Genomic DNA, 72,089 nt, shown 5'->3' with positions numbered 1-72,089 from the left:
GTATGACCATGGAACTAAGTGCTTAAACTCAATTAAGGACTAAATATGGCTACTTCCATTAACAAACTGATCAAACTGATTAATAAACTGTTTAATTAGACTCGTCGTGATGACTCAAGCAACAAACTGAACTGTCGCCAAAACAACAGGACTGTCGTTGCACACTGCAGTGCAGCGCCAGACGACAGGGTTGTCGCTCGGCGTTGCACAGCAGCGTTTGACACCATAGCCCAAATTTTTACGCCATTGCTGGAACATCGATCTGGGATTGTTTTCAGTATTTTTACTCTAAAGGGACAGGCCTAAAGTCGTACTAAGTCGGTTTGATTAATTTATTAGCCTTTAATTAGTCAAGTTAATTAATTAATTAGGCAAAGTCCTTTTAGTCATTAATTAGTTTATTTAGACTTAATCACAAGTCAAACAAACAGTTAGGAAAAACACATAGAATATGCATAGCAAATAATTCACAAGTAGTCAAGTAGTCACAATATGATGCAATGAGTTTGCAACCTAACCATGGCTCTAGTTCTCTAAAGTTCAGGATATGGTTTAGTCAAAGAGGGTCCATGGTTATGAGTCCGGATGCACCGTGCAGAAGCCTTACCTTTGGAAGGGTTGGCGCGTGTGGATGGGACCCCGCGAGTTAAACTCGCTTCCATGGTTTGGTGAATTCAACATTCTCGGATGTACCCTTCGTTGCCAGGAGCGTTCGATTGGGTAGATGGAGCATGAATTCCCAGAGGGTTATGTCCATATGTAGAACACATATGGGTTTCATAAAAGAGAGAAAAACTCAATCAGGAAGTAGAATCGAGCCAATAGTGCTAGAACCAGTCAAAGCAAGAAGGCAGAGTTCTGGCTCGGTATTAGAAGAACACGGCGCCAGACAACAGAGTCTGCCGCCAGAAAATGACTCCGTCGCCAAACGACAAAATTGTCGCCAGGCGACGAGGCCATTCTTCAGGCGACGCACTCTGTTTTCTAGACGCTAGTTCCTACATGCCTCAGCAGCTTTATGTGTTCTTAGAATTTTCTAGTTTTCGCAGTATTATTTCGATTCTAGTTGTGAAAGATATTTCTCAAATTTCCTACGTGTAAAAATCCTATGTTTTTGATTCATTACGGATGGTCTTTCCAATGAGAACCTTTTTTATGCATATGACTATAATGTTAATCAAAATTACGCACATGAAATACTTAGAACTTTTCGAGTCTCATCCACTCATTCTAAATCATTACCAAAATAAATTTTAGGAATTAAAATAGAAATCCTCCCCAGTGGAGTCGCCAAAAAACTGTAGGGAATATTTCAAGCATTATCCCAAACTTGAACCCCACTGTGATCATACACTAAAGCATGGTGGCGTCCAAAGGGAAGAAAGCTAGAGCAAAAGAGTCGCCAACAAGTTTTAGGAACTTGTAAACCGTTCACGAGGTGAAGGTTACACCCCTTAACGATCCATGAGATCGTCAACTCCAATAGGTCTAGAACCAAGACTGGCGTTCGGGGATGAGGGTACGAATCCGATCTAAAAGAGAAAGAACCCACCCTATAAAATAGGCATCTACTTTATTCTACTCGTATTCATGTGCGCTTTCTGATTAACATGCAAACATTAGGCTTTCCACACTTTCACTTCATTCGATTATGATTCGACGCGAAAGGTATTCATCACTGGGTTTGGTTTTGGGGAGACACAAATGGGAGTCTACACCTCTGTTCGGCCAAACCATTGCCTGAGTATAACTTTATTTTGTACGAGCTATATAAGCCTTAAGTTAAGACGTTTTTAATACAACTTTTAGCTTAGCTTACTTAACCTAGGGTTCTTAGCTTAATTCTAGAGAGAGAAAACACTTAATCTCATGATTTTGGATGATTTGCAATCAACTCTTTCAAAGATTAATGGAGCTCCTTTAGTAATTTCTTCCCTTGAACTCTTTATTTGCTTTCTTTTAACTCTTTGCTTATTTGCTTTATTTTCTCTTTTTTGCTAGTTAATCATGTTGATGCTTGTTAATTTGTTGATTAATCTTGTTATTAGCATGATTCGTTAGTAGTTACCCAACTAAGAAAATGGTGATAGGTTAGCCTAATCTTGAGCATGTTAGAGGATTGGGATTAAGGGTTGATTAGTGATTAAAGTCTTTGTTTTTCATGATTTTACCAATTATCTCTATTGAGTGCCTAATCAATGGTTGTAGCTGGGCGAATTGACCTTAATTAAGACGATAGTGTGATTAAGTGATGCTCATTAGATGATTCATTACCTCATTTCATGCATGATTATGACGACAATGTGATTGTGTATGCTTGAGAAAGTAATTGCTCCTGATAGGAGAGTAGATTATGCCTTTAATCATCTTTCATGTAAAGCTTAGTTTTGCTTGATTCCCAAATCCTTTCCCTTGATGTTGCTTGAGTGACAATTTGCCTTGAACCATTTCCTTATTGCTTGTCGCATTTGATTTCTTCCCTAGTTTAATCGTAGTTTGTTAAGTGTTTGATCTTTCATTCAACTTGTCCAGCTAGATTAATTGGTGATAGTGTTTGTAGTGCTTAGTGTCTCCCTTGGGTTCAACCCTATGCTTACCTTTATGCATTTTAGGTTTGCTTGGGAATATAAATTGTTTTAATTTAGTGGTTTGCACATAACATGTTTATCCCTTATCACAATTTTTTTTGATTTTAGCATTTTTTTTCAGCTTTTTTGTGATTATATATCGATCCTACCGCCTCATCATCATCAATCTAAAGCGGGATCTCGTTCTTGACAACCTTGTTCCTTCTAATACCAAACAGCCGTAACGGGCTGTAGGCAAGGTAATGGAACGTTAATACAGATTTTTCTATTAAATTAAAAACAATTGCTAACATAATGCACATATATACCTCACAGTAACCCAAAGGTAACACAATACATTGATACATATTTCTCTTTCAGATTTTCTTTAAAAAATTGTACATTAGAAAGCATGCTGAAAAAGAGGTTTAAAATAATATTACAAGCTCATAGATCTGCACTCGAACTGCAAATCACTTTCTGGCGATTCAACCTTTATCTCATTTTTCTTCTGCAAGCAACAAAAGTTTTCAATGATCAAGCTCTAATAAAACTTGATAGTAAAGGCGGACAGATCTTTATACCCTCACTACAGTAAGTTGAATCACATAAAACCATCCAGCTAACTGTACTAAGTACTCTGTTATTCTCTAGTAGCTTCATGTAGTAGTATTACATACAGACCAAGGCAAAGGATGGACAAGGAGATTATTGGGCAATGTTAGGAAAAAAGATTAGTGCGAGTGGTTTAATGTATTTAGTGGGGTAGGAGGGGATATAAGTAGTAATATAAGGCTTGCATAGGAAAAAAGACAAAAATATTGAATGAACAAAAAATGAACATCCCACCCAAATAAATAATTAAGTGAAACCCAAGGATTTATTTAGTGTAAGAGTAAAAGAATTACCATCTGATCACTGGATTTAGTTTCTTGCTGAAAGTGTTTTAATGTATGGCCTCCACGCAAAATTTTGGCTCCCAAACCTGTTTCATCTACTGATCCAACAGCTTCTGCATCCACCACAACTGCATCTACTCGATCAGTTCCTGTTTTGGCATCTGGAACCTGCAGAAGCAGAAGCAAACACCGTGTTATAGCACTGTTCTGTCACGGAATACATGAAACGAAATTCTCCTATGCAGTTCCTATAGGAAGATTGCCACAAAAAATAAAGTTCCAAGATCTTCAAATTCCTAGAGGGGTTAAAACAAAATACCTCAAACATAGCATCAGTTAAAATGGTCTCCAATATTGATCTTAAGCCACGCGCACCAGTATTTTTCGCCATTGCTTTTCTTGCAATTAATTTCAAAGCTTCTTCTGTAACATGAAATTTGACCTGCATCACTTGGAAGGTCAAAAAAAAAATGTATAATAAATTGTAACTAAATGTGATGGGAGCAGACTGAGCAGTATAAGCAAGATAAAACAGCCAACTTACATCATTCATGCTAAACATCTTTTTGTATTGTTTACCAAGTGCATTTCTTGGCTGCATGAGGACCTGGAAGACACCCAAAAGAACAAAGGTCACCTATAAACCACATTTTTAAAGGCGGAAGCTACATACTTTGGGAGGGGAAAAGACGGACACTAGCATTATACTACGATTATATGGCTGTCCTATTGACATGAGTTTATCACCTTCAGTTTCTTAATTAATTGCATTTTATTGCAACGTACTATACAAGATTGCACACTGCTGATAATATAATTAATCAATATCAAGGAGAATACTGTACTATACAAAAGACTGACCCATGCCCATTGAGTTTCATTCCCAGTATATCACCCACTTTACCCCTTGAGTTAGAATATGAGACCTACAAGGAGAATACTAGAAATCCGCAAATCTAAAAACAAATAAGATCCTGACACAAAATAAGATTTCAAAAGGATTTAAAGCATTATAATTAACTCAAGCAAGTTTAGCGAGACTCGAGAGCCTGATTGTAAAAGTTAGTTATGATGACACAAGTCTTTTATTGTTGTAAAAAAGGGCAAAGAGCATAGCTTTAACAAACAAGAGAATATGAGAATTCTGCAGTTACTATTGTAAAAAATTCGGGTCTCAAAAAATCGCAACAAAAGTTGAGAGCTCAAATAAACTTTATTATAATTATATTTTATAGAACAATTACATGAATTTGAATTCTATTATTTCTGGTATACCTTGTAATATTATACTATTGATACAAGTAAACTACTCAATTTTACAGCTATTTCTAGTAATGAGATTTATTTGTAGGAAAATGGCTATAAAAAATTACCAACTATCACTGATATGTGCTATATAGTACAACATCTATTGTAAATAACACCAACTTTCAATCATTGTGCACTGAACGATATGCAGTGTCCGAAGTAGAAATTAAACGAATATATTCTGATTGATATAACAAAAATATACATTTAAATTTAATCAAAACGTAGATTATCTAACAGTACTTATATAAATCTGACTATATATGTTAATTAACAAACAAAAATCAATTTAAAGCCAACTTAAGTGTTAATTAAATCACAAAAAGTTAATTAAATCAAACAAATATTGTTAATTAAAGTTGTTAATTAGCTACCAAAATTAATTTACTTGAGCTTGATTAACAGTTAAGCTTGTTATAAAATAATTTTACTTATTTTTTTTAATAATGACTATATCATGTCAGTATATTCCCTTTATGTTCCCTCTCCAGGCGCCGGCATATCATTAAACACACAACGATTGAAAGTTGATATTACTTGCAGCAAATTCTCGAGGCCGTGTTACTTAAACTCCGCAATGAATGTTTAACTGAATATACAGTTATTGTCATACTTCATGACTTTGGATATGAATTGATTTTATAGTACTGATCTGCATTAGATAATTTACAGATGAAATCGAAAGGTAAATAATCCAACATCCAATATGCATAAGCCATTACAGATTGGTACTAACCATATGCAAGCAAACGACTCTCTCAAAAGAGAGGCACACGACAGCTTTTATAGGTTATCAAAAGCATTTTTGTAACCAGGGGAGGGGTTGAAAGAGATATGGACCAAGTTCGTGAAAACATTTTGAGTAAGAATTAGGTGGTTCAACTACAAGAGAGCTGAAACCAACCTGGACGAGTTGATCCTCATTCAATGCTGACAAACTCACTAAAATTGGAAATCTGCCGACAAATTCTGGTATGAGACCATACGCAATAAGATCACTGCTTTCTACCTGCATATCAACAGCAGCTTGAAGGTTAAGTCAATGGTCTAAGCTACACACATCGACAAAACAATTTAAGGGACAAATTTGGAAGTACGCTTAAGATTTGGTTCTCACAATTTCTAATAATGAAGATGCAACCACAGCATCAGTCGTCCTGCCAGATCTCATGTTAGCACGAACTGGTGCTCCAAAACCAATCGACGAATCATGACGCCTGACAAAACAAAAATAGTAATTACTCTAAAAAATACTAAACACCAAATAGAGCAGTTTGTAGGAAGACTAGGTAAGTTGGGTAGCAATTTGAAGAAAGAAATAAAATTAAAAATCCATAAAATACACACCTTTCAGAAATAGTTTTTTCCAGATCAACAAATGCTCCACCACATATGAACAAAATATCTTTTGTATTGATCTGTCAAGTATCAAACAAACATTAAATGAGAACAGAACACTTTATCAGTTAATCCATTTCACTTTTAATTCACAAGATGCCATGAGAGTTCAGTTGCTTATGTTTTCCTAACCTGACTGCCATTACTTCACCTCATCTCCATAGTACGTGTATTTCTTAATTTCCCAACCTATCATCAAGGTTATATTACTTATATATGTCTTGACTCAGCAAAGAACAAACTAAACATTTCTTGCCATGTCACATGAGTTGAATCCAACTTTCTGTTAGCTGAAGTCCACTCTCTATCCTCTATTTCTTATAATTTCTTGGAGTAGGTTAATTGCCCTTCTTATTATTACTCAACAGCTCACTACTGCCAATATTTATAACCTAGCAGACTGAGAATAGCACCTCTGGTTCATCCCAGCAGCCCATTCCACAGCCTGCATTATCTACCCACGGGCTACTGTGGTGTCTGCTGCCACTGCACATTCCTCCCACAACAGTCATCAACCGGCCTCCCAATAGCCACCCCATGGCTTCGCCCCAAACCCACGACCCCCTCACTTCTTTGGGCAAGTCTATACTACTATGCTAGGCGAATGACTACTGCCTCTATGCTTGCACCTAATGTCGTTCTTCCCACTATCCCTCTCCTCCCAACAACACTATTAGGAGTCAATATGGCATCTACAAGTAAACACCATCTTAATCTTTGCATCATATCTACTGCCACTACTACACCCTATTCTCATGCTCAAGCCATATAGGAACCAATTTGGAATGTAGCCGTGCAAATGAACTTAATGTTATGTATTATGACAGCAATTGGAAGTTGGTGCCTTGCCATCATTTCTTGTGGTTGTTTAATAGCAAATTTAATAAGGCAATTTTGGCACAATGCACAACTATGGTAAAACTCAGCACATTGGTGTTGATTACTTTGTAATGTTTCGTCTGGTGGTGGTGAAGCCAGCAACAATTCGTACGATGCTAATTCTTGTTCTTACTCACTTATGTCTTGCATTAATTGGTTGTAAAAAAATTGGTTTCCTTTACGGGTGTACAGTATAGTATATAAGCAACAACTTTCTCCAGGTTTTGCTAGTCTAAATTTTCCAACTCATCTATGTTGCCTTCGAAAAATGTTTTATAGAATGAGGCATGCTTAGCACCATCTGCTGGCTGCATTTCTCAACAAAATGGAATTATTTATTCATCTACAAAAAAGGCAGTGAGCTTGCTCATCTTAATCTATGTTCTTTGGGCTTCAATCACAGACTCAATGCTGAATTCCCTAAGACAGATTTAGGGAAACTTTCTTGGTATTATAACGGTACCATATATGAGTTTAATGAATTAATTCAGTATTGCATCTATTTTCGAAAGGAGATCGATGAACTAGAAATAGTCCTAAGATTTTGACCACTGCTGTTTTTATTTGAAAAAAATAGTGGATTATATGGTTTAGAAGTTCCAAAAGAGGTGTTACACATAGCAAAAGGGCATATGGCAACAAAAACATGTCTGATCAACCAAGTTTTCTTATGCTTAAATTCATTAAATGGCTATGTCATATTGTCATTGTATGGACATGCTTGAGATACAATGAATCCTATGGGAAGTATAAAATTACAATAATAGTGCTGTCTTGATGTGCAATGTGAATAAAAAAGGTATTTTAAGCCGGGACTGGAGAGAATGCTAAAGCTAGTAAAAAAAAAAAACGCCACATGGCCATATATATGTTGCATAATTTACATTACAAAGATAGTCATTGAAAGAAAATAGATGAAGGAACCACATAAACAGTAATAATTTTCATTGGCTAGAGTTTTTATTCCCCAAAGTCTAAAAGCATGGTTTGCTATCACCAATAAATATGAAGGGTTCTATGCAATGAACATTATTAACACAGGTCCATTGGAGGCATACCTCATAAAGAAAGGCTATATAGCCTATAAGATATCCCATAATAAAGAAGATTGCAATAGCCTTCTAGGCTTCTACAAACTAGCTCTAATTTAAGCAGGCCAAATTCATCTTTAAAACAGAACATTGTTCTACAAGCCATTGCAAACATTTTTTGCAGGAGTTATACATCATCTGCAACTTGAAAGAAAGCTCAACTGATTGAACTGGGTGGTCTCCCATGTAATTAAAACAAGGCTGTTATGTTAAATGTCGTTCGTTCAGTAACAGATTCATTATTTGCCCAACTGCAAAAGGTCATTCTGTAGCGTTTGGTTCAAAATCACACACGACATCCTTTATGTACCCTTATTTTCTACGGCTCAACCCCATAACTGTTGTTTTAGTGAATATACTGGCAGAGAAATTATTCGGGTGGTTACCACAGCAAAAATTTAGCCACAAGGATTAATTACAGAAATGTTCAACACGGAATGAGAAATCATAGGCCCGTGGAATTAAAATTATGCTAAACAATAGGCAACACAGGAACACAAGCGTGGAAAACATGTTAAAGAGCTGACAACAACACAAATAAACAGCAAACATTAAAATTGTGTTTTACCTGTATGCTATCACCACGGGGATTCTTCCGAGCACCCTTGTCCGGAACATTTACTATCTAACAAAGAAGATAGATTCAACAATCAAGCTAACAAGATAATTCTCATTCAAAATCCATGCAGCGGATCAGGGGCAGGACATGTGAATGTAGACAGCAGCAGCATACAAAGATGAACAAAACCACTAGTGAAATCAAGCAGGTGGCAATTATTAACAGCTGATAATAAATTGTATATGCAATACCTTCTCAGAGAAAACAGATAGATTTGACATTAAGCTCCAACAATAATATCCCCATTAACAACATATTAAGTTTCAGCCATAATTAATATGCTTAGCAGATGATTTCAACATATATATTAACATATCACTGCAGGAAAGACAGTTTCAGACATTTAGCCCACGCAGACAAGAAAAGGCCCAAATCCACCCATGCAAAAGTTTCATATCTAGTCGATATAATCAAAGTAATAATATGGCACCAGGGGTCATGACCAAACCAGCCAACATGTGAAATTTAAATCAAGAAACTAGAAGCCAGTATAAGTGAGTCTGTCGTTTTTCATGATAACAAAAAACTTACTGTTCCTTCTAACATTTTCAGTAATGCTTGTTGAACACCTTCACCAGATACATCTCTTCCAATGTTTGAGCTCTCAGACTGCAAATATTCAATAGAGAGAAATTCTGCTATTAAGATAACACAAAGGAAGGTATTAAAAAAGCCAAAAATCAGCATACTATCAAGCTATCATGTAATTAGAAGTGAGTACCTTCTTCGTAACCTTATCCACTTCGTCAATGTAGACTATCCCTTGCTGGGCAGCTTCCACATTAAAGTCAGCAGCCTATAGCCAAATAAGAAGACAAAATAAAAAATGTAAGATCAAAGACAATAACATGATGTACAAGAAAATGGTCTGCTAATACCTATTTACTATATAATAATAAAAAAAAAAAAAATTGCTTGGGTGAAAAAATTCAATACCTACTACAACAAAGGAAATCGGGGGGGGGGGAGGAGGGGAAGACTCATAGTGCTTTCAAGTGTAAAAAATTACAGCACATAACATTTATGAATGCTTCCTTTTCTTAATCACTGTCTCTTCTTCCCTCACCCTAGAAAATAGATACAGAGATGGAACATAATAGGAAAAAAAATGTGTAGACTATAAATACTAACTCCATTCTTCAATTATTACTACAAAGTTTTAGCAACCAAACTTCGCAAACTTTGACCATACTTTTTGGCTAATGTATCAAATAGCACGTAATCATGTATGATCTTGTAAGAATTTAGATAAATCTAATGTGTCTTTTCGAAATTTCATAATAAATAATACAAATACATGATTAAAGTGTGAACAGTTAGCATTCTCTAAAATCAAAGATCAAATCCGGGTATCATCTATTCTTCCCCAAATTTCATTCTCTAAAATTGGAGACCAAATCTGTTCAAACCACAAAAGGAGTGAGTCTCCCATAAAGGGAGCCCAAAACCCAGAAAATAACTTAAAGATACGGAATTTGGTGTCTAATAAGGTCAGGTTGTAATTATGTCATATTATGAGATTAATTGTGCAGGTGTTTTGTACTCAAGGGCAACGGATTTTAACTTTGAACTAAGAAGCATTATACTTCTTCAGTACTTTAATAATCCCAGCATTTACACTTCTGCAGTATTCAGATACCACCTACATTATTTTTTTTTTATGTACTTAGAAGACTACAAAAGAGAGCAGGTACTGGGGCATGTGAACAAAAACCTAGGGAAGGGTGTTGCAAGTGCGGTTTATGAAAAGAAAAGTAAGAAAGATGGTGTTGTAGCTTGGTTTTGTGTAAGCAAAAGTAGGAATGAGAGTTGCATATGTGCTAAGAAGCAAATCAAACTTTGCCAAAACAGGAATGGTAAAAGTGTAACTTACAAAAACGTAGTTAGTATAAATTTGACAATATTTTTGTTAATAGTGTATGAAAAGCAAAAGTTATTATTCTTGCACTGTTTCTTAATACATGCAACAAGTTGACTTTCAATGAGTATATAATAAAGTCAGCTTGTTGCATATATTATATAACAGAGGAAGTATGTACCAATTATCCTTCGGTTTCTTTGGCCTTCAGATTCAATAGACAATATAAGAAAAGCAATAGAATCGCAGTTGACAAAAAAAATCAACAGTGAGCTACAGCCAGCACAACAAACCATTTTTTCTTTCAAAAGTGAAAAGGGTGTGAGCAGGAATTATTGGCGTAAATAATTGTAACTCAGAAAACCATGAATCCATGTAGGCAAAAGAGGGAAAAAAAAAACATCATACAAACATGAATCAAACAGTAAATTGTACTGTATAACAACCTTAATAACAAAGTCCAGCAAAATGGACAAGTTGTCCGTGACATACCGTTAGTAGTTTAAACAATATTGACTCAACATCTTCCCCAACATAGCCTGCCTGAAATTAAAAAAGAACATTGCTCACGTCAGTGATGCACTGGTGAAATTGTAAAAAGAGAATGGTAGGGACAGTGGACTAGAGGATGACAAAACAGAATGTTGGTGGAAGTGTGGATTGTGGAACTATTATAGAGGGCATCAGGGCCATGCTGATGTGAACTGGAAGTGAAGTGCACTGTATAGATTTAATATTCGAAGCATAAACCGCTATTAAACAGGAACCAGCTTCATCTCCAAATTATCTCAACAGACAAAGAAATGAAAGATACTATGTCCCACGAAAAGGAAGCTCTTACAACATAAAGGAATGTCCTCAAGTATAGTTGTTGCCCAGTTTCCATTGTATATGATTCATCTGTAACCCCCCACAGACCACACTTCGCAGGTAACAATAAAAAAAGTGAGCAACTAGAAGTCAAGCCTGACTTTATTTTTGCAATCTAAAAATGAATAAGTGAAATCAGGCTTAAAGTAAAGCCCCGCATCCCTAGTCTCCCTCATCGTGCAATCACATTCCAAGTTCCAGAATAAACCCATGTGGACTTATATGCTACCGCATCACATACTCACCAATTTCATAAGATTAATACGAGTACCAACTAACAATACACCAGTACTAGTAACAATCAGATTATATAAATCACTTACTTGAGTTAATGTTGTTGCATCTGCAATGACAAATGGCACATTCACCAAGCGAGCCATTGTTTTTGCGAGTAATGTCTTTCCTGTCCTTACAGCCAACATCAGTGCAAACATATCAGAACAAACTTGTTCATCAATCATCACTCACAGCATAACTGCTGTCAAGTATTGGAGAGAAGGGAGAAGTAAGCTTATGATGGACGCTATCTACAGATCAAAGACAGTCCATACCACAACCAGTTGGACCCATCAATAGGACATTGCTTTTCTCCAATTCAACAAGATCAAAGTCATCCTGTTTCACCTCATTGCCATCTACATCTGTACCTGACCTACCATTTCAACTACAAAATATAAGAACCTCAAGGAATCAGAGTTACAAGCATAAAAGCATAAATTTAATTAAAAAATGTGTCAAGAGGACAAACTGATTTTGCTCAGAAGTGTAATGTATTCTCTTGTAATGGTTGTAGACTGCCACTGAAAGTACCTGCACTCAAACAATATCATCAGAAGAAAAACAGCTGTAGTAAAATTCAAAATATTAAGCAGTTGATAAAATATGCCTCAAACAAAAATCATTAACAAACTAGGATAAAATTGGCACACTTTTAATAATAAAAGGGAAAAAGTTGATGGGTGAGTGACCCAGAAAAAAGAAAAAGAAAAAAAAAAAAAAACTTACCGTAAAGGAATGGGCAAGTGATTAGAGACGACACAATAAGGATAATGCAGCAAGGAAGTTGAGGTGGAAGGAACAACAAATGCATTTTATACAGAAAACAAAGCCACCAACCTAACAAATAGATTACTCTTTCAGCACAATAAATGTCCACTTACTTAAATGGCACTACTACACTAATATTGAAAAATTTTACTCGATCTATCTGAAGATTGCTACCTAAATGGAGACAACTATTGAAGAATGCACAAAGATAAGTTGTCAATCCATTATGTAAACTTTTCAAATTACTTACCAAGTTTACTGAATTGAGTAAAATTTGCATTAATAATTCAAAGTAGCATTTAAAACTTTTAAGAGAAAAAATAAAATATGTTGACATCTAGAGCTTGAGCACAAAGGAAAAGGAGCTATCATCTAATTACGAATTACAGATTATGCCAGTTTTTCTTTGAACTATCACAATCAAATGACTCTTAGAATTCCGAGCCTTCATAGCTCATTGAGATACCCAGATCAATCAGGAGTAAAGGAAAGCTCAAGAAAAGACATGAGAATCTCCCTCCAACCAAATACACCACATATTACCATAAGTGCTTTGCGTCACAATAACTTCTTCTCCCTGTCCAAAACAAACCCCGCAAAATAGATTTGTAACCAATCCACCACCATCAAAGAGCAAAACCACGGCTCTTGATGCAAGGCAAACAGTCTCCCCCAATTCCCCATTAGACAATGTAGGAAACAAGTGAACAAAAGTCACTAGCATCTCAGCGCAACACACACATATTAGGTGAAAGAGCTAGCCTCGGCCTAAACCTTCTTTTATTTTGTTTTTCCTTTATATAAAATGAGTACATAGAAGTTTCAATACCTTGCCTTCTTCGCTAAATGATTTAGGTAATTTTTACAACGACAACAACAACAAATCCTCGATAAATGATTTAGGGTCAGCTAACATGAATAATACCAATGAGAGTAAAACCATAACAAAACAAGAAGTTACAATGCCTTACCTTCTTCGCTCGTTCCTGCCCAATGACAAACTCATCAAGCCCTCTACAAATCTCCTTAGGCGTGGGCAAACTCTTCCCCAAATTCGCCCCGCCCCACCCGCTTCTGTCCCCAACCGCACCTCCTCCTTCCTTGGGCACTTCTCCAGGCACACTATCACATTCCACCCTAGTAGCAGCCCAAAGATTCTCCCCGGAAAGCGGCGTCGACCCCTCAGATGAAGAAGAAGAAGGAGGAGGAAGATCCCTGACATAAGACCTCAACTTCTGCCACATAGAAACCTTCTCATTCTCATCTTCACCATTATTATCATCATCATCATCCTTCACAAACTTCCCTTCCATCATCATACCATCCTTATCCTCATCCTTCCCTCCAACCTTCCCAATCTCAAAGAAACTCCCCTGCAATGGTGCCAACTTAAACGGCCGAAAGTAAAACGCAGTTTTGCAGTGAGGACAAATGTTCAACGCTTGATAAACACCCACTTCGTTGGGAGTAATTGACAATGGACGATTCGAGAAGAGGACATTCATTTGCTTTGAACAACGAGGGCAATTGACGACTGCCTTGATTTGGTCGTAATTGTCGGAACTTCCTTCCCATTTGAGCCGACCTTGAAACCCTAACCCTAATTTGAGAAATACTGGAAATTGGGGATGAGATGAAAGGAAATTGGTGGATTTAAGGGATTGGGAGTGTCGGTGATAATGGCGGAGGTGTTGTGGAGATGATGAAGGGGATGGCAGAAGAGAAGTGGAGGAGAGAGAAAATGGAAGAAGTTGTTTCGGATTTTTTCGCCGGAGAAGTTTCGACATGATGATTAATTTGTTGTCGGAAATTTCGAACGATAAAGTGTTGTGGGCTTATAAGAGCACCCGCAGCGGCTCACGAGTCAAGCTGTCTCATGCTCACTCGAATCAGCTCGAAACTCAATAAGTGTACAAGAATTTCAATATTTTTCTATTCTTCCATCTTTATAAATAAAAATTCACCTTACGATTTAATGATTTAAAACAAATACACGTTAGTAAAAAAATTAGAAAATTTTGATTTTTACCAACTTCAAATAACGACTTTATTAAATTTACCGCCTCCAAAAAAAAAAAGATTTACTTTACCACCTCATAAAAAAATAAAACATCAGCTTTACCACCTAAGCCTAACTCCGGTGACGAAAACCGCCAGTGGGGCCCACCATAACAGCTAGTTTTTGAAATTATCCCCAAATTCTCTCGATTTCCCTTTGATTGAAACCTAACTTCTTCATTTCTACATCTATTTCGTGAAGATTGAAGTTTTTTTTTTGCCATTTTCTTTTCAAATTATGATTTTGGGTGATCCTTAACAATCCCACATCCTCAAATTATCAAATTATTGAAGATTGTACTCGGCCCTGAATCAATTGAACTGTTCGACGACAAATAGCGAAAAGGTAAGCAATTTTCATGAATTCTGTTGTAATTTTTTGCAATTGTTTGCGTGATTATGTTGCAATTGCTAAGTATAATTGAAATTGCATGTTTTCTGTTATTAATTCAACCCCAATTTCATATTGTAAATAATTAAGGTTCATGTAAGTGTAAATTAATTTGGGGGTTTTTGATATTTCAATTGGGCAGTAAAATTAGGATTAGATTATGGTAATTATGTTCAAATACAATTAGTTTTAATGAAAAATTGGCAGAAGAAATGACAATACTACCTCTGAATTACGAGTACAAATTTTTTCCAGAAGTCGGATTTATTCTTCGTCGCCGTCTGTTTTCTGAAAACTCTGTCATATAACATTCAAGTTCAGAAAACAGAAATTGAAGCAGCTCAGGTACGAGTAATTGTTGTTACTCATCCACGGATTCGGTATTTATAAGATCAAGCACGTTTTTGTTTGCAATCCTTAAGCCATTAAGGATACAAATCAGACCAAAAACCAAGCTATAAGCAAATTTTAACTTTATAAGATGAACTTTGGCTCATTTACTACCCAAATTAAGGATTTGTGAAGAAAATCACAAACAAAAACTTCAATCTTCAACAATTTGATGTAGAAATGAAGAAGGTTGGTTTAAATAGAAGGGAAATCGAGAGAATTTGGGGATAATTTCAAAAACTAGTTGTCGTGGGAGGGGCAATTCTGCTTTCAAACCTATAGGCTCCCGGAGTTCCCAACTCCTTCAATGCTACTCTCGGATTAGCACCCATGCTTTCTCGTTCTTCTTCTTCTTCTTCTTCTCCTTCTTCTTGATGGATTTCCTCTCTTGAGGGACTTGAGCTTGAGGAACGATTAGCAACCCTTATCCTTGTTATGGTTCTCTCAATTTCTGGATCAAATGGCACTAAATTTCAATCTCGTGCCCTACGCATACAAATTTCAAAGGAAAATATCAAAAGCACGGCTACAAATGTAGCCTAAAAGAAAGAAAATCTTTTTTGTATTTTTCAAATTAAATGGAATAGACTCAATCAATAATAGCAAATAACCATGCCAATCCCCGGCAACGGCGCCATTTTTGACGCGGGTGAAACTTAGGTTGTTGATTTCTAAGTATCCCCGATCAAAACCAAATTTATAAAACCAAACCCAACCCTAAGTATAGGGATAAGTCCGGGTTGAACCCAAGGGAATGCGGTATATGCTAAAGTCTCCAGTTAAGCTATTCCGAAGTCTTAAACAATAGGTTTGGTCTAAGCTAGCAAATCAACTCAAGCAAAGCTTAACAAATAGAATTCAATATCAAAGCACTAGGGATTTAGGATCCACATGCACTCACAATAAACATGCTAATTTGTTGGGAATTTGATCAATCAAGCAACACGAGGGAAAACGATATTTGCAATCAAAATCACTCAAAGAGTTATTTCCTAGGGTCAACCTAGTTGTCTCTACAAATGACTCCAAAGAAAAATCGCAAAATAAGATCAATCGATAATAATAACTTCCAAATCAATTTTTCGTGTCATTGAAAACTACTATGCAATCTAGCTTGATAATCAAGGTTAGCTACTCCTCTTCAAATCAAACACATGCACAAATTTCATCAACCAATTTAATCACATCATTAAATCAATCAAAAACCCCAAATTAACTATAGCTTATCATTCATACATGCTTCACCACATCCCTAGCAAAGGAACTACTCACTACACATTGTAAAATTGAAAAGCATAACAAAACTAAACATCAATTTCATCATCAACATTGCAATCCAAATATCAACAATAAAATCAAACAAACTATAGAAATTCAACAATATATCAAGAATCAAACACTTAATTTTTTTTTTTTTTTTTTTTGTTTTTCTATCTCTTGGTTTTGTATTTTGGGTTGTTCCTTTTATGAACATATGTGCTTTTCATGAAATTATATATGAAATAGATATGCGAAGAAAGAATATTAGATAAGAGGAATACGTAATGAAAAGAGCATGTTCTTAGACTCTTGGTATCTATTTTCAAATTGTTGAAATTTGTCTTTTCATGTTATAGGTTATCAGTGGTGATGATGATTAAGACGTTGATGATGATGGCGATGATATGAGGAATGATATAGGTCAAAATATGATGATAGATTCACCAAGCACCTCCTCGAAGAAAGAGGTTGCTCCCCACGATATGGAGGTGGATGGGTGGGTTACTGTTGCTCGAAAGAAGAGCAGCGTAGAAAAAAGTAAGTAGGTTGAGTCTTTGATGGGATGTTAATATAGGTAGTATTAAGGTTGGTCATTTTCTTTTACTCTAGTGTTATACGGAGTTTAATTTTTTTGGATTGGGTGCTCAGACGGACATTTTGTTGGGAAATTTCTATCATATACTTAGTTTAAATTAGTGCCAATTGTTTGACTTTTACATTGTTAGCACATTCTATTTCGACTCTCTTTAATAGTTTTAACTTAGAAAAGATATATTTATATGGGATTGTGTTAGATTATATTTTTATAATATAAAAGCTTTATAATTTATGTATAATGTTATTTTTTGCCAAATCTTAGCTCAATAAGGCATAAAATGACTCTTAAAATCTTAAACGGAACATATTTTAACACGTACATCGATAAATGGTATGGTCACTAATTAAACCTAAGGATTACAATGTAGAATTTCCAAAATTTAACATATGGAGTACTTAGATGAAATGGCCTAGGGATTAAATTAGAATCTACCAATATAATTGGATCCGATTCAATTTCGTTTCGATTTCGCGTCTAGGTCCATTATGTACACTTCTACTCCGTAATTTAGGTCCAATTTTGCTACTCACAAGTCACAAAATCACATGTCACTAGTCTCACTACTCCGCCCTTTCAAAAAAGAAGTATATTTAGGGTAAGATTCGTATGTGGCTAGCCACACGGTGTGACCACATTAGTTTATAAAAGTAATCTTCAATTATATGTATGAGTAACCTCAAGTAATTTAGAAATAAGTAACCTCATTTGTTAATTCGAGTAATCCCGATAATCCTATTTGCTCATCACCGTGACCTATTATATTTATTAATAATAACAGTATAAATTGAAATAAAAATAATAATGTAAAATCAATAATAACAGAATATTATCAATAATAACATTATGAACCCAAAAAAAAAAAAAAAGCTTGATATGGACTATACCATAGTAAACCAACTTCTCATTCCGCTTTCTTTCCAAAAAAAAAAAAAAAACAAAAAAAACTTCTCATTCCGCTCTCTCTCGGATAAAAAACTTCTAATTCTGCTCTGCTCAGGTTACAATTTTGATTCCCTTTCCTTCCTTTTAAAACCTGGAAATGGCGCAACCAGCCGAATTCGAAACGATGTCAGAAAATCCCGAAGAGCTAAATTCCACCAACAATGGTGAACCAACAGATACCATCGATTCTACAGCAGCTATACCGTCGACCGACAACTCCGACTCTGACTCCGATGATGAAAATGAAGCTCAACTCTTACAGGAGCTCAAAACCCTGGAATCGGAACTCTCTTGTAATCTCTCTAATTACGATGCTCATGTTCAGGTATAATTACTTGAATAAAATCGTCCATATTTTAATTTCTCAACAATTTTGAAACTTTTTCCGAATTTTTTGATTTTTGATATAATTTTTTTTTGGGTTTTGCGATTGTTTGCAGTACATAAAATTGCTAAGGAAAATGGGTGAGATTGATAAACTCAGGGAAGCAAGGGAATCGATGAGCCAGATTTTTCCCTTAACACCTACAATGTGGCAAGAGTGGGCTAAAGATGAAACTACTTTGTGTTCTGAGTATGGAACCTTTTTCTCTCTTTTCTTATTACATCAAATCTTGTTTATGGTTCATTTGCGGTTTTATGTATTTCAATTTATTTTTTTTCTACTGAAATAGTTTGAGCTGAGTTTCTTATGTTCGTGAAACTAATTTTTTGATCCATAAACAAATTTCGTTGAGGTAGGAGCAAAATCAGTACCGGATAAATTGTGTTAGCTTTCTTCGTTTTGAGAAAGTATTATTTCTTGGGAAAATTTTGGTGAGCTAGATAGTACTTGTTGCTTTTGGGTAGGCAGTAATGGTGTAAATATATTGTCACAATTTAACGATAATTGGGTTGCCCCTGGTCAATGTCATCTTAAGCATCTCTTCGATTAAGCAAGGCAAGGGGATTATGTGTATATATTTCCCCAAAGGCTTTTAGCTTTTCCCTGGTTGGATGCTCATTGCCAAAGTGTAGTAGTACCGCTCTCCTTTGCATACTCATCACCAACTTCATGTCCACCAATTTGAAGCCATCACACCACCTCCCACACCCCCCCCCCTCCCTGCCACAATTGTGAATGAATAAACTAGAGATGATGGAGAAAAATCAAGAAAGAAGAGCATGCCATCACCCATCATCACACTTCACATTGTGGTAGAAATTGTCCTTTATGTTTCTATTTGTGGACGATAAAAACAAAACAAATTAAAAAAGGGGGATAGAGAGATATGGTTGGCTAGTAAAAATAAATGTGTTTCTCTGATTTGTTGAGGCATTTCGGGGCAAGAAGCACATTTGTGCTCGCTGGAAGAGGAGTTTTTTGTGCGGATTGGAAAGGAAGATGGGGAACAAATCCGTGCTCAACTAGACACGCCTGGCTGGTTAGCCAATTGAGGCATGTTTGTGTTGCATTGAGATTGAACCTAGACTGATTTTGCTTGTATTAACACATCTGTGTCATTGTTGACTGTCAGTATTTTTCATACTAAATTTTTGGTTAATCTGTTTAGAAACGTGAACTGTAAAGTGCTTTTTTTTGGCTGGTCTAAAGTTCTTTGTTACTATAATACATAGATGAGCTTTGAATCTTGGTTTCTTTCCATTCCTCATGTGTACTCAAAAGAAATTCCATGGCATATCTCTGTTCTACAGAAGAAATTCAATGCTGTTTCTCATGTGGTTTTCCCTCTCTTTTTATCTCATGTAGCCCTCTTAGGTAAGTCTTCCTCAATCTCTATTTGTATATCCTCATCTTGGGTTTCCACTATACACCACCTTCATTTTCTTGCTCACTATGTTTCTGATATTTCTTGTCCACTTTCATTTTATCACTTCTCTATGTTTACTTGCTTTAACTTTTTGCGGCCGGTTCCTTATGATGTCTTATGTTAGCCGGCACTATATCATTTTAGGACTAAGGCTTTGTTGTTGTATTATCTCTATTCAATACTACCTTGGGATTTAAAGTGTGGAACACTGGAAATGATTGGTGATTGTTTTCTTATTCATTTTGTTTTTATTCTTAATCCTGAAGATCTTGACTAGCTTATACTGTTGCATTATTAACCATTGTTTGCTAGGCCGGAGGCTGTTCCAGCTATTGAAAAGATATATGAACGCGGTGTATCTGATTATCTGGTGAGCTGTTTTGCTTCTATATGAAGCTTGCTTCAGTGAATATTTGGGAGGCTGTTATGTGATACTCTCTTTGTTTGGAAGTAGTAGTCACATCTATTTAACGATGTCTGGAAAAATGGTGTCACCTAGTGTAAAATTGTAGTGATTATTCTGGATTTCTGGGTATACCCCAAGTTAATACTGAGTGATCATGTGAGTTTTAGAAGGTTTTAATTTCTTATAAGGCTCCTTTAAAATCATGATTGTATTACCATGTCACGTACTTAGTATCCCATGGTTAGTGTTATACAGCATATATATCTGAATGGAGGGAGTTGATGTTCAGCATGCCTACCGTAGTGCCATGCCATTACATTATGGCCTGATATGTAACATAGGTTAATATCATTTCACAAAATTTCTTCACTGACAATTACTAGTACTGCATTTGTTGTTACAGTCCATTATCACAAGGAATTGCTTTCTGTAGTTGTAGTACATGTATTGAATCAAACAAATTGATAGTAATTTCTTATTACCTCTGCAGTCTGTCCCTCTTTGGTGTGACTACTTAAATTTTGTGCAAGAACATGATATCTCAATCTGCGAGTTTTCTGCTTCTGGTGTTTCAAAGGCAAGGAACTTGTTTGAGCGTGCTCTTACAGCTTCTGGCTTGCATTTTTGTGAAGGCAGTAAAATATGGGAAGCCTACAAAGAATTTGAGCATGCTATATGCCTTACAATTGATGATTCTGACATCGAGGTGTGTTTTGTGATCTTTATATTGTCTTACATCATGATTTACTTTTTGCTGCTGTACTCTTTTTATAGATGTATCTGTTCCTCACTTATACCACCTGGAGGTTTAGACGTGCTCAACATGTCAATGTTCATGTGGCTACGGATTATGTCACATACTCATGCAGATCACTATTTGCTTGAACAGCACATGCTTATGCAATAAAATGAATTCCACAGGGTGGATATCTTTAGAATATGGTAAACCTCAGGATAGAATTATGAAGATGGATGATACAAACATGTGATGTAGATAGAAGGTACTATATTGTCCAGGTTTCAAGCTATTTAGATCGTTATAATTGTTTACTTGTTTAGTGATGCTGAAAAGTGGCATATTGCCTCTGCATCCCTCTTCCTGTTTCTCTTGCATGTTGATAATAAAAGCAGCCTTTACCAAGGGAAAATTTCAAGTTTAGCTAAGGAATGTCTCTTTGGCTCTGTTCATGTTTCATAACCATTCTTTAGGGTATGATGGTAGTCACTGATTTCTAAATTTTAGTCTATTACTATATGTGTTGATGTGCAACTGGGAGACAATTGTACTGAGGTCTTCATAGGTGTCTTATTTTCTCTAATTTTGTTCATTAATGATACTATTGGAATATTAATTTCTTGTTTCAATTATCTTTTTTGTTACAAAGGGCAGAGGCTCCATAATGTTATAGCTTAAGTTCAATGACACTTTGTTTAGATATTATTGAATTAGTTTAAATCATTTTACCTAGTCTGCTTTTTTAATTCATCTTTATAATTTTAATGCCCCTTTTTGATCAGGGGAAAGAAAAGCAAATTCAGCGTGTTCGAAATATATTTCACAGGCAGCTATCTGTTCCCTTGGCCGACATGAATTCAACGCTTCTTGCTTATAAGGTTTGGGAAGTGCAGCAGGGAATTGATCTTGATGTTAACTCCAGTGACTGGGAAGGGATTTCTTCTCATGTTGCTTCTGCTTATAAGAAGGCATTGGAGATGTGTGATGCTCGCAAAATTCTGGAAGAACAGATTTCTAAATCTGATGTATCAGATACAGAAAGAATTCCACTCTTCAAGGTATGAAGTTGGAAAATCTGTGCACCTTTTTTTATGCTCATTGATGATGGAACGTAGATGCACACATTAGTAGGAACATGTTGTATCTCCTAGACTTACCTTTTTATATGTTCATTGATGATGGAACGTACATGCACACATTAGTAGGAACATGTTGTATCTCCTAGACTTAAATACGCTCATCGAAGGAACTTATGTTTGGTTTGCAAATTGATACTGGTGTTTGCATGTGTATGCTTGTTGGCTACTTAGGCCCTATTCTCTTCACCTTAACACAATGGTATTAGTAAAAATAATTTTAGTTTAGTCAGTTTAGTAAAAAATAATTTCAGTTTAGTCAGTTTAGTAAAAATAATTTTAGTTCATTTAAAATAAATTTTTTAATCAGTAAAATCATTAAATTCAAAGAACAAAGTCAAATTTGAAATAGTAACTATAATTTTTAATCAGTAAAAATAATTTAAGCTCAACAAAATTATTTTTTTTCAATAAAAATAAGAAAAAAATTGTTTTTAATAATTACACTTTTGGCCGATTTTCTTTAAATAATCCCTACTTTGAATTATTTAGAATAATCTGAACTTCAGGGGTATTTCATTTTATTAAGCCCAAGTGACTACTAACCTGTTAAATAAGTAAAATATATATTTTTCTTCACTTTGACTTTGGTCAACACCCCAACCAGTCCACCACTATATTGACCTCCCTCCCAGCCACCACCTCCCCTTCTCCTACTACACGAACCCTCCCACCCCCCTCCCTTGGCTGCCTTCCCCCATCACCGGACTCCCCTCCCCTGAAACGAGAGAAAAAAGGGGCGGCTGGGTGGTGAGTGGGCTGTTTCAGGGTTAGGGTTGGGGGGCTTGGTCAGTGGTTGGGGGTTAGGGAGGGGGCTGTTTCGAGGTGGGGGATTGGGAGGGGGGAGGTTTCCGCGGTGGGGATAGAGAGGGAAGTTGGTTTGGGGTGGAGGTTTAGGAGGGGGCGGTTTCTGGGGTAGGTATGGGGACCGGGGTCGGTTTCAGGTGGTGGGGCTTGGGAGGGGTGCCATATTTGGGTGGGGGTGGGGAGGTGGTGGTTGCAGCCTTGCAGGTGGTGGGGTTGGGATTATTTCATAATAATCCAAAGTTGGGATTATTATAAGAATATCGGCTAAAGTTAGAGATTTTTAATTCCAATTTTTCCTGAGTTAAATTCAAGTTAAGTGAAAATTAGGTGAAGAGAGTCTTAGGATTTCAAGTTGCAGAAAAACTATATTTTTAGTTGCTATATTCTCGACTTTCTTGTTTATTTTTTACAAGTTCCTTATAAGGTGTTAATATTACGATATTGGACATATATTAAGGCGCCATGAGGTTTCTTAATTCCGTAGCTTCTTTCCCAAGTTAGTGTTTGTGTGAGTGCATCTTTTGTGACTTTATCGTGCTAGGTGATTTATAACGGCTAAATTCAGTTTTTATCTTCCAAAATTTTAAAGATACTGCGCAAGGGCTGAGGCACAGTTGCAAATAACTCAAGAATCAAGATAATGATGTCGTAATATCTTCATAAAATCATAACTATACCAGTAACGTTAAGTTCTGTAAAAATGTAATTTTATTGTAAAAGCAATTTTATCCTATTGGAATTTTGGCTTTGACATTGTTGTTTTTCTTAGTCACTTTGTTCATCCAATGTTTTAATTTATTTTCCCTTTAAAAGGAACCGAATGAAATAAGTTATGGATTCGGAGGTCTTAGCTTAGCTTTGACGTTAATTACTCAAAGGCTAAGCTAACTTAACCTCTTGAGTTGTTGACTGCAGCTTAGTGTTTATATAGTAATGTTCATTTATCTTGCCTTTGTATTTGACTAATGGGTTTATGATGTGCTTGACGATACTTTTGTGACCAAATGATGCTTCATATCTGGTTTTAGTAGAATGTAAGGACTATAATTTTTATTCTGTTTATCTCCCTTTAAACTCATATTCCCCATTTATTGGTTTTGAGATGTATTTTGTTATGTTTCCACAGAAATACTTGAAATTTGAAGAGACTGCAGGTGACCCTGCACGAGTTCAGATTCTATATGAACGTTTGATCACTGAGTTTCCTATATCCAGTGATTTGTGGATAGACTATACTCGATATTTAGAGAAAACGCTCAAGGTACTTTCTCAATCGTGATAGGCTTATTCCATTTTTTGAATTAGTTGATCATATTAATATCTGTTTATTTCAGGCTGGAAATGTTGTAAATAATGTTATCAGTAGAGCCACAAGTAATTGCCCTTGGATTGGGGAACTCTGGGTGAGGCAGTTGCTTTGCTTGGAACGGGCTCACGCTTCAGAGGATGAAATTTCCCTGGTATGGATGTATGATATGGTGTAATTCTCATTTGATCGGTTTTGATTGAGATATTTGCTAGCTTGTTCGTTGTCAAATGTTTGTAAACAATTTATTCAGTGATTTTGGATCTGAAGCGTTATGTCAATAACAGCACACTTCTTGTTTTGGTGTAGTTATGACTGTGATGTTTTTAGCAATATTTAGTTGGTCTACTTTATTTACTACAGTTATTCTCCACTTGTAAAGAATCCTGAGACAGAAGTCAAGATGAACCTTCTTGCTACAGCTTCCTACAGATTGAAATTTTTTTTTAAAAAAATGCTTAGTGATTGTTGACTGCAGCTTAGTGGTTTTATAGTAATGTTCATTTATTAAGATCTGTTTCATCTTTCAGTAGATTTGACTGAATTGGCCGGCCTACCCATATTTATTTAAACCTTCATTCTATTATTTAGAATGCTTAAAAAGGCTTCCTGATTTGTACCTGGGATAATTATTCTTAGACTTTCTTCTCTGGGAAAAGTGAATTATCCTGGTCACAGCTTTTCCCACTTTCTTGGATGCTGACCTTATCCGTGTCAACTTATTGAAGAATAATGAAGACATAATCTTGACTATAATGTATCATGTATAAATTTAATCGTAGAGGAATTAAGCTTTTATCTACTTCTGAATCACTGGGAGTTTTGCAAAGAAGTGCAATGAACCCACAGCCACCACCAGCCAGCAGGGGACAAAAGCAGCAGCAGCAGAGAAAAGTAGCAGCAGCAAGGGAAAGTAGCAGCAGTAGTAGGGGAAAGGGGAAGGCTCACAACACTTCTCCACCAAGGGCAGCAGTCACAGTTCACTAAGGAGCAGGCAGTGTTTGGCTTATTAGCTTCCACTAAAGTATTTTAGCAAGAAGACAAGAGAGTAGTTGTGTAACAATTAAGGCAGTAGGCCAAGTATGTAGTACAAGCAAGTAGTATAAGTAGAGCTAGCCTAAGTTAGAGAGGGGATGCAGGAAATTATTGTAGAGAACTCTTGGAGAGTAATGGCCTAAAGCCATTGTTATGTACGCAAGCTTTACGCTGTATCAATCGAAATTAACCTTCCGACCATTTCTTGCTATCTGAGCCACCACGTTCGTTGCAGGAAGCTCTTGTTGCTTGATGTATCCGTTGACACTTACATTATATTCTCAGTTTCGTTGACTTTTTGTTGACTTTCATTATATTGTCATTTTCGATGAACTTTGTTGAAAGTCCATAGTATGTTTGCTTCTTTGTTTTAATCATTTATTGCAATTGTTGAGTATCTTAAAGCTACAATATGATTTTTTTTCCCATTGTTAGGTATTTGAGAAGGCCCTTCAATTTTCATTTTCAAGTTACGAGGAGGTATTTTCTATGTTCTTTTACTTCATTATTTATTTATTCTTTTATTTTGTTATATAAAAGAATTATATTACCATTGGTCAGAAAGAACAGTAAAGTATATCACTAGATCTCAATGCTCGAAAAAAAAAATTTGTGGTGGGCCATGGGCTGTGCATGGTCATAATTTTCAAGTTTTGGGATGAGCTCGACACGAGCATGACGGGTCAACCTTATATATATATATATATATTGGGGTCCGATGAGAAGTGTGCTTAATGTGAGAAGCGTAAAAAAATGAGGTACATTCAAGTGTTACTATAGATACATTAGGTATACACTAAGGATACAATAGATCTACACCGTAAATACATTATGCATGCCCAAAAAATAAAATAAAAACAATAACTATGTACTTCTCTTTCTTATTTATACCAAAAACTTTGAAATATCCAACATCCCATTGTTTAAAAGTTAGTGACGGAATTCTTGCAAATAAACATCCAACATCCTTTATATTCTACTCTCTTTCACAGTTACATCAAAGATCAAATATAAATACATTAATGAACCATTGTAGATACATCAAACTTAAAGTACAAATACATCAAGTAGATGTCCTCTATGACTAGGATAAATAAAGTATTTAAAATTGAAAAACCTTAATGTCAATTGACGATTGGGATTAATCCACAAATAGTAAAGAGAACTTGGAAGAATTATTCAGATATGCTAGTCCGGTATTGCAGCTTCGACAAATCTCGCTAAAGTATATAATAGTTGTTTAATTATGAATTTGCCCGCAATAATAAGATCCAAAAGCTTGATACCAAAAACAGAAGATAATTGAGAGGGGAGAAACTACAATTACCTTACTTAATCGATTGAAGTTCGAAATCTCCATTGTTGTAGCTTAGATGAAGAAGATAATGACGAGGGGGAAAAGCTGAATAGTTTGTTCAAAAAATTTGAAATTATAACCATATGTATTTCAATAATAGAGATATGAAAAATGAAGAAAGATTAAGATTCGATTTGAGATACAGAGAACCATAAATTGGAGATAATTGATCCAATTAAAAGTTTTCAGAAGTAGCTTATAATAAGTCGTGCATTTTTCCCCTCTAACAAATGCTGACAGATCCTACAATCTTGACTGTTGATATCAATATCTGCTGGTTGAGATTACTTCTCACCCTTCTCACCTAAAGAAGCTTCATGATCCCTATGGCACATCACAACTTGGCACGTTGGCCAGGTGGTGCTGTGCATGGGCTTCGTTCATCATGCTTGTTGTTTGGTATCTGTATTTGTCCTTTTAATAATTTCATCTTTCATGCTCACACAAGATGTCCTACCATATTTTCTGTGCATGATGTTCTGACACAAGAATATTTTTGCAGTATCTGGAATTGTTTCTTACTCGTATTGATGGTTTGCGGAGAAGAATTTCAGTATCTGGTGAATTGCAGGTCTTGGATTATGCTGTAATCAGAGATGTGTTTCAGGTTTGTTTAGCTTTCAGAATTTTAGGCCACCAGTCACATGTTTCCTCTCATTATGATTCATTTGCATCTCACATTATCTCTTTTGGTAAAATAAGTTCTGTTAAGACAAGTTTAGGGTTCTATAAGATAAAATAAGTGAAATCTAGGTGAAAAGGTCACTACCTTAAAGAGTCGAATGTTGTCATGTTTCCACAAGATTTTCTCTTTTGGTAAAATAAATTTTCTTATGTAATGCCTTTTTCCTGGTCTTAGTAACTTTTGTTGCTTATGGTACTTATTTAATCTCGATCTTTTTCCTGGCTTCCTAGGGAGCCTATGCAAGTATACATCCCTTCCATCTTTTTTGAGGTTTGGTTTTTGTGTATATAGTGCCACCGATTGACACAATTTGCTACTATGTCCAGCGTGCATCAGATTACTTATCTTTACATCTAAAAGGCACAGATGCTTTGTTGCGTCTTCATGCTTATTGGGCTCATTTGGAGCTGACCCTGGCAAATGATATAGTTGCTGCTCGCGGAGTTTGGGAAAGCTTGCTGAAACTAAGGTTGGTATATCCCATGTTTGGTGGCGCAAGTTATTGTAAGTTGTGAAATTATTTGTTTCCTTTACAGCATTTGACATCTCCTGTGTGCAGTGGCACCATGCTTGAGGCTTGGCAAGGTTATATACAGATGGAGATTGACAAGGGAAATCTGAATGAAGCAAGATCATTATATCGGAGGTGCTATACGAAGAGATTTCCTGGTTCAGGTTCACAGGTATATCTTTTTCTCCTTGGACATTCAGAATTCCTTCTTGTACTCATCCTTTATAGGAAAAACATTTTAGTAAACATGAAGATTACTATAGGCTAGGATCTGTTTCAAATGAGTAAGTGGCATTATATTTATCTTTATTTATTTATTTATTTTTATGAAGGTGCTTCTAGTTTCCTCTAATTTTCTTCTCTCTTTTGACTTACATAAATTTGGTTAGTCTTGTAAATTTGATGAGTATGTGATTATCCAAGTTTCTTGAAGGAAATTGGTATATCAGGCTTTCTTCATTAAGAAGTTTTTTGATGGATAAATGCTTTAGTGCTTTACTAAGATTATCCTACCATGAAGCTGATCCTTATTCTTTTCTTGAAATATCTGCTTTAGTAAGATTATTAGCTTCATCCAAGTTGGTTCCCTTAATCTGATTCTTGTTGTTAGCTGTCGTTTGAAATTTGGACTAATGTATTGCATTTTATAATATTCAATCAATCTTGTGTTTTTCCATTGAAGACTTCGGACCCACGTACTAATATTTATAGATACATCGCTATTGGTTTACGTGGTTACAGTAATAAAATATAGGCTATTAATAAATTTTAGATAACCAAAATTAAGGGAGCTAGTGTCTGACTTGTATAATTTTGTATTAGATGGTGCACTACCAAGTTTATCCTGGATCTGCCACTGACCCCCTCCCTCCTCTTTCCCAATAGATATTTTGTAATATATTAGCCTAAGGAGAAGAGGGGGTATTTTAGGCGATATATTGTTAGTTGTTAGACTTGAGTTGGAGGAAGCTTGAGCAACAAGACAAAGGGTGGGAGTTAGTCTATCAATAGAAGATGTTAAGGAAAGAGAAAGCATGATGAAAATTGATGAAGAATTTGATTTTATTTGTCTTATCATGCTTAGCTTTAGTTAGTGTCTATCCACTCTAAAGCTGGGATTGTAAAAACAAAGGTTTGTTTAAATGCATCAACGTGACAATGTCCTACCAAATATCCCAAATTCACTTGTACCCCAGTTCTATATTTCTGATCTCCAATTTATTACTGTGTTGCTGACTTGCTGTAGGTTATTCTATGCTTGTATTATATTATGTAGACCTGGCAAACGGGTCGTGTCGTGTCATGTTCGTGTTCGGGTCAATCATAAACGGGTTGAAGACCCCCAAACTCTGACACGACCCGTTTAATAAACGGGTCAGAGAGGCTAAACACGAACACGATCTGTTTATTAAACGGGTAACATGAATTTAACATGTGTAACCTGTTTAGCTGAACAGGTCGTGTTCGTGTTAAAAAACTTAACCCGATTTTCTTTCCGTTTTCTTTGTTAGTCGGATTTATCCGTGTTTCCTTAACAATTTCAAGCTCTGGGTCATCTTCTTCTCCATCAATTTGAGTGGATTAAGGCACATATTCCATCTAAGAATGAAACACGAGATTACGGAAGCAAATTTGGAAAATGATGAACAAACTAAATTAACTAATAGATGAACATAAAATTGAAAAGTTGTATAAATTGATAATCATACAAGAAATTATCAACTGAAATGAGGAAGTAGATGTTTGTGCAATTACCTTGAGATGTTTGTGCGTGAGATATTGAGAAAAGGGTAGAATACTAGAATGAGGGAGAAAGTATGAAACAGTGAAGCACCTTATATATGACGGCTAGGTACTAGGTAGAATGTAAAATTAGGTTAATATTTTTTGGGGCCATTTTAATTTTTGGGCCATAATTAATTTTTGGGCCATTTTGAAGTATCTCATTTTTTATGATTTTAAACAGGTTAAGCGGGTAAACAGGTAAACGGGTTGACCCGAACATGACCCGCCTATTATGCGGGTTGGGTCGTGTTACTTTCGTGTTATAATTTTCAACACTAACCCAACCTGTTTAACTAGTCGTGTCGACCCATTTAATTAAACGGGTCGGAAACCCTCAATACTAACTCGCTTTTTTCGTGTCGTGTTATTGTGTTGTGTCAGTTTTTGCCAGCTCTAATATTCTGTAAAATTATTGCTCCCTCTTTTTTTAATATTTGTTCCATTTGGTATTTGCACAATTTCCAATGTAATATAGTAATTTAAATATCTTTAGCTACATATTACAAAAATTCTATAATTTTCATGTCTAGAAACAAAAGGCATGATGATTAATTTTGACTTTTTGTTTCCATGGAAGGAAGAGAAAAAAATTAGAGAGGTTAGTGGAGAGACTGATGGCTGAGGCTGAGCTCTTACATGGGCAATTTTAATCCTTTGGAGGGAGGGTGGGGGGAGGGGGGGAGTATGGTGATGTATTACCCTCATATTAAGGGGAACAGTTACTGGCCAAACAATTTAACCTTGATCCAGGCTTATGGTTGCAGCCCATTATTTTTACCCTTTAACTTTGTTAGTGTTATGCTTTCTATTTATAATCTATCTTGTCTTTTGAGTCTAGTCTTGCTTTCTCAAGCCAAGGTACCAGAAACTCCTTTCTTTTAGAATCTCTGGCCCGAGAAGGAAGAATGAGGTTTAAATTGCCACCAAGTTTGCTGTCAGAGGAGTCTGCCGTTGCTGGCAGTTCTTCCTTTCCATTTCATCACTTCAAAACCCCTGCCATGAAAATATTTCTTGTGTATCATCTGCTGCACGTCCTACATTCATTCCCAGAAATTGAAATAGGCACATCACACTAGTCATTCTATTATTTTTGAAAAACCTAAAATATGAATATACATCTTCTGGATTCTGGATCTATATAACGTCTCTGAATACGAGTACACCATTTCTGTATCTGTATTTCTAATTAGCAGGCACATTATTTGTAAGTAGTGTTGTAGAATTTCCTCAAAAAAAGTACTTCTGTAATAACTTGCTGCTATGTTTTTTGCTTTCAATATTTATTTTTTCTAATCTCGTTGGTTGTATAATTTGCTTGATCCCTTTGTAGAATTGTAGTGGATAGAAATATACTGCTCTCTGTCCTAATAAGAGTGTCTGTTATTTATCCAGGACATATGCCAATCTTGGTTACGGTTTGAGAGGGAATTCGGAACTCTGGCGGATTATGACTATGCTGTTCAGAGGGCAAGTTTCTCTCTCTTTTTGCTCTTCAATTTAATGTTGTTTAATCGTTAGTGAAAATTTGTGCATTACTTTTCACATTGTGATTGTGTTGGAAACCAAGCTCTTTCGATTTTTATCTTGATTTTTTGTGAAGAGCCAGATGCTCTTTTTTCTTTGGCCAGTTGTCCTAGAATTTACTTTAATTGCTCGTTGTTTAATGATCAGATAGCCCTTGTTTTGACTGTTTTCATGGTGGACAGAGAGCCCCTAGGTCTGGGTGCTTGACTGGGTAATATTGTTGCATAGATGACATATTTAGTTATCAGTTAACAGCGTTTGGCCAGATTCTCTTCTTTAGTGAGTATCCTCATTCTTTTGATAAGTGGCAAATGGTCGTTTGTTTTTTTGGCCATTTGTCCTGAAAACAAACTCATTCACTTGTTATGTATTTAGCTGTTAAAAACTAGCTCAAAATAAGACTATGTTAATGTTGCACTAGTAGCCCCTAGGTCTGGGTGTTTGGCTGGGTAATATCATTGCCTAAATTCCGTTAAGTCGAGATAAAGAAGCATCATGAAACCCTAGCCCCTGTCCACCTTAAGTATAAGGCCTATGGATGAAAAGAAAAGGCTCCATAATCTGGAATATTTAGACATGATCGCTTAGCTGAAAGATGTTAAACAAACCTTTTAGAAAAATTCCCACAAAACTTTTTACTCCCTTTGTCCCTTTTTGTTTGCCCTGTATTCCTTCTTGGGGTGTCCGTTTAAGATTGCTCCATCACCTAATTAAATAAATAATCCCACTTGCAATTTGCAATTTCACCTGCTCTGTTTCTCTCTTTCCTCATCAACTCCACCTGCAACCCTATGTGCGCAATTCTTGCCTTTGTTTAATGAAAAAGTGAAATTTATTTTATGGGACAATAAAAAAAGGGACGTAGGGAGTACTGTGTAAAATTGGAAAATAAAAACATGAAATCAAATGAACATGACAGTTGTTCAGCAACATAAAAGATTGTTGAGTCTGAAGTCAGATGACTGCAGTAAAGTGTCAAGGCAGCATAACTTCTGAGGTGGCGAAATGACCTATAATTGAAAACAGACTGAAGAATATCCTAAATGGAAGGCAACATAATGATAACATACACAGGTGGAATGTAGTGACAAAAGCAGATAGCAAAGGCATATCTTTGGCTTCAAAAATAAGTGAAATGTTACACTGTATGATTTCATGTGAATTGGTGAAATGATTTTAGGCAAAGGAGAGTGAAGAAGTCAAGTGCACTAGTGAAGTTTAAGATATGACTACTTGGAAATCCTTATTATGAGCATTATTGTACATAAGCTAAGAAGTTTTCTAAAATTTTATAGGGACAGAAAATTTCGTTAATGCTTTCTTTTGCAGATCGAGAAGAGCCTCCCGCCTCGCACCCCCCCCCCCTCCTACGAAAACAAACCCTTATTTGGATTGCCTTCCTGTTTTCTGTGACCAGTACTGCTTCCCTGATATTCCATTTAAAATTTTTGGCTTTGTGATTACAATTTCCATTCTAAAACCGGTTATAATTTTAAGCCCTTTCACGTTCTTCTCCCCATGTGCTCATCTAATCATGTGCTCTCATGGCTTATCTGCTTCATTGATTGAATTTAGTTAATCTGTCAATTTCAACTACCTTATTTCTGGTCTAGTTTACTGGTACATCTCCCTGAGCAACTTGAAAAATTATCTAGAACAAGTGGAGTTTATGGATTTATTTTATGTCATATTATATATATTAAGGAATTATGCAATGCTTTACTTGCTTGCTCATTTATGCGGTTATGCATTGCTCCAGGTTTCACCACGTTTGGAGGAATTGCAGGTATTTAACTTGCAGCAAGATAGCAAAACTTTTGTGACTGCTGGAGATGTTAGTGAATATTCTTCCAAGAAAAATGCTCATGAAAAACGAAAATCAACTTCAAGTTTGTTGGAGGATCAATCTCCTTCAAAACGACTGAAAGACGTGAAAGAAGCCTTCAAGGAAGGGACAAAAAAAAGTCACAACAAAGATGTTTCTCGAACAGCCACAGTGGAAGAGACTGAAGCAAATATTAACAAAATGGATAGCGCTAGAAGCAATGAACAGCTTAAGAAGCAAACCATGCATGGAAAGGCAATGTACACAGATCAATGCACAGCATTCATATCTAACCTTGATCCCAAAGTGAGTTGATACCGTTATACCTATCCTTTATACTTTTCTATCTATATATGCTTTCATTTTCTCCCATCGCCTTCAAGTTCCACATGAGGACATCAAATATTTTGAGAAATGTGGTGTCAAATTGTTAACAACTTGTGCAGGCAAATTATGAAGATCTTCGCAAATTCTTTAGTGATGTCGGTGGAGTTCAATCTATCCGAATATTAAAGCATAGGGATACTGGGAAATCAAGGGTAATTTTCTGTCTTCTTTACTTGTTATATGCTACTTCTCATACGTTATAATCATTATATACTGGGATAAGGTAAAAAATAAAGTTAATGCTGCTTACTTTCCCTTTATATACTATAATTTATAATGGAAACCATCTAATTATGTCACTCAATGCGTACAAGGGTCTTGCATATGTGGATTTTAGTGATGATGCACACCTTGATGCTGCTGTGGGGAAGAACAGACAGTGGTTACTGAAGAAGAAATTAAGTATTGCCAGATCAGATCCTTCTAGAAACAAAAATCAATCAGCCATACGCCATGAAGTTGACAGAGATGGTATGAATTCTATAGTGCTATTATTCCCCCATCCTCACCCGCCCCCTTTCTTCTATCTCATTGAGCCCAATAAGAAAGAGAAAATCGTCCAGGTGCATGGAACTTTACCAAATAAGAGGAAAGACTTTGAAGTTGAATAGTCATCTAAACTTTACCAAATCATCCTGGTGTTTGTCAAAGTTTATTCATTTCCATACATCATTTTCTGCTTAAGCCTTTGAGATTATGCTTTCATATATTGTTGAGGCAACAATTATAATTTTTTATCTTGGGATGAGCAAAAGTATTTGAAAATCCAGATATACAACACGATATGTGAACTGTTTTGGACGAGCATCCAAAATGTTTCAGATATCAATTCAAATATTGATTACTTAATTTCAGATTGAAATCAAATATTCAGTTTGAGATATGCACTTTAACCTTATTATTTAAAACTACAAGTATTATGCTACATTGTGGTAAATAATCAATATACTACCTTCATTTCTGAAAGTTTTTAACACCTTATGTTTTAGCCCGTATCAAAAAGTTCATGAAACTTTTACTTTATTCCGTTTTTGGCTAGTTCCTTTTACTCCCTCTCTTCTTCTTCCTTTTTTTAAAAAAATTATATATTTATATTTTTTTTAATCAAACTATTTACAGGTCATATGAAATGAAGTAATAATTGGAAAGTGATCCCTTTGTAACTGTAGGTAGGAGAGAGATACTTGTTTATTAACTTTGGTATTATTATATTTTATGTAGCGAGGTTAGAAGTGATCAACAACAACAAAGCCTTAGTCCCAAAATGATTTGGGGTCAGCTAACATGAATCGTCCAAGGAGCCATTTGATAGAGAAAAAGGGACATAACAAAATAATCAATTGAAAGCGTTTGAATGAAAGATGTGTAAAGTGAGAAAAAGAAAGAGCATCCAAGTAAAAATTATGAGTGTTAAAAGAGAACCAAGAATAAAATTTAAGAAAGTTTTAGAGGAGTAGTAAAATCATATGAGTAATAAAAAACATAAAGGTTTGAGAAAACTTTGGCAAAGGAAATCAATACAGTTCGAATTGGGCAAAATAATAAAAGCAATTATTAAGATAAAATAAGCTAAAGTATGTATATATAATCATGACACCTCTTTGACGTGAATTTTCTCCCTGCAACCGCCTTATCCAAAACTATATTTTCCTTATTCCCCAAAGCACTCATCACTTTCAATCACACTCTTCCAAGCTTTCTTAGGTCTTTCCCTACTCCTCGCGATCCCAACACTTTGTAACCATTCAAGCATCCTTACTGGAGCCTTACTTGGGCTCCTTCTAACATGGCCAAACCATTTAAGTGATTCTCCCTTTTCTTGTACTCAATCAATGTAACCCCTACTTTATTCTAAATTATCTCATTCTTTAACTAACCCTTTCTTGTATGACCACACATCCTTCGCTGCATTTACGCTACATTCATCTTATGCATATGGAAGTCTAACGTTTATTCTGTACTTATTTAGCAAACCAGGCCTAATTGACGTTCAGTAGAATTTACCTTTTAATCTATGAGCCATGCTGGGATCACATAAAAACCTCAATGCATTCTTCCCTTCAACCAACTGGCTCTGATCCTGTGAGCTACATCTGCATTTAATTTTTCAGCTTTTTGAATAAAAGATCCTAGATATCAAAACCGTGGACAATCTTCTCATTCAAGGTGAACACCCCTGCCCCCTTGTAAGAAGAGATAAAAGTGTAAATATTCTTTATCATAAAGGAATAAAGCAAAAGTGGAAGATAAAATAAAGAACACATCAAATCGAACAAAAACAAAAAACAAAGGGAGTACTTTACCTTTCTTACCCATGATATCTAGACCTTACCACATTCATTGTATTTACACCCATCCACCTTTTTATACTCTCTTAAATTATCCACTTTTTCACTCCCACTATAAATTTGTCTGCAAAAAACTATGTTAAGAACTTTAGAAAATAAAGGTATTAGTATTAAATAATTGATGTTTGTATAATCAACAAAAACACATTTAATAGTTAAAGTAATACCGAGACTATAATATGTGTGTGCGCGCACGCATGTGTTTTTTTATTTTTTTATTTTTTTTTATTTCTATAATTTTTTTATTTCATTACATTGTCAACTGCCTTTGTATTCATATTATTTGTGCTTATCTGATGGATAAAGTGTTGTACATACTTTGAAGCATTGAGTTTGTAATCAATGTGTGCATTCTTTATCTTTTTCTATATCATATGTTTGTTGAACTTGTGCTATACTTCATCAATCTTAAGGAATTATGAAGGGTCTCTATTCCTAATTTTTTAAAAAATGATTACTTTTGGTTTCTATTCTGTTACCTAATTATACCCATGTAATGATGTGACTAAATCTTAAGTGCACTTCATGTCTGGGAATTTTTATTTGGTGAACTTTATAAAGATCTTTGGAGGAAAAAAAAATAAATTATGTTACCTTCCGTTTTTCCTCCAACTCTCAAGTAGGAGGTTCTTAAAAGTTCATGCTGATTTGTACTTTTGTACCTTGCCTCAACAACTGGAGGATGGTAGAGGAGTTTCATAGGATTCATCATTTGGAAGTTACTAATAGTCTTTTTATCGGATTTATAATAAGATTAGCCAGCTCTGTTAAGAGATTACAATAATTGCCCTTCTTTCTTTTGCTGTAACTTGCACCATTGATCACTCCACTTCTCCCAGACTTCCTTCTAGCTGAAGTGAATACCACAGCTCGTTATGCAATTGTTGTAAAGTGTCTTTAATGATGTTTTTAATGGAGGGAATACTTCTCTTTCCTTAATGATGTTTATTTGACCATTTGTTCTCACTTATATGATATCTTGCCTTTTTTCCCCCTTGCTTCAATAGGTTCAAAGATTCTGTCTGGGGATCAAGCAAGAACCGATAAAAACAGTTCTTCTGAGCTGTCTGTTGATCAGTCATCTTCTAGTAAGGGGCATGACATTGATAGAGTCCAACTCAAAGGAAAGAATACATTTGCAGTTCCGCGCAATGTCAGGCCTCTTGGATTTAAAGCCATCAAGCCAAAAGATGAAGGAGATGATGAGAAACCAAAAACTAATGATGATTTCAGGAACCTGCTGCTTAAAAAGTAGCTGAGGCATTGTTTTTTTTTTGAGAGGTCAATGTACAGTTAATACTTTTTGTTACTAATTCTAAGATGTGAAAAATTTGTTATCCTAGTATACATCTGTATTTGAGAATCATGTCAAAAGCTTTCATTTTTTTGGTGGGAAATTTAAATGGAAAGACCTAGCTATAGAATTAACCAGCTATAATGCCTATGAATGTGTTTAGAGTTCTATTTTTTTCAGTGTGCGCCTATGTGGGTGGTTTCCTAGAAATTGTCATCTGTTAGCTCTACACAACATATGAAACTTTTAGTTCTAAATTGCAAATGAATATGGAGTCTTAAAAATAGGTAATTTAAGTTCTTAGTATATGGTTATTTACACCCCTAAAAACATGGAGTCTTGAATATAATCCAAAGTACTGCCTTCCTTTTCATTTTAATCCCAGTTATAGTTTAACTTAGAATAATCCCAACTATTGGGTGCCCCTTCTCAAAATAGTCTCACTCATTTGTTAACCTATAGTTCTGGTAAAAAGAGTAATGTGGAAAGCTAATATTGATTAGTGCTTTTTAATAATAATAACAATAAATAAATAAAAATTAAACAAACACCCCCTCTTTTTTCTTCTCTAATCATTGCCCACATCGGCACATTGACCACGCTCTCGAGAACAAGTCAACATACAACTTCATTCCTACCATCGAAACCACTCTCTTAGCCACCCACAACTACCACCACCGAAACCACCCTTCAAGCCAAACCCAGCCACCAAAACCACCATTCTAGCCAAGCCTAGCCACCGAAACCACCATTTTAGCCAAACCCAGCCACTATTCTAGCCAACCGTAGCCACCAAAACAACAATTCAAGCTACGCCCTGCCACCGAAAAGTTAGAAACCATCAATTCATTATGTCCTGCCACCAACACCATTCCATCCATACATGTCCGGACACCGAAAAAGCTACCCAATTAACCTCCATTAGCCATCGTAACCACAAGTAAATCTTGAGACTTAGAGCATCAACAATTATCCAATTAAAGCTTGTAATAATTCAAAGGCAACCCAACAATTAAATTATGAAAGTGATAACATCTGTAATTATTTGTTTTATTTTGAAATGTAATTAAATTTTTTTTTTAAAAAAAGAGTATTCAATGGAGGAAAAGGTGTTACAGAGATAGTGTGGAATGGGGAGGATGGTTTAAGGGGAAAATGTTAACCTTTAAGGTCTGGTAAGGAGATTAAGAAAGGTGAAAAACAAAAATAAGAATAAGAATGAATAAAAAAATAATAATAATAAATTAATAACCGGTAGGAGAGGTAATAGGTAAAAGGGAGTTTTTGAGAAGGATCACCTAATAGTTGGGATTATTTTAAGTTAAACTAGTTTAAGGCCCGTGCCATGCACGGTATGTCTAATTTTTATAAGAAAATTAATTATATCTGACAAATAAAATTTGATAAAACATACAAATCAAATATATAGAAATTATAATGTCATAATCTATATTAATAGGCAAAGCAAAAAATTATCTAAAAATGGATTTTTTAGGCTCCCAAACTCGAGAATTTTTCTTTGATCAGGTCTAGTGGCCATATCAGTAAATATTTATTAATAATGCATTTTTAATAAACATTAAAAATCAATCAAGCAACAAACTAAATCTCCACTAAAACTATTAGAAAAAGTGCAAACATACACAAAATTACAAATACTATACCCCCTTTTATATCTAAAAATCATTTGTCAAACACAACTTTTATTTATAGCTATATGCCTATATTATACTCTATATTATACTCTATATGCCTATATTATACTCTATAAATCCTTAATATGTACGTATAGTAGTAAAATTTCAGAAACAAAATTGTAATTAACTTAAATATATAGTTATATTAAATTGAAATTGAAATAAAATATTAGCTTGCTGAGGTCTTTGAAAAAAAAAAAGAAAAATTAAGTGATCTTTTAAAGTAATTTCTATAACATCTATTATATGAATCAATCTATAACTAATACTAAAGTAGCAACCGCTGACATCATTTTAATTTAAAATTAGACACATGTCATGTTGTCATTAAAAATTTTCCCTCCAAAATTATAATTGATGTCATCATTTTGTGATATTATTTTATTCTATTAAAATTCTGGCCAGCTACATAATTATTAATTCTGAAAAACGGTCTATTCTATTCAACAATAATAATTTAATTTTTTCTCAGGAATGTTTTTCATCATTTAATTTTTCTATGAGCTCTATTTTTTTTTATTAATATCTGATGTTTTATTTGTTTTGGAAGTATTTTTATTTTTTAATTGTGGTATGAAAAGGTAAACAAATTTAGAAAATTTTATTTTAACCAAATCGTGTATCGCACGAGACTAATCTAGTTTATTATTACTTTTTCGGCAAAATTTAATAATACTCCATTATATTAAAAAGATAATTAAAAAAGAGTTGAAATAATTATTTAGGTAAATGTATATAGAATAATTATGAACACCAAATAAAAAAAAGAATATATATTTGTCATAAAGATAATATTAAAGATTTGGAATGATATTAATATAGAATCATTTATTAACCAAAAAAAAAAAAAAGGTTAAAGAGGGAAAGAGATTTTTGGAGGGAAAAACAACACCAGGATGTGACACGTGTCACTCCCAATGTTTGTTTTAGTATTAAGTTATTGATTGATTACATTTATTGGCAAAATCTAATAATACTCCATTTAAAAGATAATTAAAAAGGAGTTGAAATAATTATTTAGGTAAATCTATATAGAATAATTATGAACACCAAATAAAAAAAAGGAATATACATCGTATATTTGTCATAAAGATAATATAAAAGATTTGGAATGATATTAATGTAGAATCAATTATTAACAAAAAAAAAGGTTAAAGAGGGAAAGGGAGTTTTGGAGGGAAAAAACAACACCAGGATGTGACATGTATCACTCCCGATGTCTGCTTTTGTATTAAGTTAAGCAATGAATTTTCTACCTTTAAAACAGTTAAGCAAATTCTTAGTATATGGTTATTTACACCCCTAAAAACAATATTTGTTTACTTATTATTCGCCCTCGTTGATATTTTTGTAACACACTAAAATAAGATTATATTAATAAGTCAGAGGCAAGTTTAGAGTTGCAACAAACACCTTTGAATTAATAATACTCCCTTCGTTACGAATTACTCGCAACAAAGTAGGGGATTGCGAACTCTTAGGCAAAATATTGAAAGCATGATTAATGAAAAATGAGGGCATACACTTAAGTGTTAATCCAACCCAAAAAAAAGCAAATTAAATCAAAGTTCACAACCCAGCAACTTGAATTCATGAACCACCACCTAGCACCACGAAACCACCCAACACCACCATCTAGCACCACGAAACCACCCACCACCCCCATCTAGCACCATGAAACCACCTAACACCACCACCTAGCAGCGCAAACCAACTAACCACCCAGCAGCACGAAACATCGGACCCAGTACAATCCACCACCACCCACAACTCCAAAACCCACAACCCACGAACCCAGAACCACCAAAATTACAATCGACGAACCCTAAACCCAGAACCCAAAACCCAGAACTCGAACCCAAACCCAGAACCCCAAAACCCACAACCCACGAACCTAGAATCCACGAAACGACGAACCCAATGACGAAACTATTGCCTTCTCTATCATCAATTAAAGCTTTAATTTGTCAAATTTAACCATGAAAACTCTAGATCTAGAGTTTTCATGGTTAAATTTGACCTTAAAACCTTCAAATATGTGCTTCATCGGCAATGACGAAACAACAAGAAGAGGAAGAGAGAGAAAACGGAGGAGGCCACAAGAAAAGGGACAGTGGCAGTGACTTCCGGCGACGGTGGTGGTCTCCATAGAATGTTGCGGTCGAATTGAGGGGAGATGAAAAAAGAAAGAAATTTTTAGGTTGATGAACAGAGACTGGAGATCGGTGGTGGTGGTGGTGGTTGTCAATGAAGATGAGTATGAATTTAGATGGAAGGGGTATGATTTTGGTGGAAATAATTAAGTTAATTAATATTAGATTTTAAGTTAATAAAATGAAATCAGTAGTTTAATTAGGGTGTTTAAAAAAGGAAAATTTGTCTAGAAGGGACATATATGTTCAATATTTTGTTTGGACCTTATATGTTTAAAGTGGTCTAAAAAGACCTTATAAGTTTATTTGTTGTTTGGGGGGACCTTGAGGTCGGAATCCGGCAATAATTGACTTCTTTTTTTTTTTTTCGACATTGACCTCTCACGTGACCTTGAAAAATGACCCCTCTTTTCTTTTCTTTTTTTCACGGTTTTCCTCCAATTCCTCCTTCTCTCTTTTCTAACCCCCAAATGACACGAATCAAAATAAGGGAATTTGAGGGAAATCATGGAAAAAAAGTAAGGGTAATTTTGTAGAATCACACATAAAAACTTACTATAAAGGGGAAAAGAAAGTTTGTTGTGAGTAATATGTAACAGCCATTTTTAGTAATTGTTGCGAGTAATATGTAACAAAGGGAGTACAAAACTTGTTGAGCAAAAAATGGCAAGCATAATGCATATGCATACAGTTGATAAGAACCCAAAAGCAAATTACTAAAATCAGTACCAAAACTAGTTTTTTACACACAAAACGGAGGACATAACCTGCAAAAGGATCATGCTGAAGCCGCTTTAGCCTACAAATCAGTCTCATAGACTTCTCTCACCCACTCTGGAACGAGATTATGAGTCTTGTACAACCACTTCCTTTCCCCATATAAACAAGTTTATGGGCAAGGACATTTGGACAGTTTGATCCGCAGCATGGTGCGCAAGATTTCAACATCCGTCTCAACCTTTATCTTCTTAACTTCTAAATCATTAGCAATTGCTAAACCATCACTAATAGCATACATTTAAATATCTATATTTTATTAAAAAAACTTTAATGAGTAGTAAGCGGATTTTTATTTTCCAAAATATCTATGTTTACATTTTTTCTCATTAACGTTGACTGCTAACAACTAAAATTGTGGCATAAGGGCAAGCTGAAAAATTTCTCCGTACATAGCTAGTTGTGTTAGTTGTCCTAGTATGATTAAAAGTAGGCTAAACATAGCTAGTTGTGTTAGTTGTCCTAGTTGTGTTCAGTTTAGTTCAGCTCCAATCAGTTTCCGTTCACTTCCTAATTTCCTTCTCTCATAAACAATTCATTTCAGCTTTATTCAGTTTAATTTAGTTCAGTTTAGCTCCAATGAGTTCAGTTTAGTTCAGTTCAGTGCAGTTCAGCTCAATTCAGTAAATCAGAACAGACCCTTAATCCAATTAAGTTGGAAGGTTTTAACATTTATATTATACTTCTTTTGTTATTTTTTTTAATGCAATACTATGACTTTTACACTATTAATATGTTCTGCTTTGACTAGCTTTGTTGATTTATGGTTAAGAAAAATAAAGTCACGTGAAATCTTGTTAGATTTGGCTCGCTATATAATTTATTAATATCAAATTTTAAAATATTTTCCATATTGGTAATAAAAGAGATTTATGATTGAAATGACGTTTTAGCAAGCGTGAATGAGAAGTGTTGTATTTAAAAGAGAATAGAGGAAATATTATACATATGCCACTAAATCTATTTCGATGTGGCAAGCAATTTATTGTTACCTACATCAAATGCACTATTTGGGAGATGAAATACTCCTTTCGTTTTGAAATATTTAACATATTTCCTTAGACACATAATTTAAAAAGTACAATAAGTGGTGACCATAAAGTCGGTCAATTTAATTTATGTTATTAAAAAATACGACATGTGAGAAAGCAAGTTAATGGGTCATGAATGGTAGTATAAATTTAATTTAATAAAGATTGTCCTATTTTATTTAATCATTTATGTTGTTATAGCTATTATAGGAGAGAAATGTGTCCTTTATTCCGAAACAAAGAGAGTATTAGAAAATACTTCTCAAAAAATAAGGTGTATTAAACAAGAATCAGGAGGAAAACCCACCAATCATAGAGTAATACTTTGATGAAAAACAATTTAGTTTACAAGATTTCAAAGCACCGTAAAAGATTCCATCTTAAGCTCACCTTTTCCCACTCTCAAACCCTAAGAGTTAGGGCAATTATATTTCAGGCTCTTTATTTCTCTCTTTCTCTCTAAATCTTCCCCTTCATCTTATTCTCTCTCTTACTCCAATACAATGATTAAACATGAATATATATAGTGCAAGGCATAATAAAACAATCCTACGGTCCTAAATAAGCCACGTCGCTTAAGTTGCAAACCATAGAAAACAGAGGCAAGAGGTACGGGCTAACTCCTTATGAGTTCGAGCAAATTCCATGTGAGGTTGAGAAAATTCCATGTGAGTTCGAGCAAACTCCATGGCAGTAGCCTGCAAATGTTGTTATTCTTTGACTTCGGGCAAACCACTCTCAGATTCGGCCGAACCATACTCAAGTTCGGGCGAACTTCTGCACTACGTAGACAACTCTTTGTAAAACGACCATAACATCAACTTGTGACTAGTCATTGGAAAGCTCTTGAAATGAGATATCACCTCCAACTTGAATCATCTTAATATTGTTTCTAGATCTTGAGATATGCTCATTTGAATTCATCCTTGACTTTTAATGTTTCTTAGCACCAAGCAATCAACCCATAGCTTATGACCTAAAGCTATGCATCTCTATGCCTTCTTGAACCGTTCTCCACACTTTTCAAACCCAATAGTTGGAGACTGTGAAAAGTCAAATGGGGAAAAAAATAGGGATAAAGGGAGTAATAAACTAATAACAATACTTTTATGAACAATATAAGCAAAGATGTTACAATAGATGTGCTATGTGTCGGACTTTAGGTATTGTAAGCGAAATTTCATGAATCATATTCATACGCACCTAAATCAAGATCACATTCATAACACACAAGAATCACATAATCATACCTTTGAAGTGTGAATTCCACGTAGCGAATTGATTGACAAATCAGGGACAAAATAGAGCCCCAAGCGTGACTCCTCTACTTTGTCCACAAGATTCGATCAAGCTGTCCACAAATACTAGATTGGTCGAGTGAAAGGGAAAACCGCGATTACCACTTTTAATGGACAACTGGCCGCCACGATGAACCACGCACCACCACCTTGTAAACCACCGGCACCAAGAGGGGAGGAGAGAGCCGTGAGAGAGAGATGAAGTTTAAGAGGTTTGGTCTCATGTTTGCTAACTCGGGTTTCAATTAACAGAAAAACTGTTCTTTAGAAAACCTAGGCACCTAGTCTATTTATAATCCTATTATAATTAGACTAGGAGCAAAGCCCAAAACCATCCTAAACTTCTCCATATGGCCGACACCTAGAGTGATGAGGCCCATTATGGGCCTCGTCCTCTTATGCTTGATCTAGGCCCTTTGTGTGACCTTATAGGATCCGTCCAATTGGGATTTGACCTATTTAACTAGCCCAAAGATCGTTAATACCTCTAGTTATGATATAAAGAAGACATAAATCCTTCAATCTCCCACTTGTCTGAGACAAGTGTGCAATTTTCAAATTCCTTAAGTCAACATGTGTTGATTTGATAATATGATTGCATTTCATGTCGAGATCATATTAATCTACAAATCATTTCTTCAAATCCGAGTTAGAATTACAATTGAGTAATGGTGATTGTGAAGAGATTTATTTTAACAAGTATATGAGCTGATTTCAGTTAATATGATTGCAATTAAGTAATGGTGGTTGTGAAGAGATTTATTTTAATAAGTATATGAGCTTATTTCAGTTAGTTGTTGATTGATGTTTTCATGGCAGAGTACTTGGTTGATATTTACATGGCAAAGTATTTTGGTTGAAATATTGTTGGTGTTACCAATTTGCTTTCTTTATATTGTGAATACGCAAGTATTTTGATTTCAGAGGTTTGGTTGATATATTGCTTGATTGGTAAAGTGTTTGGTTAAAGTGTTTGTCTATTTAAAATTTTCAGGATGCTACCATAATGAACACTCCAGTGAAGGATGTATTATTAGGGTGTTTAGTAGATGGAGAAACCCCGGCTCGGTGTGTTGTTGAGAGTGAAGAAGGGCAGTATGAAGATGTACTGAACCACCCTGAAGCGGGTATGGTGTTTAGGAGTTGGGAGTGTGATGATCAATTTTTCAGGAAATATGGGGAGCAGAGGGGATTTAGAGTTTTCCGTGCAGATGGTAATTTCAAGATAGAGCACGGTAAAACTGGCAAGAGTTAGATGAGGAGCTACATTTGGCGGTGTGAATGTGCTGGTAAGCCAGACTTAAGGAGAAGAGTAAATGGTAAAAGGGTGTATGGTGGTGGATTGAATTTGGACTTGAATTGGAGGAAGACGAAGAAGTGTGGGTGTCCAGTTAAAATGAGGGCAGTATGTAAAGCTCATGGTTCGTGGGTAGTGCGGAAGGTATCATATAGCATCAATTTCACAATCCAACTACCCGAAAGTCACGATATATTTCTATGTATCGGCAGGATGAAATCACTACTGCGGTAAGGAGGAAGTTATTCAATGATTGCAGTGCTGGTATCAGGTGACACAAGTGCATCGTAGTTTAGCTAAAGAGAGTGGTGGGGTAGAGAATATGGCTATTACGGAGAGGGATTTGAGGAATGTATTGGCTAGGGAGAAGAAGTTCAATATGAGCGGTGGTGATGCGAATGCAATGCTTGCGTATTTTGATAAGATGTGTTCAGATAACCAGAATTTTTTTCACAATTATAGGTTAGATGATGAGGGTAGGATAACTGATGTTGTGTGGGTTGATGCACGTAGTAGGGTTGCTTATCAAGAGTTCGGGGATGTAGTATGTTTCGACTCTACCTATGTTACCTATGAGTATGAGCTCCCATTTGCCAACTTCGTTGGTGTGAATCACCATGGACAGACTATACTTTTGGGCTGTGCTCTAGTGTCGCATGAAAACACTGAAACTTTTGTGTGGCTGTTTTCGAACTGGCTAAACTGTATGGGAGGTAAAGTCCCGGGGGGTTTTTTAACCGACCAATGTGCTGCAATGAGGAAAGCTTTGAGTATTGTGATGCCCACTGCCAAGCATAGGTGGTGCTTGTGGCATATTGTGAATAAATTTGGTACCAAACTGGGAATATATGCCAACTACTAGGAATTTCACGACGTGCTACTTAATGTTACATATAATAGCTTAAGTGAAGATGAGTTCGAGGTAAACTGGAGTGTTACAATGGAGTCATATGCACTTGGATCAGATGAATGGCTTTTAGGTGAAGTTGCTGACTTTATTACTTAAGTTTGGTTGATTCTCTATTAATCCAAAGAAGTCAGTGATTGTATGTTTTATAGTATTTTCTTTATGTTGTTAGGGATTTATTGTGTAAGTTTTGTAGTATTGTCTACGCTGCGTTTATTATTATAAATTGAAAATTTTAGTAAAATGTTTATGTATAGATCTGCATATGGTGTAACAGGACTGTTCGAGGAGAGACATATGTGGATCCCGGCCTATATGAAACACCTATTTTGGGCGGTCATGAAAACTACACAGCGTTCAGAGAGCATAAACAGCTTCTTTGACAAGTATGTGAAGCGGGACACTCGATTTTACCAGTTTGCTGAGAGGTATTGTGATGCCATGGAGAACAGGGTGAATGTTGAGAAAGAAGCTGACGTGAATAGTGCAATGAGAGCCAGGCATCTGATAACCGGGTTTGCTTACGAGAAAGCATTCCAGAAAGTTTACACCGATGCTTAGTTTGTAGAGGTGCAGGACCAATGTACCAGGCTTATGTACATGAGTGTTGTTGGGAAACGGGAGGTATCCAGCAATGTTGTTGAACATTTGGTCAAGATAGAGTATGGTTGTATGATAAACAACTGAAGAAGGAGATTCCCCTTGAAAGGAAGAGAGTTTACACTGTATTGTTAACCTCTAAAACAAATGATGTGTCATGCGAATGCAATCTTTTTGAGTGTCATGGAATTATGTGTTGCCATCAGTTAAAGGTGTGCGATGAAAATGGCATTACTGCAGTCCCTTCCAAGTACATTGGCGTAAAGATATCCATAGGCGTCACACACGGGTTAAGGTTGCATACCATGATCTAACCAAAACTGCAGAAGTGAAGAGGTATGACAGGATAATGGTCCGATTTGAGAGCGTGTGTCTGAAGCCTGCTACCATGTGAAAATGGTGTTTGATTCCATATGCCAGCTGGAAGATGCATTAAATGCTGCTATCCACACCAACAGCGCAAACTCTTGTGCTGGGGGGCCGCAATCATCGCCTTCTATTAATGATGTGAATGACAATTTTGATAGTTCCAGCATGCCTTCTCATGTTGATGACTTTGTTGGGAACACATCTCCTTTGGGGCTTGATGATATATTCCTAGGTCACACTCCAAGTCCCAACACAGTTGTTTCAAATGTAGAAGTGTGTCCTCCCCAAGGGTTGAGTTCAGTGAATGAGAAGGAGAAGCAGGCTGCTGCTAAAGCAGTGTCTGTAGGTGATCTAATTTTGAGGCAAAAACCACATAGACCAAGGGCTAAGAGATTCCTATCATTTGCCGAGAAGTGCGCAAAGAAAGCAGTGTCGCAACCAAACCAAATCCAAAGCACCGTAAACAATTGTGTTTAGTTTATAGATTTTTTGGTTGTGTTAAAAAAATCCTTAAATTGATAATCCTGAAATTGATTTTGGTATAGGTCTAGAGTGACGCTGTAATGGAACCTAACAAGCCCCCCAAGTCGAACAGAAAGAGTGGAAGGAAATCGACCAAGCAACAAGAAGTGGCCACTGTTATTTCTGTAAGTGATAAAGATGGAGTGAAATGTAATGCATGAATATGAAAGGTTTGTTGTTGGGATAAAAACTAATATTGTTTCAAATAATAGGGACCAAGTCAGGCGGTTGATCAAGGACCAATGTCAACGCTTTGTCTTAGCGGAATAAGGTGTGGACGTGCATATGGTGAACTTGGCTACTTTACCAGATCCATTCAGTCCTGTCCTGAGTGGTTTGCCCGCGATGTGCTCCCATTCACGTCAACTACTGTTATGAGTGTAGTTGTAGACACCCATTTGTGTCTCCCCAAAACCAAACCCGGTGATGAATACCTTTTGCGTCGAATGATAATCGAATGAGGTGAAAGTGTGAAAGGTCATGTGTTGCGGTTGGTTTTTATTTAAAAATTCTTTCTTTCTGTTTTCGAAAAACAACTCTATTTTATGAAAACAGCCAATCCAGTTTAGTTTGGTCCACGACAAGGGTCCAATAATAGTGTAGTTGGATGGGGCTTGCAAAGAGCTTTCCAACGATATATTATAAGCCCAATTCCGATGAGCAATGAGGAAGTTGTGGCCAAAATACTAAACTGGGCCCGGTTGATCTTTACATGCGGCCCAATGATCCAGGGGAGGGCCCAATGTTAATTATTATTCCTAGAGTTATTAGAATTAATTATAGTCTTCTAGAATACTCTAGAAGGTTCTCTTTAGTCCTAATAGAATTAGAATTAATAATTATATTTTGATAAGTTTTATTTGGAATAAAATATTATTTTATGGAAAATACGATTTCGATTTTCATACGTACTTTACAAATCGATTTTGATTGATAAGTGGACTCCGTGTTTGAAAGCGCGTAGGAATCCAAGCTGTCGCCAAACGACAGGCCTGTCGCCACGCGACAAGCGCCAGGCGACAGACCCTGTCGCCTGGCGACAAGGTCGGTTTTGCAGCGATAGAGTGGAGTTTTATTCCTTATCAAATTTTACCTATTTCCGAACTGTTTTCTTAAAAATAGGGTCCTAAACCTTCGTTTTTATTAATAAATCATTCACAATCATCATCCACATCCATCAATTCTATTCTCTCAATTCTCTCAATGCTCTCATCTCTCTAGCTTTTTACAAACAAAATTCCGCATTCACGAGATCTAGACACACCTAGCCAAGTTCGAAGTTGCCTTCGCCCTAGACGTGAAAGGTTATAATTTCTGAGGGTTTGGTCCCTAATCTTTATTTCAATTATTTAGTTTAATTTGATTGTTTGGTTTATTACTTTCCTTGAAGTTACTAACGCGTGTATTTTGTTATTAGAAAGAGATACGAGGCATCAAAGTATGTAATCTTATTGCTCTATTCTTGTAGAAAGCATGTTTAAATTTGTTTAATTCCTAGTATCATGTTAGGATGTTATTATTGCTTTCTAGTATCATGTTTAGGGTGCCTTTTACTCTTTTCAATATCATGTTAGTATCATGTTAGGGCTAAAGCTTTGATTTTTATTGCTTAGTGACATGCTAGGGTTTGTTATTAATCTTGTTAGTATCATGCCTAGGATCTTGCTGTTATATTTAAGCTTTATTATTAACATGATTATAATTGTTATGATTATTGTGATTATCATGTTGCTTGATATATATATTATTGTTATTGCTTGACCACACCTTTTATGCATGCCTAAAGGGAATTTGTACTTGTAATCGTGCTTAATAAGATAATTAATAATCTTGTTTAGGGCTAATATGATTATAATTCAAGTGATCGCTAATAATAGTTTTATTTGTGCATTAAATTCAACCAACATAGATAAACAGGTTTAGGGTTAACCTATTGATTGCATGTTAGTCAGAAAGCGCACATGAATACGAGAAGAATAAAGTAGAGGCCTATTATTAGGGCAGGTTCAATCTCTTTTAGGTTGGATTTGTACCCTCATCCCCGAACCCTATTTGGTTCAAGACCTTTTGGAGTTGACGATCTCATGGATCGTTAAGGGGTGTAATCTTCACCTTGTGAACGGTTTACAAGTTCCTAAAAGTTGTTGGCGACTCTTTTGCTCTAGCTTCCTTCCCTTTGGACGCCACCATGCTTAAGTTTATGATCACAGTGGGGTTCAAGCTTGGGGTTAATGCTTGAAATATTCCCTACAGTAGTGTCCTACAATAATATGCCGGGTTATTAACAGCCTTATGTAGCTACAACGGTCTATTTTGTATTATCATCTTATCGCATGAACTCTTATTGCATGAACAATCACTGCAGTCATTGGTGGCTTGGGGTTTGTATATGTATATCAATCTGTATTGATCTCGTACTAGTTATATCGCATGTATGAAACTTTTGTTATGGCAATTGCACCTGGTAATTAGTTTTTGCACAACTGAATGTATTATAATTGCTTAGAACTTACTTAATATTAAAACAAAGTTCAGGTAATTTGGGTGTTCAAACTTAATACAATAACTAAACGCTAATATCATAACTTAAAGCTAATATCATAATGCTCCCTATTTAATCACGGTGCTAGCTTCATGATGCTAACACTGAGCACCACCGATACGAGAACAGTGAAGATTATTACATTTAAATTTAGGCCGCCTACGGAAGTTGCATTTCGATTCTGTAATTCCCTGGACAACCTCTTATTTTTGTGATCCAAGCACTCCATTTTAGCGTTTAATATGCGGAGATCAGTTTTTGTTTCTCCGAGATAAGGACATTGGCCACATCACTTTGCCAATCGATCATCTCTTTGTCAACCCACTCGAAATAGTCACAGCCCTTCTCCCCCGTTTTGAAGTTGTAAAACTTGCAGGATAGGAATTTCATCACTGGGTTGTCATGTGTCCAACTGGTTCTCTTTGCTGCTGGCAATCCACATTCGCGTCTTGATATAGGTTTGGAGGAGGTGGAGGAGGTACCTTTGAAATATTTTGGGAAAAAATTTGAAATTTTTTAAATCTACGGTTAGGGGAACAGATATTTGATGTGAATTGTAGTAAGAACACTGCTATTTATATTGTTTACTTCCCAAGATATAATTTAATATTATGCCTACTCTTCAATTATATAACTCTTAATTTAAATTGTAGGAACAGTTATAAAAATTGAAATACTGTTATTAGTAAATAAAGTACTGTTTTGAAACATTGCTGGAACCAACCTTGCAAAATTTAGTTTGGGTATATAACTGCGTATAATATATTAAATTATTAACTAAACTGGTGTAGAATGATATTATATTGTTATTTTGGTAAACAATATAGTTAAAGCATATATATACTGTTATTGTGTAGTGTATTTGGTTAATTAAATGTATTTAATGAAAGAATCAAAGGCACATCAGAAGAAGGTGTAAAATTAAGAGTACAATATCATATCATAATAAGTTCTTCACACCTATTAGTTAAAAAAAGGACGTCTATGGAAATATACTTCATACTGAATTCTAACCTTGTTTAGTTACAAGATACAATACCGTTTAACATTACACGGGTTAATACAACATCATGGCAATAATAAAATAAAATAAAGCATGGTTATACTGAATGCCCTTACAAAATGTATAATTTCATTTAATAAAATAAAACGTGGTAACAACCGGTTATAAATTGTTATAATGATTTATCATGATGAAATCTAACTTCACTTAAATATTTACTTATAACATGGTAACAACCATTTATAGGTTGTTATAATAATTTATGATGAATCTAACTTACTTAAATATCTACTTATATGTAGCTTCAATCTCCTGTTTTGATACTTGGTTATATTAATTTATATAGTTAATTTAGAACGCCACTTAAATATCATTGACCATAATTTTAGGTTATATGTTAATATCACTTATCTTTCACGATGTACTCAGTTATGCGTAGGAAGCTTCACCTTTCAAATCCCTCTTGCTCAATGTGGGCGTACAAGTACGCTCCATCAGCAATTCCTGCTTTTTCCACTGTCAACCTGTCATCCAAGTCCACATCATTCAACCAAAGCCTTACTCGTTGATGATCGACCCGATGATCACTTCCTCAACGGACGTACACATTGAGAACCGGAGTTGTATTTTTAGCTCTGTACTTGTAGACACCTAAAAATGTCTCCCCGAAACAAAACCCGATGATGAACAACCTTTCACCGCCATTATTGGTCGGATACAGTATTTAATCCCAAGAGTGCTTAAAAAATCATATTTAATTAAATTCAGTTTTTAAAATAGTCCATGGATCAGTCTTGATATTTAGTCAAAGCATAGTTTTATTTTTATTTTGGCCAAAATATTTTTATTCTTTTTATTCTATTTATTATTTTAGCCCAATTAATAAATAATAAATTAGAAATGGCCCGAAATTATGAATCGGCACTTAAAAAGGCTGAACGAAATCAGGGCAAAAATGTATGCAGGATTTGCCGCGTCACGGCATACAGTGCTGTGTCACGGGACACTAAGCTGCGCCACGGTATTGTTCCCCGTGACACGGTTCCTGTGCTGTGACACGGGACACTCCCGTGTCTTTTCCGCTTAGTCCCTTCACGCATTTTAACTCCCGTAGGTCAGATATTTCCCGTGTCACACAAAAATGTCCCACGTCACATAAATGTTCACCATATTTTGCCGTGTCGCGGCAGTGTTTTTAAGGTTTTTATCCATTTTAGGGTTTCGTGTGTTCCCTCTACTCATTTTCCCTATAAATACCCCCTCATTTCTGATGTACGGGGCATTAATGAACTCTTTTTTTCTTTCTTCTATGCTTTAGCCTAAACACTAGCCTACCTGTAGACACCCAAATGTGTCTCCCCAAAACCAAACCCAGTGATGAATACCTTTTGCGTCGAATGATTATCGAATAAGGTGAAAGTGTGAAAGGTCAAGTGTTGCGATTAGTTTTTATTAAATTCTTTCTTTTTGTTTTCGAAAACAACTCTATTTTATGAAAACAGCCAATCCAGTTTAGTTTGGTCCACGAAAAGGGTCCAATAATAGTGTAGTTGGATGGGGCTTGCAAAGAGCTTTCCTATGATATATTATAAGCCCAATTACGATGAATAATGAGGAAGTTATGGCCAAAATATTAAACTGGGCCCGGTTTGATCTTTACATGCGGTCCAATGATCTAGGGGAGGGCCCAATGTTAATTCCTAAAGTTATTAGAATTGATTATAGTCTTCTAGAATTTTCTAGAAGGTTCTTTTTAATCCTAATAACATTAGAATTAATAATTAGATTTAATTTGGAATAAAATATTATTTTATGAAAAATACGATTTCAGTTTTCATACGGACTTTACAAATCGATTTTGATTGATAAGTGGACTCCGTGTTTGAAAGCGCGTAGGAATCCAGGCTGTCGCCAAACGACAGGATTGTTGCCACGCGACAAGCCTTGTCGCCACGCGACAGACCATGTCGCCAAGCGACAAGGTCGGTTTTGCAGCGACAGAGTGGAGTTTTATTCCTTATAAAATTCTGCTTATTTCCGGACTGTTTTCTTATAAATAGGGTCCTGAACCTCCGTTTTTATTAAGAATCTACAATCTATAATCAACTCTCATCAAGAATTTCTTGATTCTCTCTTTCTCTTTCTAAACCAACCCTTCCCTCAAACACAATTCCTCATACATTAGCACTAGACACACCTAGCCAAGTTCGAAGTTGCCTTCGCCCTAGACGTGAAAGGTTATAATTTCTGAGGGTTTGGTCCCAAATCTCTATTTCAATTATTTAATTTAATTGTTTGATTTTATATTTTCCTTGAAGTTACTAACGCGTGTATTTTGTTACTAGAAAGAGGTACGAGGCATCAAAGTATGTAATCTTATTGCTCTATTCTTGTAGAAAGCATGTTTAAATTTGTTTTATTCCTAGTACCATGTTAGGATGTCTTTATTGCTTTCTAGTATCATGTTTAGGGTGCTTCCTATGCTTTCTAATATCATATCAATATCATGTTAGTATCATGTTAGGTTTAAAGCTTTGATTTTTATGTTTAGTGATATGCTAGGATTTATTATTAATCTTGTTAGTATCATGCCTAGGATCTTGCTATTATATTTAAGCTTTATTATTAACATGATTATAATTATGATTTATGATTATCATGTTGCTTGATGCTTAATTATTGTCATTGCTTGATCACGCCTTTTATGCATGTTTAAAGGGAATTTGTACTTGTAATCACGCTTAATAAGATAATTAATAATCTTGTTTAGGGTTAATTTGATTATAATTCAAGTAATCACCAATAATAGTTTATTTGTGCATTAAATTCAACCAACATAGATAAACAGGTTTAGGGTTAACCTATTGATTGCATGTTAGTCAGAAAGCACACATGACTACGAGAAGAATGAAGTAGAGGCCTATTTAGGGCAGGTTCAATCTCTTTTAGGTTGGATTTGTACCTTCATCCCCGAACCCTATGTGGTTCAAGACCTTTTGGAGTTGACGATCTCATGGATCGTTAAGGGGTGTAATCTTCACCTTGTGAACGGTTTACAAGTTCCCAAAACTTGTTGGCGACTCTTTTTCTCTAGCTTCCTTCCCTTTGGACGCCACCATGCTTAAGTGTATGATCACAGTGGGGTTCAAGTTTGGGGTAATGCTTGAAATATTCCCTACAGTTTTTGGCGACTCCGCTTGGGAGGATTTCTATTTTAATTCCTGAAATTTATTTCGGCAATGATTTAGAATGAGTGGATGAGACTCGAAAAGTTCTAAGTATTTCATGTGCGTAATTTTGATTAGCATTATTGTCATATGCATAAAAAAGGTCCTCATTGGATAGACCATCCGAAATGAGTAAAAAACATAGGATTTTTACACGTAGGAAACTTGAGAAATATCTTTCACAACTAGAATTGAAATAATACTGCAAAATCTGGAAAATTCTAAGAACGTAGATACCTGCTGAGGCATGTAGGAACTAGCGTCTAGAAAATAGGGCTTGTCGCCTGTAAAGTGCTTCTGTCGCCTGACGATAGTTCTGTCGCTTGGCGACAGGGGTGCTTTTGCGGCGACAGTCCCTGTAGTCTGGCGCCAAGTTCTTCCAATACCGAGTCAGAACTCTGCCTTCTTGTTTTGACCATTTCTAGCACTGTTGGCTCGATTCTACTTCCTGATTGAGTTTTTCTCTCTTTTCTGAAACCCATGTGTTCTACATATGGACATAACCCTCTGGGGGTTCACGTTCCATCTACCCAATCGAACGCTCCTGGCAACGACGGGTACATCCGAGTTTGTGAATCCACCAAACCGTGGAAGCAAGTTTTTAACTTGCGGGGTCCCATCCACTCGCGCCAACCCTTCCAAAGGTAAGGCTTCCGCGCGGTGCATCTGGACTTATAACCATGGACCCTCTTTGACTAAACCATATCCTGAACTTTAGAGAACTAGAGCCATGGTTAGGTTGCAAACTCATTGCATCATATTGTGACTATTTGAACTATTTGTGCATTCTTTGCTTGTGCATACCCTATATGTGCTAACCGTTTGTTTGACTTGTGTTTAAGTCTAAATAAACTAACCAAAGACTAAAGGACTTTTCTTAATTAATTAGTTAATTAATTTGGCTAATAAATATGTCTAAAATCGAGTCATAGTTCCTTTGAGTCAACTCGGATTTTTATTCCCGTATACTGCACAAACGTCAACTTGTTTTGGTCATAGCCAGAGTTCTAGGAAGAGTTACGAGTCGTATAACCTATGGATCTGTAGCCCCGAGTTTTATCTCTCATTTTCCATTGGTTTCGTCCAATTCCAATTCACAGATCAAAAGTTATGACTAAAATACTACAGCCTGTCCAGTTTAGTGCACATATGTGAGGTCTTAACTTAGTCTTTGCTTGAGTCTAGTCACATAGTCTAGCCACATGGTCATGACACAAGTCTTAACATGTCACCTACACTCGCTAGTCTTAGCACACACTTTGTATATGTCACCATGACCATGTCTTAGGTTCATGCATGAGTCGTCCTTTCCGTCATTTGAGTTGGGGGTCCGTCCTATTCCAGAAATTTCTATAGCTTTCCACATTCTTTCACATCACTTCTCCATACATTAAATATCTTACACTTTTCTTCTTTCACACTTTCTACACCACTTTCATCTTACATGCTTCCTTTATACATCATTCACCTTACTACACTTTTTTCCCATTCATACATGTTGAATCGAGTTTGAGTCATGTGATTGACAAACAAAAAAAAGGGTATGAAATGATGAAACAAATGCACAAGGCAAGCTTCTCACCAAGATTTCATGATTTCTTCTTCTTTTTTTCAAACCCTTCCCTAACAAGTCTAGCATAGGTACCCTACATCCTCCTTAGATTTATTTTTTAGAGTTTGATTTCTACCCTTCACTTTTTAAATAAAATGAGCATTTATTTTCTTGCATATGATCATTGCATTGCATTCAAAAAAAAAAAAAGAAAAAAAAAGAAAGAAAAAAAAACATGTTGAACTAAGTATAAGGTATACCAATGATTTGAGGCACCCCTTGTAGCCACATCATATCACCTTTCACCCTTCAAATATATAATCCTTTCTTGATAAACCACTTTGAGCCTCACCTAACGATAGGCCTTTCTTTCTTCAACCCACATCTACCTAACCTTGGGATGGGATAGTGTGCAATTTATGCAATTTTCAAAGAATAAAAGCTTGAGTGATTTTATAAAAATTTCAAAAGAATAAAGCAATAAAAGTGTAAAAAAGGTCAAGTGTTCCAATGTCATTAACATGAACATGTCTTTAATATGAACACGTCTCATATTGCGTCTCTTATCGAGTGCTCGATACCGTGCCTGAGAAACATGAATGCCAAGTGAGTGATAGACCCGCATGATTGGGATTGCCCACGCTTAAAAAAAAAGATTTGAATTTGAAAAAATGATAAAGCAAAAAGAGAGAGCAAAATATAAAGAGTTAAAACACTCAAGCATAAAAATATAAAGATTCAAAAGCAAGGTTGCACACCTTGGGGGCTTGTCTAGGGTCTTGAGCCTTTATCCCTTTCTTCTTCAACCTTTAGCCTAACCACGTTACAAACCTTAAAAGACCTCTTTGAGGTATACAAATACTTGTGCGAGGTTCGGCTAGAGCTACGTTCGGCCTGATTCTTAACGGATACGTAGGCAACCTCACATCGAGGTGCGGCCGTAATAAACATGCATGATCATATCAAGGGATCTCCTATGCTCATCCCTATCTACTTAGAGCTAGACTTGGGGGCTTGATCCTTACATTATTAGCCTACCTAGCCTCAGAGTCACCACCATTTGACTCTTTTCAATATATTTTTCCACACACTTAGCCCTTGCAGCCTAACTTTAGTGTCACTATCACACACATCACAGATACATGACCAAATAATCCTACCTTTAAGAACCCTTTGTCATGAAATCTTAACACAAAGTATGAAATACTTAGCCTCCGCGCCTAAGCTCCCTAAATACTTTCATTATCAAGTCAACTAGGATAGTCTAAGATGTTACAATCCTTATACTATGAGATACAACGTGGGTGCATATATTTGACTAAGCTCATTCAACATGCACCATCAAAAACTTCTTTGTTTTTTGCGTCTTTCTTTTTCGGGAGAAAGTCGGTACCCTCCACAAAAAATGATGGAAAATTTTGCTTTTTTGCATTTCTCGAGTCACACAATCACAATACAATGCACACATGGGTCTTGAGTCACACGTGTCATTTCACTTCGAGTCGAGTCAACCTCGAGTCAATCACAGCGAATCAAGTTTATACCTTGAGTCGTGTCAAGTCAATGAGTCAAGCGACATTAAACCTTAGGTCAACCCTAAAATAATTAAAGAAATTAGCAAAAGTCCTATAGTCAAAGATAAATACAGGTGCATCCCAACGGCAGCAAGAGTAGAATAGGGAAGACCCTACTCCAGCGCCAAACGACAACATCTAGCGTCTGGCAATAGATTTCAGCGCCTGGCGCTAGATTCCAGCGTCTAGCGACAGAGCCAAATCGCGGCGCCAGAGGCATTGCAGCGGCGACAGAACGCTCAACCACTCAGAGCAATTATTTCAACCTCTTTCAACAATTTCGGGTTCCTTGGTACGCCAGTTAGCCCCTATAAGAAATTTGACATGATTAAGTAGTCGGCTTGATTACAATCGCAATAAGTGATTGACTTGACGAAAGATCGTCTCACTTAGCTTAAAGCGCCTAAACATTGACTCATCGCAAGATACCGACATACTGGTTCATAAACAACAGAGGCACCGACATAATGGTTCACAAGCAGCAAAAGCGCCGACGTACTGGCATAGCGGAAGCAAAGTTCAAAGCGAGCTTTAAAGATCGACAAGCGTTGGTCTTCGGAAGTTTTCTTCGGAATATTATCGCAACAAACATTCAAGTATCAAAGCTCTATTGTTCAGAGACGCGTGGACATTTCTTTCAAAGCTCTATTGTTCAGAGACGCGTGGACATTTCATTCAAAGCTCTTTTGTTCAGAGACGCGTGGACATTTCTTTTCAAGCTCTTTTGTTCAGAGACGCATTGACATTTCTATTCAAGCTCTTTTGTTCAGAGACGCGTGGACATTTCTTTTCAAGCTCTTTTGCTCAGAGACGCGTGGGCATCATATCAAAGCTCTTTTGCTCAGAGACGCGTGGGCATCCTATCAAAGCTCTTTGCTCAGAGACGCGTGGGCATCCTATCAAAGCTCTTTTGCTCAAAGATGCGTGGGCATCCTATTCAAGCTCTTTTGTTCAGAGACGAGTGAACATCAACGGCGACAAAGCACGACCACAACATCAACAACGGCGGGATGACGTTCTCTAGCTTATGGAAGGTCGTCAAAACAAAATGCAACAAATCGGTTACCCTCAGAGACGTGTGCTCGACGGTGCAAGATACGTGTTTCTTAACTCTTTTATCTGTTTTAACTAACGCTAGTTTGCACGTATCGGCGTTATAAGAATGATTTAGGATCGCAGAACGAATCATTCTCCGTCCCTATCGCTACTTTGACTTTTGTTTTCGAAAATAGTTTTATTTTTATTTTGGCCAAAATATTTTTATTCTTTTTATTTTATTTATTATTTTAGCCCAATTAATAAATAATAAATCAGAAATGGCCCGAAATTATGAATCGGCACTTAAAAAGGCTGAATCAAATTAGGGCAAAAATGTATGCAGGATTTGCCGTGTCATGGCATACAGTGCCGTGTCACGGGACACTAAGCCGCGCCACGATATTGTTCCCCGTGACACGGTTCCTGTGCTGTGACATGGGACACTCCCGTGTCTTTTCCGCGTAATCCCTTCACGCGTTTTACCTCCCGTAGGTCAGATATTTCCCGTATCACACAAAAATGTCTTGCGTCACATAAATGTTCACCATGCCATGACATATTTTGCCGTGTCGCGGCATATTTTGCCGTGTCGCGGTAGTGTTTTTAGGGTTTTTATCCATTTTAGGGTTCCGTGTGTTCCCTCTACTCATTTTCCCTATAAATACCCCCTCATTTCTGATGTATGGGGCATCAATGAACTCTCTTTTTCTTTCTTCTATGCTTTAGCCTAAACACTAGCCTACTTGTAAACACCCAAATGTGTCTCCCCAAAACCAAACCCAGTGATGAATACCTTTTGCGTTGAATGATTATCGAATAAGGTGAAAGTGTGAAAGGTCAAGTGTTGCGGTTAGTTTTTATTAAATTCTTTCTTTCTGTTTTCGAAAACAACTCTATTTTATGAAAACAGCCAATCCAGTTTAGTTTGGTCCACGAAAAGGGTCCAATAATAGTGTAGTTGGATGGGGCTTGCAAAGAGCTTTCCAACGACATATTATAAGCCCAATTCCGATGAATAATGAGGAAGTTATGGCCAAAATATTAAAATGGGCCCGGTTTGATCTTTACATGCGGCCCAATGATCTAGGGGAGGGCCCAATGTTAATTCCTAAAGTTATTAAAATTGATTATAGTCTTCTAGAATTTTCTAGAAGGTTCTTTTTAATCCTAATAAGATTAGAATTAATAATTAGATTTTATTTGGAATAAAATATTATTTTATGAAAAATACGGTTTCAGTTTTCATACGGACTTTACTAATCGATTTTGATTGATAAGTGGACTCCGTGTTTGAAAGCGTGTAGGAATCCAGGCTGTCGCCAAACGACAGGCCTGTCGCCACGCGACAGAGCTTGTCGCTAAACGACAGGATTGTCGCCACGCGACAAGCCTTGTCGCCACGCGACAGACCCTGTCGCCAAGCGACAAGGTCGGTTTTGCAGCGACAGAGTGGAGTTTTATTCCTTATAAAATTCTGCTTATTTCCGGACTGTTTTCTTATAAATAGGGTCCTGAACTTCCGTTTTTATTAAGAATCTACAATCTAAAATCAACTCTCATCAAGAATTTCTTGATTCTCTCTTTCTCTTTCTAAACCAACCCTTCCCTCAAACACAATTCCTCATACATTAGCACTAGACACACCTAGCCAAGTTCGAAGTTGCCTTCGCCCTAGACGTGAAAGGTTATAATTTCTGAGGGTTTGGTCCCAAATCTCTATTTCAATTATTTAATTGTTTGATTTTATATTTTCCTTGAAATTACTAACGCGTGTATTTTGTTACTAGAAAGAGGTACGAGGCATCAAAGTATGTAATCTTATTGCTCTATTCTTGTAGAAAGCATGTTTAAATTTGTTTAATTCCTAGTACCATGTTAGGATGTCTTTATTGCTTTCTAGTATCATGTTTAGGGTGCTTCCTATGCTTTCTGATATCATATCAATATCATGTTAGTATCATGTTAGGTTTAAAGCTTTGATTTTTATGTTTAGTGATATGCTAGGATTTATTATTAATCTTGTTAGTATCATGCCTAGGATCTTGCTATTATATTTAAGCTTTATTATTAACATGATTATAATTATGATTTATGATTATCATGTTGCTTGATGCTTAATTATTGTCATTGCTTGATCACGCCTTTTATGCATGTTTAAAGGGAATTTGTACTTGTAATCATGCTTAATAAGATAATTAATAATCTTGTTTAGGGTTAATTTGATTATAATTCAAGTAATCACCAATAATAGTTTATTTGTGCATTAAATTCAACCAACATAGATAAACAGGTTTAGGGTTAACCTATTGATTGCATGTTAGTCAGAAAGCACACATGACTACGAGAAGAATGAAGTAGAGGCCTATTTAGGGCAGGTTCAATCTCTTTTAGGTTGGATTTGTACCTTCATCCCCGAACCCTATTTGGTTCAAGACCTTTTGGAGTTGATGATCTCATGGATCGTTAAGGGGTGTAATCTTCACCTTGTGAACGGTTTACAAGTTCTTAAAACTTGTTGGCGACTCTTTTTCTCTAGCTTCCTTCCCTTTGGACGCCACCATGCTTAAGTGTATGATCACAGTGGGGTTCAAGTTTGGGGTAATGCTTGAAATATTCCCTACACTACCCCTATTCTTTCAAAATTCCTTCCTTAAGCACTCGAAGGAGTCCGTACTTTACTCGAGGTTTTGTCCTTAAGCCAAGGCGTGAAAGGTAGAACTGTTTGAGGATTTGGCCCCAAATCAACTTAATTTAATTTAATTTAATTTAATTTAATTGTTATTTTATTAATTTTCTTTGAAGTTACTAACTCGTTTTTTTTTTATAGTTGCAAGCAAACAAAATCAAAGTAAGAATTATGTTCCTTTGATTTCTAATATTTTTCTAACGATTTTATATTGTTGGATTTATTGTTAAATTGCTTCCAATATTAATGTTGATTTCTATTATTATTTTTGATCACCATATTGCATGTTAAAGGGAATATGTAATTGAAAATCATGCCTAATAAGATAATTTGGACAACCGGTTTAGGTCCCTTTTTAATCTTGTTGTTAAATCAAGTGATCACTAATATTTTAGAATTATGTGTTGCATTAATATTCAACCAATTTAGCTTAATAATAGTTTGGAGCAAATTGAATCTTTGTTTGCATGCCTTTGAGATCGCAGGAATTACTCTTCACTATAAGAATCGAGTAGAGGCCAATACGGGCGAATGTGACTCCATGACTCACTTTGTACCATCATCACCGATTCTCCTTTCGTGGTTCCGAACCATATGGAGTTAGTAATCTCATGGATTATGAATGGGGTGTAACCTTCACGGGTCAATCGTTTTTGTCTTCGTTGTCCCTTATTCGTGGTTGCCTTATAATGATCCGTGAACGGTTTACAATTTCCTTAAAAACTTGTTGGCGGCTCCCTACTTTCCTTGTTCCTAATCGTGTTTGTCAATTCCCACTTCCAATGAGTGTCGAGCATATTCACACATGCTTTACGTAGACGCACTTCAAACGACGCCTACAATTTGGCGACTCCACTGGGAAGGATTCTTGGTTATTTATCGATTTGAGTGATCGGTATTTAATTAAGATGAGTGGATTAGACTTGAAAGATTCTTGAAAAATATTCCTATGATTAATTTGGCATTTTTGCATAAGCATAGACATTTTAACGTCGCATTTAGGTCTGTGCCGTAGGAAAAATTAAATAACTTGATTGCGAACGAAGGAAAACAGGGCACCAGTCAGATTTTCTGACTGCGCACCACGGCAGATGCTGCCATGTCACGGTGCCGTACAGTATCACACGGTGTGCAGCACCGTGACATGGTACATTCTGCCGTGTCACGACAGTCCATAAATCTGTCCAGTGGCTTATTTTCTCTTCTCACTGTCAACTTCCTTCGGTTTTTCTGAAAAAACGTGTGTATTCTACATACGTCTTAGCCTCGGGGGATTTAAGCTCTATCAACCCAAAAACGCTCATGGAAAAAAGGGTTCATTCGAATTATTAAATCCACCCAAACCATGGAGTCGAGTTCGATTTCATCACGAACTCGCGGAGCCGCCCGTTGGCATACACCCTCAAGGGAGGCTGCCTTGCTAACGCGTCTAAACTCTTAACCATGGTACCCTTTTGTCACCCAAAGCTTGACCAATTGTTGAACATAGATCTTTACCCTAGGTTCCGAACTCTTTTTACATTATCGTGACTAAATGCTACGTGGTTTATTTGGTGCTAACCCACATGTGTTTGCTCATTTTGTTTAACTTATGACTGAGGGTTTTTATTTCCACATAGTAATTAGTACGGACGTAGAATTGATTAAAACCTGGAAATTACGCAAATTTAGACCTGGAATCGTGCACCGTGTCACGGCAGATCTGCCGCGCCACGGTGTGCAATGCTGTGACACAGTGCAATGTGCCGTTTGACGGTGCACAGTACCGTGTCACGACAGTTAGCACCGTGACACGGTGCCTAGGATTTTGTCCAGTCAATTTATTTTTTTGGTCTTTGTGCGTGCTTGTGCGGTTCGTATGTCTAGGTTGATGTCATGTCTAGCTGTACGGTCATAACACGCGTCCATAACCTCACTTAATCACTCACATGTCGTGTCAAGTTCACACAATTTTCCTTTAGTCGTGCACCATTTTATGATCGTACTTTAGGATGGTCTTGTTTTTTTTTTTCGTTTTTTTTCGGAGTAAGTCGGATGGTATCCTCCCATACATACTTTTTTTTTTTTTTAAATAAAAAATTTTCGAAAAAATTTTGCTTTTCTTTTCCAGATGGGTCAAGGTTAAGTCTAGTCATTAAAGGTGTGTTTGTTTCGATGTCACAGTACTTGTCAAGAAGCAGGGGTAGATTGTTACGGTTCGAGTCAATACCTCAACAACCTCTTATACCAAAGAGGCGTACAAAGAAACCACCACAATCATCTCCACAATGTCCGTCTCCAGTCTACTTTCAACTAATGGCTTCTAAGGAGGATATTGAGAACATTAATAGGTCCATCGAGAGATTGTCTACCATGATACAAGCGCTCACTACCAGGGTCAACACGGTAGAGCAAGACAATAAAAACAATGTCACTATGTCTGCAATGGACAAGATCAAAGAACAGATGAGTAAGATCTCTGAAGAGTTCACCTATGTGGAGCAACCTGTCACCTCTTCGTCCATAAGGGACAAGCTTCCTGAGAAATTTTCCACTGCTGATATTCCCAAGTTCAAGCCTACTGATAATCCGATGTTCCACCTGAAGGCTTTTTCTGCGACTATGGCTCTGAAGGGATTAGATGTGACACTCTTCCCTATTGTGTTCCCTCTTTACTTGGAGCATGCCTGTCAACAGTGGTTCTAATCTCTGGAATTCAAACATGTTGCGACTTGGGAGGATGTTATTGAAAGTTTCATGAACCGTTACAAGTGTAACATCCAAGCCAAGACTTCTGAACGTGAACTCTCCATTCTCAAATAGAAAGAGAATGAAGGCTTCACTACTTATCTAAGCAGGTGGAGAGAAAAAACTGCACTCTTGGTGGATCCTCCAAGGAGAAGGAGATGGTTCGCCTTTTTATTGCGAATTTGACTCATAAGTACAAGCAGCTCTTGAAGTTTCTGCCTTTGAACACCTTCGAAGCTGTGTACGATATTGGGATCAATATCGAAGATGAATTGATGAAGACTGTTGGTAGCAATAACAACAACAACACTTGGAAAAACAAGAAGAACGACACTCCTTCTTCTTCGTCTTCCAAGCCCAATAATGCTACCAACAACGTCAATGATGTGTTAGCTCTTAATGCTCCCACTCAGAGATTCCAAAGGCAAAGGAGGGTTTACACGCCTTTAGGAATGAGCTACGATGCTGCTTTTGATCGCTTGCATAGTCAAGGATTGATTATGCCAATTGGACCCTTTCCAGAACCTCGACCAGAGAACAGAACTGCTAGCTATGACCCCAATGCTCATTGCAAGTTTCATCAAGGCAAAGGTCATACTACTGAGAAGTGTTGGAGGTTGAAGGATGCAATCCAAGACCTGATTGATGCTAATCAACTTCCTGTCCCTCCAGGGGGCAAGAAGCCCAATATTCAAACAGGTCCCCTTTCTGATGCTTTGGCTATCATGGGAGATGAAGTCTCCTTTGATCCGTCACTACTCATTTGACTTGTGAATGAACCTCTACCAGAAGTTGTATTTGTTTCAAGTTGTGAAGAAGTGAATGGAATTTAGGATAGTGACGATGAAGAAGTCTATCTCAAAGATATAGCCCGTTCATCTCTTGGCACTAGTAAAAATGTTTGGGGAGACCTTGAGGTCAAGGTTCTCACCAGAAATGGACGGTTGCAACAGCCTAGTCCACCTCCACCTCCACCGTAATCACAACAAATAGTTGATCATATCGACCCTGTGAACAACGATGTGATCAAACAATTACAAAAGACTAAGGTGGAAATGAATGTATGGAAGCTTTTGGTCACCTCCCACGAGCATCGAAAGGCTGTGATGAATGCTCTGGTGAAAATAGAAGTTGATAGTGATATCACTCCTCAAGGGCTGGTCAGCTTTCTCACTACCGAATTGCCAAGTACCAGTAATCTGATTTCCTTCTCTGACAAGGATCTGCCTCCGAAAGGGGACCAACATAACAAGGCCTTACACTTCACTGTGGTGTGTAGGCAGATGAATGTTCCCATGAGCCTAGTTGATAATGGCTCAGCAATCAATGTATGCCCACTCCGCACTGCAAAGAAGTTGGGCATAAAAAATGAAGAATTGATTCCCTCTACTCAAGGGATTCGTGCTTACGATAATACTCACCGTCAAGCCGTGGGTACTATCACGCTAAATATAACTACTGGAGCCATTGAACGTCGCACCAAGCTTCAGGTGGTGGACATTAAGGCTTCTTTCAATCTGCTATTAGGACGTCCTTGGCTTCATGAGCTAAAGGCGATTCCGTCATCACTTCACCAAAACGTGAAAGATATAGTTGGAGGGATTCCAATCACCATTGATGCCTCCCCCATGCGCATTCAAGTTATTAATACTCCCATTGTCCATGTCGAACATGACGAGGAAGATGAGGATCTTTGGGGTTTTTCACTAGATGATGTTCTCATAATCGAAGAAGAGAAGAAGTGTCACCTCGACTTCGATCCTTATTCGAATACCAACATCAATGCAATTATGAAGAAGTAAGGGCATTTCCCTAGAATGACCCTCGGACTAAAAAAGAAAATAGCCGAACTTTGGGGTCATCCTGGTGCACCAAAGAAAGATACCTTTGGCTTGGGATTCAAGCCAACAAAAGAAGATATGAAACAGGCTCTCCTGAAAATGAAGGCTCGCAATAATGCTTGAACCATGAAGACGGAAATGGCCATGGATCCATACCCCTTCACTCTCAACGGTCAGTACATCAAAGAAGGGGAAAATTTCCCATGCTATGAGTTCCCCGAGCCTTTCGTCCACGATGGGAAGCGTGAGCCAGGTTTCGAGATGTTCCTTGATTGTGACTTTGTCGATGAAGGCGATGAGTTCTTCACAGCTAAGAAACCACTTAGTCCAAGCTCTGATGATATGAACATTAATCTTCTTTTTGGACTAGAAAAGAATGAACCCAAGCATGTCTGCAATGACGATTTTGAGCTCATTCAAGCTGTCATATCAAGCAAAGATTTTGACCCCTCTGAGTTAATCGTCCCGGCTGATGGTGTTTCAAAAGGATGGCGCAAGACGGTGAAGATCACTACGCCAAGTGGAGAGAAGTTGGAAGTGACCGCTGGCGAAGGTCCTATGTTTGATGAATCTGAATCGTCTGGGTCCGAGACCGAGTCTAAGTTTGTAGACGAGTCTTTAGGATCTGAGGCCGACCCCCTTTCTGCTATTGAGTCTAATGTAGTTCCCCTTAATATTGAGCCCCTTGTTGAGTTTCCCCTCTCTATCCCAAATAATTCCGGCGAGGTCGCAGCTGACCTTGCCCTCCTTGAAGTAATGACCAATGAATTCAATGAAATGAGTACCTTTGCTTACGATGCATGTCATTCCCCTAACCCTGATCAATATTGCTTTACTAATGATAAAAATGACAAAGAAATAATAAAAGCAATGGAAGAACATGAAAATAAAACAACAATCATTGAAGATACATAAACAGTTAATATTTCCAATGATGCGACTATCAAAGAAGTTAAAATTGGATTAACACTAAGTCAAGACGAACGCGAAGAGATAATTAACTTGCTTAGTGAATTTGTTGATGTATTTGCTTAGTCATACTAAGATATGCCAAGAATTGACAAGGATATAGCTCAACATACAATACCACTCATTCCAGGCATGAAGCCTGTCAAACAAAAGCTACGCCGTGTGAAACCAGATGTGGCTCTCAAAATCAAGGAAGAAATCAGAAAGCAATTAGCTGCAGGTTTCATTAAAGTATCCAAGTATCCGGAATGGATAGCTAATATGGTTCTAGTTCCGAAGAAATATGGAAGGGTCAGAATGTGTGTTGATTACAGGGATCTCAACAAGGCAAGCCCAAAAGATGGGTTCCCTCTACCTCACATTGACATTCTGGTCGACAACACAGCAAACCATGCACTCCTATCATTCATGGACGGCTACGCTGGATATAATCAAGTATTAATGGCCGAGGAAGACATGGAGAAAACCACATTCATCACATAATGGGGTACATATTGCTATACGGTAATTCCATTCGGGTTGAAAAACACGGGTGCCACCTACCAGAGAGCAGCCACAACATTATTACATGATATGATGCATAAAGAGGTGGAGGTGTACGTTGATGATATGATCGTCAAATCAAAAGATCGGCCAGGCCACATCATTGTACTTCGCAAATTCATTGAAAGACTCCGCAAATATAATATGAGGTTGAATCCAGCAAAATGTGCATTCAGAGTTACATCAGGCAAGCTACTTGGATACGTGATCAGTTCCCGAGGAATTGAAATTGATCCCACAAAAGTCAAAGCAATCATGGCCATGCCACCACCCAAGACTGAGAAGGAAATACGAGGTTTTATCGGAAGATTGCAATACATAAGTAGGTTCATATCTAAGCTAACTGCAATATGTGAACCTATATTCAAGAAGCTCAAGAAGAACGTTCCAGTTACATGGGATGACGACTGCCAAAAAGCTTTCGACAAAATCAAGGAATACTTGGCAAACCCACCCGTGCTAGCACCAGCAATGCCTGACTTTCCTCTTCGACTCTACCTTACGGTCACAAGAGAAATAATGGGGGAAATGCTAGCACAGGAGATCGAAAGTAAGGAAAATACAATCTACTACTTGAGTAAAAAGCTTTAGGGTTATGAGACTAGGTACACACCACTTGAGAAATTGTGTCTTGCACTCGTGTAGGCTGCGTAGAAATTAAGACATTACATGCTCACTCATACAGTGCATGTTGTATCCAAGATGGACCCTCTCAAGTATTTGTTTGAAAAAGAAATACTCAATGGTAGATTATCGAGGTGGATAGTCAACCTTGCTCAGTTTGACTTAAAATTCATACCACAAAAGGCTATCAAAGGTTCAGCGGTTTCTGACTTCCTAGCAGATTTCCCACTACAAGAAGTTGAGAAAGAAGAAGAAGAGTATGATTTCCCTGATGAAGATCTACTCATGACCGAGGATGATAGCTGGACGCTCTATTTCGATGGAGCTTCGAACCAAAAGGGTTGTGGTGTAGGAGTCTTGCTCGTATTACCCAACGAAGAACACATCCCGATTTCTATGAAGCTCGACTTTGATGTCACCAACAATGCTGCAGAATACGAAGCATGCATCTTGGGATTGGAAACAGCTGTGGCCCTTGGAATTAAAAAGCTCAGAATATACGGCGATTCGTCACTAATCATCAACCAGATCTCCAAAAGATGGAAAGTGAGAAGTGAAAGTCTTGCTACGTATCAAGCTCATCTGGAAACTCTCACGGAGTAACTAGATGAAGTGGAATATACGTACTTGCCTAGAGAAGAAAATCAGTTTGCCGACGCGCTGGCTAAATTAGCATCAATGGTTCAAATTCCAACAGACACAATTAGAATGCCATTGACCATAGAAAGAAGATATGAGCCGGCTTATGTTCACGCACTTGATGATGAACAAGAAGCGCAAGAAGAAGATGAAGAGCCATGGTATACAGATATCCTTAATTACGTGACGAAGGGAGAATACCCTCCTAATACTGATAAAAGGGCACGCCGTGCTTTGAGGCTCCTTGCCTCACAATATGTGCTCATCAGGGGAGAACTCCACAAAAGGACCGCCTAAGGGAGAAATCTCTTATGCATAGCAAAGAAAGAAGCATACAGAACCATGGAAAACCTTCATGCCGGAATATGTGGAACGCATATGAATGCTAAAATGTTAGTCCAAAAGATTCAACGACAAGGTTATTATTGGACTACCATGGAGAGAGACTGTCACGAATACGTCAAGAAATGTATGAAGTGTCAAGTCTATGCAAATATGCAGCATGTTCCACCTTCACTTCTCTACACATATACTTCTCCATGGCCTTTCTCTACTTGGGGTATCGACATCATTGGAAAGATAATGCCACCAGGGCAAGGGGGACATGAGTTCATTCTTGTAGCAATCGACTACTTCACCAAATGGGTCGAAGCTGCCTCATATACTAAGCTCACAGCAAAACATGTAGCTCAATTCATTGAGAAAAATATCATATGCCGCCATGAGGTACCTCATGAGATGATCAGTGATAATGGAACGCATTTCCAAGCCGAATGCGCTGAACTATTAAAGAAATATCATATCAAGCATCACATATCATCACCCTACAGACCACAAACAAATGGTGCGGATGAATCGGCCAATGAGAATGTGAAAACTATCATCGGAAAGATGACGGAAAATTACAAGGATTGGCCAAGTAAACTACATTTCTCCCTTTGGGGTTATCGAACCTCTGTTCGTACATCAACGGGGGCTACCCCTTTCTCTTTGGTCTATGGAGTTGAAGTTGTACAACCAATAGAGCTCGAAATCCCTTCTCTCCGAATCGCGTTGGAAAGCCAACTAGATGAAGTCGACTGGATTAGAGCAAGATATGATGAACTAGTCTTACTCGACGAAAAACGCTTGGCAGCTTTGCATCATGTCCAAGCCTACCAACAGCGTATGGCACGACATTTCAATAAAAAAGTCAAGACTAGGAACATTAAGGAAGGTGACCTGGTGCTTAAAGCACTTTGCAAAAATGTGTTGGATCCAAGAGGAAAATTTAGACCAAACTGGTCAGGTCCGTACATTGTTAAATCCATTTTGTCTGGCGGAGCAGCACAATTGGTAGACATGGACGGTAACGATTTCCACAATTTAACCAACTTGGATCAACTCAAGAAATTTTATGCCTAGTTGCATGGGTTCATGACCCGATAGAGCTACGTTTGACCTGATTCCTTTTAAGGATACGTAAGCAACCCCTCAAGGGGGCCCGACCACTTAAAAAAAAATTAATAAAATAAAATGCTTCCTTCGTCGACCAAGTACAACACACAAGGCAGCAAAATAGAGCTAAAATCATGAAAATCCCACAGCAGCAGCTACAGCGCCACGTCAGCTTCTACCGCGACACGGGAAATTTTACCGTGGCAAGGCAAATTATTAAAAAAAAAAGATGCCGCGCCACATCAGGTATTACCGTGCCACGACAGCCAACACCATGTCACGGCAGCTCACACCGTGGCACGGTGGAATTTAGACATATAAAATGCAGCTGACAAAGCCCCGTGTCACGGTATTTAACAGTGTGACGCGGGATATTTTTCCGTGGCACGGCAGACCCTGGACTTTGCAAATTCTGTTATTTTACGAATATTCGACGATTGTTATTATTCTTCCATTGCGTCCGACTTCGTGACTCGGATAAAAAAAAATTAATTAAAAAAAAAGTCATTGTTATTTTTATTTAAGGCAAATATAAATATGCTATTATTATAAATGTGACTACAATTATTGGCATCATACGGCTTATTAAAAAAATTAAAATTTAAATCATATAAGCAAAGCAATATCGATCTAATCCTTCTTCACTTTAGGAACCTCCTTCTCTTTTTCAACTAGGTCGGCCTTCACCATTAATGTGTCTTTTGTAGCCCGAACCGTCACATCTCTAGTTGAACTTTCACCCCTTTCACCTTTCTTAGAATTCTTAGGTTGCTTCTCTCTATAAACCATCTTTTCTTTACCCTTTCCTTTCACTTAATTCTTCTTTTTAGGTATTATAGGAGTTTTAAACTCAATTCCTTGTGTTCTCGGACCTAGACGATCTTTAGGAGGCGCCTTCTTACTTCCAAGACGTCCCTTCACATCAAAGTTGCGTGATCCAACTCGATCCCTTCTACTTCGAGGATTCAACCATGCCTTGTATGCACTAGACAAGGAAGGAGGAGCTTAGTTACTCGCAGAAACGGTCCACAAAGGTCTTCCAATCCAATAAGTCTCGTACTTGTGAAAATTACTTTCATGCAACGATACTTCACGAGGACTATCATTATAGCGTGGAACTACTTGTTCAAGTCCATATTGTCGCATCAATCGGGAAGGACAATAAAAATTCAACTTTGAAATACTAGGAACGTGACAATATGGAGTATCATTCGTGCCAACCATCCTAGTAAGCCTCCACCAAGGCACCACCCACCGAATGGAGAATTCTCTCTTTGCAAAGAACACCTTCCAATCATCATAAGACATGTTTGCAGAGTAATTCTTCTTCCTACAGACTAGATCGTTGGGACCATATTTTTCAATATCGTCGGGGGCTTCGAAAAGTTCTAAACGCTCCATCAACCAAATCTACATAATAAAAAAAAAAGTGCAGAAAAGCACCGTGACACGGCAGAATGCACCATGTCGCGGCAAACATGTACCGTGACACGGCGCCTGCTATATGTCACGGGGGCTAATCAGGGCGCGTTTTTACCTACAACAGTACTAGAGAGTCCTTCCTGATGGCTTTCCGGTCAGCTTTTGCTTCGTCAAGGCCACACAACGTTTCTCCAAGGCAAGTAGGCATAGGAGATCTTCCAGATTCAACATGTTCAAGCACAGACGCTAAATAAGCATGTCCTACCCTACCGTTTGCAAATAAAAGCTTGCTAAACATGCAAAAAATATAAGCCCTTCTACGGTATACATGATAAGACTCAGAGACAGGACGATTGAAATACAAATTTGCAAGCTTTTCTAGATCTACTTCATTACCGCACACAATTTTATTTAAATCTGGATCTGTCAGATTTAGATGACGTTCAAAATCTTGGTAATAATATTCACGTAGGGTTGGCATTGCAA

General features: G+C 36.7%; 3 protein-coding genes across 6 annotated transcripts; 2 read left to right on the top strand and 1 right to left on the bottom strand.

The window, feature by feature from the left end:
- Positions 1 to 2,871: 2,871 nt before the first annotated feature.
- On the bottom strand, positions 2,872 to 14,424 carry LOC145562431 (CLP protease regulatory subunit CLPX1, mitochondrial-like). 4 transcript variants are annotated; one of them, XM_081622704.1, is made up of 15 exons: positions 13,508 to 14,423; positions 12,238 to 12,299; positions 12,041 to 12,141; positions 11,813 to 11,892; positions 11,112 to 11,162; positions 9,483 to 9,557; positions 9,293 to 9,370; positions 8,711 to 8,767; positions 6,122 to 6,192; positions 5,892 to 5,991; positions 5,679 to 5,783; positions 4,011 to 4,073; positions 3,786 to 3,908; positions 3,476 to 3,634; positions 2,872 to 3,078 (listed from the first exon to the last, which is right to left on the bottom strand). In XM_081622704.1, the coding sequence occupies exons 1-15, from the start codon at positions 14,321 to 14,323 to the stop codon at positions 3,007 to 3,009; spliced, it is 2,013 nt and encodes a 670-aa protein (XP_081478830.1). In that variant the 5' UTR covers positions 14,324 to 14,423; the 3' UTR covers positions 2,872 to 3,006. The 4 variants fall into 4 exon arrangements, 3 of the variants coding, with proteins under 3 accessions (XP_081478830.1, XP_081478832.1, XP_081478831.1); XM_081622706.1 differs by having other exon boundaries at positions 12,041 to 12,136; positions 13,508 to 13,901; XR_014094382.1 differs by lacking the exon at positions 2,872 to 3,078 and having other exon boundaries at positions 3,786 to 3,889; positions 13,508 to 14,424.
- Positions 14,425 to 18,158: 3,734 nt separating this feature from the next.
- Positions 18,159 to 37,272, top strand: LOC145562430 (uncharacterized). Its single transcript, XM_081622703.1, has 16 exons — positions 18,159 to 18,500; positions 18,616 to 18,749; positions 20,299 to 20,356; positions 20,883 to 21,098; positions 21,911 to 22,186; positions 24,198 to 24,332; positions 24,406 to 24,531; positions 25,848 to 25,892; positions 27,272 to 27,376; positions 27,781 to 27,923; positions 28,014 to 28,137; positions 31,143 to 31,217; positions 33,034 to 33,405; positions 33,546 to 33,638; positions 33,801 to 33,957; positions 36,842 to 37,272. The coding sequence occupies exons 1-16, from the start codon at positions 18,273 to 18,275 to the stop codon at positions 37,087 to 37,089; spliced, it is 2,535 nt and encodes an 844-aa protein (XP_081478829.1). The 5' UTR covers positions 18,159 to 18,272; the 3' UTR covers positions 37,090 to 37,272.
- An 8,067-nt stretch (positions 37,273 to 45,339) lies between these two features.
- LOC145565196 (protein FAR-RED IMPAIRED RESPONSE 1-like) lies at positions 45,340 to 46,849 on the top strand. The gene is made up of 3 exons (XM_081625272.1): positions 45,340 to 45,525; positions 45,653 to 46,094; positions 46,566 to 46,849. The coding sequence occupies exons 1-3, from the start codon at positions 45,340 to 45,342 to the stop codon at positions 46,847 to 46,849; spliced, it is 912 nt and encodes a 303-aa protein (XP_081481398.1).
- Positions 46,850 to 72,089: the final 25,240 nt, after the last annotated feature.

The sequence above is a fragment of the Chenopodium album genome, chromosome 10 (assembly GCF_948465745.1).
Source record: "Chenopodium album chromosome 10, dcCheAlbu1.1, whole genome shotgun sequence".
In the NCBI taxonomy this organism is placed as follows: Eukaryota; Viridiplantae; Streptophyta; class Magnoliopsida; order Caryophyllales; family Amaranthaceae; genus Chenopodium; species Chenopodium album.
Note: the sequence above shows the minus strand (reverse complement) of the source record. Positions and strands in the feature narration are given on the sequence as shown.

Coding starts and splice junctions, on each gene's coding strand:
- LOC145562431 (XM_081622704.1), bottom strand. CDS start 14,323: ATGTCGAAACTTCTCCGGCGAAAAAATCCGAAACAACTTCTTCCATTT. Junction 11,893..12,040: donor GATGGGTCCAACTGGTTGTG/GTATGGACTGTC, acceptor CTGTAAGGACAG/GAAAGACATTACTCGCAAAA. Junction 6,193..8,710: donor CCCGTGGTGATAGCATACAG/GTAAAACACAAT, acceptor GATACTTGACAG/ATCAATACAAAAGATATTTT.
- LOC145565196 (XM_081625272.1), top strand. CDS start 45,340: ATGAGGAGCTACATTTGGCGGTGTGAATGTGCTGGTAAGCCAGACTTA. Junction 45,526..45,652: donor GTTCGTGGGTAGTGCGGAAG/GTATCATATAGC, acceptor TGCTGGTATCAG/GTGACACAAGTGCATCGTAG. Junction 46,095..46,565: donor CTGGCTAAACTGTATGGGAG/GTAAAGTCCCGG, acceptor ATGGTGTAACAG/GACTGTTCGAGGAGAGACAT.
- LOC145562430 (XM_081622703.1), top strand. CDS start 18,273: ATGGCGCAACCAGCCGAATTCGAAACGATGTCAGAAAATCCCGAAGAG. Junction 24,333..24,405: donor ATTTAGAGAAAACGCTCAAG/GTACTTTCTCAA, acceptor TGTTTATTTCAG/GCTGGAAATGTTGTAAATAA. Junction 27,377..27,780: donor TAATCAGAGATGTGTTTCAG/GTTTGTTTAGCT, acceptor TACTATGTCCAG/CGTGCATCAGATTACTTATC.